At 32.3% G+C, this 71469-nt stretch overlaps 7 protein-coding genes, 3 long non-coding RNA genes and 2 pseudogenes across 15 annotated transcripts in view; 8 read left to right on the top strand and 4 right to left on the bottom strand.

The window, feature by feature from the left end:
• Positions 1 to 5769: 5769 nt before the first annotated feature.
• LOC146949762 (uncharacterized) lies at positions 5770 to 21322 on the top strand. 2 transcript variants are annotated; one of them, XM_085745744.1, is made up of 3 exons: positions 5770 to 5931; positions 6029 to 6178; positions 20734 to 21322. In XM_085745744.1, the coding sequence occupies exons 1-3, from the start codon at positions 5811 to 5813 to the stop codon at positions 20763 to 20765; spliced, it is 303 nt and encodes a 100-aa protein (XP_085601870.1). In that variant the 5' UTR covers positions 5770 to 5810; the 3' UTR covers positions 20766 to 21322. The 2 variants fall into 2 exon arrangements, with proteins under 2 accessions (XP_085601870.1, XP_085601869.1); XM_085745743.1 differs by lacking the exon at positions 20734 to 21322 and having other exon boundaries at positions 6029 to 6362.
• On the top strand, positions 9976 to 11819 carry LOC146949763 (uncharacterized). Of its 2 annotated transcripts, XR_015025437.1 has the most exons (4): positions 9976 to 10506; positions 10926 to 11078; positions 11432 to 11467; positions 11605 to 11819. It is a non-coding gene; the product is annotated as an uncharacterized LOC146949763 (long non-coding RNA). The 2 variants fall into 2 exon arrangements; XR_015025436.1 differs by lacking the exon at positions 11432 to 11467 and having other exon boundaries at positions 10006 to 10506.
• On the bottom strand, positions 14938 to 16710 carry LOC146949764 (uncharacterized). Of its 2 annotated transcripts, XR_015025439.1 has the most exons (4): positions 16251 to 16710; positions 15679 to 15831; positions 15290 to 15325; positions 14938 to 15152 (listed from the first exon to the last, which is right to left on the bottom strand). It is a non-coding gene; the product is annotated as an uncharacterized LOC146949764 (long non-coding RNA). The 2 variants fall into 2 exon arrangements; XR_015025438.1 differs by lacking the exon at positions 15290 to 15325 and having other exon boundaries at positions 16251 to 16695.
• Positions 21323 to 24016: 2694 nt separating the features above from the next.
• On the top strand, positions 24017 to 27549 carry LOC146949765 (uncharacterized). Its single transcript, XM_085745742.1, has 2 exons — positions 24017 to 24287; positions 26998 to 27549. Exons 1-2 carry the CDS (start codon positions 24080 to 24082, stop codon positions 27309 to 27311), a joined length of 522 nt encoding a protein of 173 aa, XP_085601868.1. The 5' UTR covers positions 24017 to 24079; the 3' UTR covers positions 27312 to 27549.
• Positions 27550 to 30624: 3075 nt separating this feature from the next.
• Positions 30625 to 31391, top strand: LOC146949766 (defensin-like protein). Its single transcript, XM_085745756.1, has 2 exons — positions 30625 to 30781; positions 31058 to 31391. Exons 1-2 carry the CDS (start codon positions 30724 to 30726, stop codon positions 31216 to 31218), a joined length of 219 nt encoding a protein of 72 aa, XP_085601882.1. The 5' UTR covers positions 30625 to 30723; the 3' UTR covers positions 31219 to 31391.
• An 8738-nt stretch (positions 31392 to 40129) lies between these two features.
• On the top strand, positions 40130 to 41477 carry LOC146949767 (defensin-like protein). Its single transcript, XM_085741529.1, has 2 exons — positions 40130 to 40471; positions 41199 to 41477. Exons 1-2 carry the CDS (start codon positions 40414 to 40416, stop codon positions 41363 to 41365), a joined length of 225 nt encoding a protein of 74 aa, XP_085597655.1. The 5' UTR covers positions 40130 to 40413; the 3' UTR covers positions 41366 to 41477.
• Positions 41478 to 42679: 1202 nt separating this feature from the next.
• On the bottom strand, positions 42680 to 43126 carry LOC146949768 (uncharacterized). The gene has a single exon (XM_085748564.1). The coding sequence runs from the start codon at positions 43124 to 43126 to the stop codon at positions 42680 to 42682; it is 447 nt and encodes a 148-aa protein (XP_085604690.1).
• A 592-nt stretch (positions 43127 to 43718) lies between these two features.
• Positions 43719 to 44175, bottom strand: LOC146949769 (uncharacterized). Its single transcript, XR_015025440.1, has 2 exons — positions 44128 to 44175; positions 43719 to 43970 (listed from the first exon to the last, which is right to left on the bottom strand). It is a non-coding gene; the product is annotated as an uncharacterized LOC146949769 (long non-coding RNA).
• Positions 44176 to 51530: 7355 nt separating this feature from the next.
• On the top strand, positions 51531 to 52241 carry LOC146949770 (nuatigenin 3-beta-glucosyltransferase-like). Its single transcript, XM_085748565.1, has 2 exons — positions 51531 to 51992; positions 52104 to 52241. Exons 1-2 carry the CDS (start codon positions 51531 to 51533, stop codon positions 52239 to 52241), a joined length of 600 nt encoding a protein of 199 aa, XP_085604691.1.
• A 6533-nt stretch (positions 52242 to 58774) lies between these two features.
• LOC146949771 (uncharacterized) lies at positions 58775 to 60672 on the top strand (annotated as a pseudogene). Its single transcript, XR_015028080.1, has 4 exons — positions 58775 to 58921; positions 59137 to 59242; positions 59358 to 59456; positions 59913 to 60672. The product of XR_015028080.1 is annotated as an uncharacterized LOC146949771 (transcript).
• Positions 60673 to 64541: 3869 nt separating this feature from the next.
• LOC146949772 (putative serine/threonine-protein kinase PBL3) lies at positions 64542 to 66291 on the bottom strand. The gene is made up of 3 exons (XM_085741531.1): positions 66055 to 66291; positions 65707 to 65833; positions 64542 to 65090 (listed from the first exon to the last, which is right to left on the bottom strand). The coding sequence occupies exons 1-3, from the start codon at positions 66211 to 66213 to the stop codon at positions 64699 to 64701; spliced, it is 678 nt and encodes a 225-aa protein (XP_085597657.1). The 5' UTR covers positions 66214 to 66291; the 3' UTR covers positions 64542 to 64698.
• Positions 66292 to 71405: 5114 nt separating this feature from the next.
• Positions 71406 to 71469, top strand: part of LOC146949773 (F-box/kelch-repeat protein At1g74510 pseudogene) — a 2422-nt pseudogene continuing 2358 nt past the window's right edge. The window contains exon 1 of the transcript XR_015027377.1: positions 71406 to 71469. This exon is cut by the window's right edge and continues 59 nt beyond it. The product of XR_015027377.1 is annotated as an F-box/kelch-repeat protein At1g74510 pseudogene (transcript).

The following is a 71469-nucleotide window of genomic DNA, read 5'->3' on the forward strand; positions in this document are numbered from 1 at the left end:
TTGTAAAAAATGTCCTTCGTCGTCTCAGATACATGTCTCAAACCCAACTCAATTCAAGTGTGGGGAGAAGGATGCGTCTACATTGCAAGCGACCAGCAGCTAGAGCTGTCAATATCATGGGGCCTTGAAGTTTTGGCCCCAGCCCACATAGTAATGGGGCTTAAAAATCCACAAGATTAAAAGGCCCACATTCATGCAAGCCCACAAATCAAAAGCCCCCAAGCCCCAAAATTTCTATAAACATTTTCTTTTAAAGTTTTAAAAAAAAAAAACTATTTTTAAAGTTTTTTTTAATTCAAAACAGCTTATTTATACAAAATAGCTTATTACGATTTCATTTTAAAAAACAACTTATTCAAAACAACTTATTTATGCAAAACAACATATTTATGCAAAAACAACTTATTCAAAACAGCTTATTTATGCAAAACAGCTTATTTGAAACAACTTATTTATACAAAATAGCTTATTTATGCAAAACAGCTTATTCGAAACAACTTATTTATACAAAATAGCTTATTTGTGCAAAACAGCTTATTCAAAACAGCTTATTTATGCAAAACAACATATTTATGCAAAACAACTTATTCAAAACAGCTTATTTGTACAAAACATCTTATTTATGCAAAACAACTTATTCAAAACAACTTATTTGTGCAAAACAACTTATTCAAAACAACTTATTTATGCAAAACAACATATTTATGCAAAACAACTTATTCAAAACAGCTTATTCGAAACAACTTATTTATACAAAATAGCTTATTTGTGCAAAACAGCTTATTCAAAACAACTTATTTATACAAAACAGCTTATTTGTGCAAAACAGCTTATTCAAAACAGCTTATTTATGCAAAACAACATATTTATGCAAAACAACATATTTATGCAAAACAACTTATTCAAAACAGCTTATTTATGCAATACAGCTTATTCGAAACAACTTATTTATACAAAATACCTTATTTGTGCAAAACAGCTTATTCAAAACAGCTTATTTATGCAAAACAGCTTATTACGAATAAGCTGTTTTTGCATAAATAAGTTGTTTTGCACAAATAAGTTGTTTTGAATAAGTTGTTTTGCATAAATAAGCTGTTTTGAATAAGTTGTTTTGCATAAATAAGATGTTTTGCACAAATAAGCTGTTTTGAATAAGTTGTTTTGCATAAATAAGCTGTTTTGTATAAATAAGTTGTTTCGAATAAGCTGTTTTGCACAAATAAGCTGTTTTGAATAAGTTGTTTTGCATAAATATGTTGTTTTGCATAAATAAGTTGTTTTGAATAAGTTGTTTTGCACAAATAAGTTGTTTTGAATAAGTTGTTTTGCATAAATATGTTGTTTTGCATAAATAAGTTGTTTTGAATAAGTTGTTTTTGCACAAATAAGCTGTTTTGTATAAATAAGTTGTTTTGAATAAGTTGTTTTGCATAAATATGTTGTTTTGCATAAATAAGTTGTTTTAAATAAGTTGTTTTGCACAAATAAGTTGTTTTGCATAAATAAGATGTTTTGCACAAATAAGCTTTTTTGAATAAGTTGTTTTGCATAAATATGTTGTTTTGCATAAATAAGCTGTTTTGAATAAGCTGTTTTGCACAAATAAGCTGTTTTGTATAAATAAGTTGTTTTGAATAAGCTGTTTTGCACAAATAAGCTATTTCGCATAAATAAGCTGTTTTGAATAAGTTGTTTTGCATAAATAAGTTGTTTTGAATAAGTTGTTTTGCATAAATATGTTGTTTTGTATAAATAAGTTGTTTTGAATAAGCTGTTTTGCACAAATAAGCTATTTTGTATAAATAAGTTGTTTCGAATAAACTGTTTTGCATAAATAAGCTGTTTTGAATAAGTTGTTTTTTAAAATGAGATCGGAATAAGCTGTTTTACATAAATAAGTTGTTTTGAATAAGCGGTTTTTAAAAAGTCATTATAATAAGTTGTTTTGCATAAATAAACTATTTCAAATAAGTTATTTTGCATAAATAAACCGTTAAGAAAAAAATTATATGGAGCTTTATTAGGCCCACAAATAAATAGATTTTATAGTGGGCTTGGCCCCAAATAATTCTTTTCAATTAGGGGCTTTAATTTAGTGGGCTTGGTGGGGGCTTTTTTAAGTGGGCTTTGAAATTTGGGGCTCTATTGACACCTCTACCTGCAACCGGTTTTCTCCACATTACATCTATTTGCAACACGTTTCTTTGTCGGTTTGCTGATGTATCAGAGTTGTTCGATGTGACAGCTGCTTTCCCTAATTGTATATCACGCACCGGGCTGTTGTTCGCCCATTTCCAATCCGCCAACATGTGATTTGCTCGTTCCAGGACTTGAGGATTTTTTTCAGTAACTAGTGCATTTATATTCACTTGAACGTTGTGCACATAATGTTTATACAAAAATATCATTTGCACTATATTATTATAGGGATAAAATTAAAAGAAATTAATATTGCATAGAGAAAGTAAAACGACACTTATTTTCATTTTTTGTTCAAGCAACATTTATTTGAAATGTTGGAGCAACATAAAAAAAAATGTCAAACACAAATTAAATGATAAGAATAGTCTTAATTGTGAGCATGATTCAGTTAATAGGAGATTGTAATATGAAAAGGTGTGAATCCAAATTCTTCACTTATTTACTTTAGGAGATAAAATTCTAACTACTTGAAAGAACAAGAAAAAAGAAAGATAAGAGTAATCCCATTTTTTTTAATAGTCCCACATTGAAAATTATGGGTATGTAACATTGCCCCTTGGTTTAAGCGTTTATATTGATATTGTAAGAATATCCCCAATAGAGAAGAGGACTAACAATATAAAAAGACAACGTCCTCTAAAAAAATAGACAACATGTATCATAGTTTATCTTTTTGAAAAGAACATGTATCATCCTTTTTGTATGTTTTAAATTACATGTCACTTTAACAATTTTATATAGATTAAGAAATGTAGTTAATATTATATAGACAAGAGTAATTGTGATTTTTTTTTAAACAAGCAAAAATACATTTTATAACCACAAACAGAGCACTCCCATTAGTACAAAGCGTGTTAAAAAGACTACTAAACATACACAATGTCAAAAAGTAAAACAAAAACAATTAGTTGATGCCCAAACAAGTTAAAGGGTTCGACCACCACCTGTGAGTACCAACCACAAAAGTAGCTTTCTTAACTTTCAATCACCCTAGGGACAAATATTTAACTTTATTCAACAACCGGGGAATAGGAGTTTCAAAATTATTGAATAATCTATTATTACGTTCATTTCACACAACATAAGCACAAAGAAGTCATATAAGTTGTAGAAACGAGCGCCGAGCTTTTCCACTACCTGTCGAACGTGTAAACTGCAATAAATGATCGGGAATAATCTGAGAGTCCACCCCTGAAAAGTCAATTCAGTCCCGCACTAACGGGCATAGAGTAGCAAAGGTAGTGCACAATAATAATAATTGTGATTTGTTTTACAATATCTTTCACCAATGGTATAGAAAACATAGATTAAAAGAATGGGTAAATATATTTTAAAATATAGGGACGAAAAAATTCGCTATAATTATAGTGAATTTTGATCTATAATAATATAGATCAAAATTCATTATATTTATAGAGACGAAAATCATAATTTAAAACAATCAGTTTCAAATTCGCTATATTTATAACGGAGGAAGTAGTTTATTGTTCTGCGAATTCATAATAACTGATGAGCTGTTTTAAAATCAGTCTGTAAAGGCGTACTTAGAAAAATATTATTTTTTCTTAAGAAAGGTATTATTTTTTGGGTTAATTAAGTTTTTAGTCCTTATAAATATTCACAGTTTTGTTTTTAGTCCATACAAAATAAAATCACACTTTTTAGTCCCTATAAAATTTTCCATTAGCATTTTTAGTCTCTATAAAATTTTTCCATCAGTATTTTTAGTCCCTATAAAATTTTCCATCAGCATTTTTAGTCCCTAAAACGCTTAAGGAAAATGTCACAGGGACTAAAAAGTGTGATTTTATTTTATAGGGACTAAAAACAAAACTGTGAATATTTATAGGGACTAAAAACTTAATTAACCCTTATTTTTTCTTAGGAAAGGTTACACACAAACACTATTCCACCGTGTTCCCTAAAAATAAAAAAAAAACACTATTCCACCGTCAAATAAATATTATTTTAGAGAACCCTTTGGAGCCTTTAAAATTTGGTTAGATAGTGATACATGCAAGCAAAACCAATTTAAAGATTTAATATAGGTTTGAATGTATTTTTAACTTTTAACTATTCGATAGTTGTGATTAAGGCCTCATAACAAAAAAATTAACATTTTTGCCTCATAACCTTTTAAAATATAGCAATTTTTTGCCCTTATCTTTAATAAATAGCAATTTTGTCAATTTATTTTTAAAATAAAAAAAAACTAACAATTTTGGCCTCTGTTTTGAGACATGTGACGCCTTCTGAACAAATTTGACCCTTTATCTTTAAGTTTAGGGGCCTAAATTGCTACTCCCTCCGTCATATAATAATTGAGCTATTTGTAAAAAAAATATGGGTTAAATATGTTTCTGGTCCCTATAAGTATACCAACTTTTCGTTTTAGTCCCTCTAAAATTTTCCTTCAACTTTTAGTCCTCCAAAAATTTTCCATCTTCACTTTTGGTCCCTCTTTTAAAGTAAACTCATATGTAGAATTTATATTTTTGAATAAAATTTTGTAGAAAAATTCATAATATTATAAGAATCTCTCCCAAAAAATTTTAGAATTTTTTAACAAAACATGAATTTAATATGAATTTTTATATTTTTGATGGTTAAAAATTCATATTAAATTTTTGTTTTGTTAAAAAATTCTAATTTTTTTTTAAAAATATTTTTACAATATTCTACACATTTCTGCACAATTTTATTAAAAAAAATACTAAAATTAACTTAAAAATAGGGACCAAAAGTAATAATTGAAAATTTTATAGGGACTAAAAGTTGAAGGAAAATTTTAGAGGGACTAAAACGAAAAGTTGGTATATTTATAGGGACCAAAAACATATTTAACCCAAAAAATATTGTCCCAAGAATATTGACCCATTTTACTTTTCAATACAACATTAATTACTTTTTTCCAATTATAACTCTAATTAATATTACTTTCACCACTCTCAATTCAATATATTATACTTTACATTTATGATAAAGAAAAATGCACCAATACTTGACAAAGGCACACTCAAAACCATTTCTCTCTCTTTCATTTATACATTTTTCTTAATCTGTGTGAAATGGTCAATTGATTAAGTTTAACTGGGACGGAGGGAGTATTTTTTTTTTGTCGGGGAACCAAAATCGAAATTTTTTTTTGTGCATTCAAACTAAAATACTCCATCCGTTTCAAAATGAGTGTCACTTTAGCCAAAAAAAGTTGTTTCAAAATGAATGTCACTTTACATTTCCAATACAACTTTAATTTTTTTTCTTCCAACTTTACCCTCAATAAATACTCGAACTTTTCTCTCACACAATTTTCAATGCAACTTTAAGTTTGTCTTTTTCTTATAAAGTAAGGGCAGTTTAGTAAAAGTGTTATGTCTAATGATTATTTCATTCAATTCCTTAATTTGTGTGTAATTGGCTAAAGCGGCACTCATTTTGAAACGGATAGAGTATAATATTGATGGTACTTATCCAATCAAACATGTTCAACTTATTTTTAAATGATGGCTTACCACATTTGGGTCTTTAAAACCAACAATGTCGTCTCATTTAGTTGTCTCTCTCTCTCTCTCTCTCTCTCTCACATAGTCACACTTGTTCATTCCATGACTGCCGTCACAATAACAATGTCTTCCTTCATCTTTATAATACTTTTTCACACTCTTTCAGCATCCATGGCCACCGCACAACTCCTCAACGCTGCCACTCAAGATGCTTCCAATGGAGGTTTGGTTTTAATTATTAACCTAATATTTGTTGTTGAGATTTTGTGTTTTTATTTATTTGCAGACGAATTGACAAGTACCATGATATTTTGTTTTAGATATTGCAGTGGCTTCTGTTACCGATGAAAATTTTCGTTCCCTTGTCCTTAACTCCGAGACTCTTGTGTTGGTGGAATTCTATGCTCCATGGTGTGGCCCCTGCAAAGATGTTGATTACAAAATGGTTGAGCTGGCAAATGATTATGCAGGTGAGGTCAAGTTTTTCAAACTCAATGTTGATGACAATCAACTTATTCCTTCTAGATATGGGATTAAAGGTATTCCAAATGTCCTTTTCTTCAAGAATGGTGAACAAAGAGATACACTTTTTGGTAACCTACCCAAGGCAACGTTTATCAAACGTATGGAACAAAACCTATGGCTATGAGATGGCACTACACCATTTATTGTCTCTGGCAACACTTTTTTAGGGGACGTGTAAAAATTGTCCCCTAAAAGTCTCTAAGGCAACAATTTGTGAGCGTTGCCAAAAATATTTTCGCAACCCCTGATAAACGTCCCCTAAAATACTTTTGGGGACGATTTTGGAGCGTTGCACTCTTATTTCTTTGGTGACAACCATTAATTGTCCCCTTAGATACTTTTGGGGACGATTTTGGAGCGTTGCACTATTTTTTCTTTGGTGACAAGCATTAATTGTCCCCTTAGATACTTTTGGGGACAATTATAGATTGGGCGAGTTTTAGCATGGGGCGATTGTCAAATTGCCCCATCTTAGATCAATTTTGTTTTATTTACTTTTACTTGTACACATTGTATTTTATATTCTAATTTATAGCCCTATTCAATTATAATTTGACACAAATTAATTTACTTGAATACGTTATTTTTTAATCTCCTGTTTAAAAATCTAATACATCCAGCCCATTCTCAATAATTTTTTTAATTTGAAAACATGGACATGACGTAAATATAAAGAAATAAATTTAGTTTGTATTTAACTTTGTAATATTAATCCCTTCAACAAAACTTTGTAATATTAATTAGGGTTTAAAAATAAATTTGTCCATATAAATATAACGAATTTTGTTTTTAGTTCTTATAAAAAAATGACATGTTTTTGTCCCTCTAAAAAAATTCAGCATGCAGTTTTAATTTTAATTTAATGATTAATAAAAAATTTGATCTCTATAAATATGGCTAATTTTGTTTTTAATTCTTCTAAAAAAGTGACATGTTTTTGTCCCTTCAAAATATTTTATTCTCCATCAAATTAAAATTAAAACTGATATATTATAATTAAATAGGGCTAAAAATTGGAATATAAAAATGAAGGGACTAATAACAAATAAAACAAAACTGATCTAAGATGGGGCAATTTGACATAGCCCCATGCTAAAACTCGCCTTATAGATTGTTGCATAAATATTTGACCAACATCAAATTTTTGGTGGCAATCTTCCCTCCAAGTTTTTTTTTTTTTTTTGAAGTATCCCTCCAAGCTAGTTTACCAAAAAACAAATTTTTCCTCCAATTTGGCCTGGTCAACACACCTTTGACCGCATTTCTAATTTTTTTTTTCAAAACAAATGATAATTGACATAACGGGAGTTAAACACATAGCCAGTTGGACAAACAAGGACTCCTCTAACCAACACACCACATACATTTTTGTGGTAAAGTTTACTTTTTCTCTATTATATTTCAATATTCCACCATGAAAACACAACCATTGCTCACATGATTCAAGTGGTTAATTTAACTCTTATATAAAAAAAGTTAATTTAACTCTTATAAATTATAACATATTGTTAATGTTTCTAATTTATTATATTTATAATTAAAATATATATATATATATATATATATTTAATATTGTTGTTTCTCTTTAAACATATTTATTAAAACTATAATAAACTTCTAATATTTATTTAAATACGGAATGAATTTTTTAGAAGGAAAATACGGAATGAATTTGTGTTAGGTATGAAATGCACAAAAAATGGTAAATTTTGATGAGTTTTGACAATTGTTAAGTTTTATTAGTTTTTATTTTTATTTTTTGTGATTGAGTGATTCATGTTAATCTAATCCAACCCAATTTAATACAGGTACACATTTTTTATAGAGATTGTAACACCCACATCGTGGTTTTCGATATCCCGCCAGTTGGATACGAAAGGTTCCCGCCAGTTGGAACGGGCACTATCCGTAAGGATGACCCCACGATAATAGGAGGAACCGAATCACATCGGAATGAGAGGGATCCGGAGGCCGTGTAGGTATGGGACTTCATGGTTGAAGGAAGGCTTATAAGAATTGTTAGGTACTACCCATATCAACAAGATGCATCTTCTTTTCGGTAGCTCATTCCATAAGAACTCCACAGTTAAGCGTTCTTGGCTTGGAGTAGTACTAGGATGGGTGACCTACCAGGAAGTTTCTCGGTAAGCATGTGAGTGAGGACAAAGCGTGCTGAAAAGACTCGTGTTGGTTTGTGGGGTTAGTCGGCAATCCTGAAAGCAGTTTGGGATGTTTCAAAATGGTATCAGAGCAGACCTCTCCCAGTACGGTGTGGTTCGGGGACGAACCAGGCGGAAGCTGGTGGGCATGTAACACCCACATCGTGGCTTTCGATATCCCGCCAGTTGGATACGAAAGGTTCCCGCCAGTTGGAACGGACACTATCCGTAAGGATGACCCCACGATAATAGGAGGAACCAAATCACATCGGAATGAGAGGGATCCGGAGGCCGTGTAGGTATGGGACTACATGGTTGAAGGAAGGCTTATAAGAATTGTTAGGTACTACCCATATCAACCAGATGCATCTTCTTTTCGGTAGCCCATTCCATAAGAACTCCACAGTTAAGCGTGCTTGGCTTGGAGTAGTACTATGATGGGTGACCTACCGGGAAGTTTCTCGGTAAGCGTGTGAGTGAGGACAAAGCATGCTGAAAAGACTCGTGTTGGTTTGTGGGGTTAGTCGGCAATCCTGAAAGCAGTTTGGGATGTTACAGAGATCGAGTTATAAATCTGGGATGTTACAGAGATCGAGTTATAAATCCGATTTTTTTTTTATGGAAACATGTTTTTTGTTCAATTTACAAATTTATCCTTTAGTAATTAATAACATAACTTAATAGATAGAGTTGGGTTTTTAGTAAAAAACAAGTGGAAGTAGGGTTGTTAACTTGCTCCTTCATGTTTTTGGTGGGAGTAAGTTAGCAACCCCCTATATATATATATATATATATATATATATATATATATATATATATATATATATATATATATATATATATTCTATACATATTTAAAGAAAATAATTCCTCTCAGCTCTTTTGGATTGGCTTTCTCTCTTTCCAAAAATGCCCTTTATTTTCAAAACAAATAACATATGTAACAAATAAATAAGAATAAATTTTCCTTAAAACAAATAAGCATAATTTTAAATATTAAAAATTATAACAGACACGATATGAGTGTGTGTGTGTGTGTGTGTGTGTGTGTGTGTATATATATATTTCTGATTTTTATTTCTTTATCTATTAAATGTCACAAATATCTATAATTTTTTTTAAGGAACAAATATATATTCTTATAATTTTATTTTTGTGGTGTATTGGGTTCAAACCCCGGACTTTGCATATATATGCAAATGTATAAACTTATAATTTTAACCTATATATAAAAAACTTATATAAAATATTGTTTGTAATTTACACACAAAATTTCTATAAAATATCATTGATATAATATAGATTCTCTTTATATATAATATTGTTCCTATTATAGCGAGATATTACTATTTTAATGGGATTAAATTTAAAAAAAAAATCAAAATAATAATAATGTTCATATTTTAGTGAGATATTCCTATTTTAATGGGCACTACTATTTTTCTTTTCAATTTTTTTCTATCTTTTTTTTTTACAAAATTTATGAAACTAAAATTTCTTTACAAAATACCCATTTTAGTTTGAGAGTATTTTTCAGTTTTAAAACTTTCCTTTTTTTAATTCTTTTGACTTAAGAGATATTTTATTAAGTGATAGTAAAATTATTTTTCCATATTTTGTGGTTTTATTCATTTGTCATGTTAAACAAATTGATCTTAAAAAAAAAAAAAAACAAAATGATTTCATATCACGTTATATTTTTTCTTTTCTTTCCTAATGACAAAAACTTAGAACACGCACGCACGCGTTTGCTTCTTCTTCCTACGTAAAAACAACCACCGGCCACCATCTTCCCGGCGTCACCCCAACCACCGTGTTCACAGATCGGAAAAAGTAACACCATTTTCTTTATCCCCTCGATGAGAGCTTTTTAATGGTTCAATAAATTTCACGAAAGGAGAAATTTTTCCGTCAACCCTTTTTCTTCCTCCGGCATGGTAAGCTTATTTTTTCCGGTAGCTATGAGTTGTTTCTTCTTTGTCATTCATGTTCCTTCTTTATTGCACTGAGATTTTCCTTTCCTACTATTGTTTTCCCTTTTGTAAAACTTTCATCAACAACCTCTGCGCCAGAACAGTGGCATCGTCGTCATGTGCTCTCCTCTCTTCTTCAGGGTAAATATCTATTCTTTTAGCATCATCCTTTCTTACTATTGTTAGTTAATTTCATAATCCTTTCATTTTGTACACTTACATTAAAAAGCCCCAATTTTTATTGAACTCTAATTTTCTCTTATTTTTCAAATTCGAATTCAGCATTAATTAATGTTAATTTTTATCATAGAAATTGTTTCAATGTTTATTCTTCTGGTTTTGAGTTGAAGTCTTTGCCTTGTATTTTAGAGAGGACTCTAATTTATTCTTTAATATTCAAATAATCACTTGTTATTGACATAAATTGAGTTGTATTGAACTCGCATCTAAGCTTTCCTTGTATCATGTTACATGTTGCTGTTGTTGCAAATTGTGTTGTGTCCGGATGTCTTTCTGTAACTTTAATTTGGATTACTAATTGAGTAATGGAGTAATTGAAGGGACCGTGATCGAGAGAATCAAGAGCCAAAGCTTGGCTGATTGATTTTGATGATTTCAACAATTGAATTGAGTAATGAAGCAATTGAAGACACTGAGATTGAGTTTATTGATAGTATTCTTTTCACTTCTCATGAATATAATTACTCTCACAGGTACCATTTTATTTTGGTTGGTTCCGTTTGTTCCCTTGAAAAATTGTGTTGGTGTTGATGGATTTATGTGGTCTTGGTTTTTTCACTACATATATACTTTCCTTCTTGTATGTCTCAATTGTCAAATTTGAATTTAGAGAGTTTCGTATTGCTTGTAATTGTTGTTGAATTGGGTTTGATGATAGCCTTTTGCTTAGGCATGTTGTCTTGGCATTGTTTGTAGGTACTAAAAGATTGTAGAATATTAGCAAACTTATTAGAAAATTTATTTAGTGTAGAGTTGATTCATTTGAGAGATTGTGGAATTATTCTAGTGTTGTTGTAATGACTATTTTATGACTTTGATGTTGTAGGAAATTACTCTTGTTAAAGTGGTTTTCTTGTTTACGGTAATACTTTGGGTGCGTTTTAATAATTGTCTTGATTTTTATTTGTGTTATGTGTAACTCTTGATGGTTTTCTAATTGTCCATTGAATTGATACTATCTTTGGTTGATGCAATTTTGTTTCTCTTTTTTGCTTCAAGGTATCAATGAAGATGATGAAAAGACGGCGTAGATGATAAATTTCAAGAGGACAACATAGATGATGTTTAATTTTAAAACATGTATTTTGGTAGGCTTGTACTTGGTATCAAATTGTGTTAGACATTTTCTTTATTATTAGGTGTTAACTCATGTACCAAGAATGAATATTTTAGCTCAAGTTTATTATAACATAACTTTTGTGGATGTGTTTAAATTCAATTTTGTATAAGCTATAATTGATTATATTTACACAATTATTGTATAATCTTTTTCGAGTACTTCCGAAAATGTCTCTTATTAGCCATTCATATTTTTTTTTTTTTACTATTTCACTCTAAGGCAACAATTAATAATCGTAGCCGCCTATGGCAACAGTTAAACATTGTTGCCTCAAATGACATAAAAAAGCGTCCCCTCTTCCAAAGGTTTAGGCGACGCTTTGATAAACTGTGCCCAAAGAGCATGAAAAAGCGTCCCCTTAGACAATAGGCGACGCTCGAACAGGAGACGCCTGAAAAACGTCCCCTATTCTTTTAGGCAACGATTTTCATAGTTTTGGCTACGATTTTTAACTGTTGCTGAAGAGGATAAATGGTGTAGTGTGGGCAAAAAAAAAATCTGGATGTTTTGCTTTCTTGAATAATCATTTGTGGTTTTTCAATCAAAAAATTATAATCATTTATGGGATGATTCCCATATTGTGGTTTTTAGATAATTATAGTCACCTACTAAGCATGAGTACTCGGAAAAAAGAATGAAATTTGTGACTTTATGATATATAAATGGTATTTGTGTATTTGAGTTTAGTTGTTGTTGTAAGCAAACTACATTTTCTTAAAATTAGTTACAAGTTAATGGGTTCTCTAAGTAGTCGATTTTAAACACTTCATTTTTTGTCGACAACTATGATATCTATCAACAAAAGGTAAGTAGAGTTATCTATCCTAAGTTGAAAAAAAAAAAAGAAGATAACTTTACCCACTTATTTTACTAGTAAATAAGAATTTTCCCTTTACTGGTAGAGTTATCTATTCTAAGTCTTAAAAATAACTAAACTTTGGTACTATAGGTTCGGGTACATGATTCTTGAAGTATTTGATGCATTGAAGGTATAAATAATATTGATACAATGTTTGAGTTTGTGGTACGTTCTATAATATTTTATCTTGTTTGGTTAAAAATTACAAACTACTACATACATGTTGACATAAAAAAGTAATTCTTGTAAAAAATACATAAAAAAGAAATATAGTAGAAACGCTTTAAATTAATACTCGGTAAATTAATAAACTCTCTAAAATAATAAATTTGTCCGGTCCCGACTTGGGCTAATGTAAAAAATTGAAAAACTCGATAAAATAATAAGATAATAATTTTTCGGGAGATCCCTTTATAATTTTCGGTCCCAAGAAAATCATAAATTAATAATTCATAGAAACTGAAAAAAAATATATTACACTCTATTGAAATATGATTCAATAGTTGTCTGTTTTCCTTTAAAGTTCAAGTCTGTTTGGAGCTCATCTCTAACTTTTCTTATTGCATCCAATAGCTCGGGTGTTATATTTTTGTATTGTATCATAAAGTTGTGAAGAGTGTTCGACGCCATAGACTAATTTACCTTTTTGTTTGGTATGTACAGTATAATTACTTAAAAACTCTTTAAATTAATAATTATTAATTTATCGATAAATTAATAACTCTCTAAATTAATAAATTTCTCCGGTCCTGACATTATTAATTTATAGAGTTTTAACTGTACGCCCAACAGCTTACGATAACAAGATAAGAGTAGTCCCACTTTTTTTTAAAAAAAATAAGGGGAATTAGTCACTTTAGTCCCTGAATGGGAGAGGATTCGTCACTTTAGTCCCTGAATGAAGAGAAATTGCAAAACAGTCCCTGCATGGTCAATTTCAGGGACTAAAGTGACTAACGGAGTCTACATTCAGGGACTAAATTGACTAACGAAGTTTGCATTCAGAGACTAAATTGACTAACAAAGTCTACATTCAAGGACTATTTTGCAATTTATCTGCATTCAGGGACTAAAGTGACGAATCCCTTCCGATTCAGGGACTAAAGTGACTAATTCCCCAAAAAATAACGATGAAAAATAGTTGACACTAAAAGTTAAAACTTAAAAGCATATAGTATAGCATCGTCCCAGTTCCCTAAAAACAATGTCGTCCCTTAGTTTAAGCTTATATACAACAGTATTTTTTTCTACCAAATTATACTATATAATTAGCCCCACATTAAAATAAGAGAATACTAAGGGTATATGTCAAAAAAGTATATATAATAATTATCTTTTAAAAGTTGGTTATTTAAATTTTTAAAAATATATAAATTGTTATTTTCAATTGAAACTTTTCATTTTTAAGTTTCATCAAAAATACGATGATGATTAACAATATAAAAAGGCAGCGTGAATCACAGTTCATTGTACATGAATCCAAACAAGTGTTATATTAAAATCAGTATTCCTTCCGGTTCCATATATAGAAAAAAAAATGATTTTTTCAAATTCATTAAATAATTGATGTATTTGATTTATATTGTCTACCAGATACATTAATCATAAAATGAACCTAAAAGAAGAATATTTTCTTATATTCCTTAAAACAATAAGATGATGATTAACAATATAAAAAGGCACCGTGAATTACAGTTCATTGTAGATGAATCCAAACAAGTGTTATATTAAAATCAATACTCCTTCCGGTTCCATATATAGAAAAAAAATGATTTTTTCAAATTCATTAAATAATTGATGTATTTGATTTATATTGTCTACCAGATACATTAATCATAAAATGAACCTAAAAGAAGAATATTTTCTTATATATGAGATCGGAGGAAGTAGTGTTTTATGGTACCAAAACCATACTCGAGAGACACACAAAAGGTGATGCACATGCACTTAGAAATGAGTTGTGATCACTACACCATTTATCCTCTTCAGCAACAGTTAAAAATCGTAGCCAAAACTATGAAAATCGTTGCCTAAAAGAATAGGGGACGTTTTTCAGGCGTCTCCTGTTCGAGCGTCGCCTATTGTCTAAGGGGACGCTTTTTCATGCTCTTTGGGCACAGTTTATCAAAGCGTCGCCTAAACCTTTGGAAGAGGGGACGCTTTTTTATGTCATTTGAGGCAACAATGTTTAACTGTTGCCATAGGCGGCTACGATTATTAATTGTTGCCTTAGAGTGAAATAGTAAAAAAAAAAAAATATGAATGGCTAATAAGAGACATTTTCGGAAGTACTCGAAAAAGATTATACAATAATTGTGTAAATATAATCAATTATAGCTTATACAAAATTGAATTTAAACACATCCACAAAAGTTATGTTATAATAAACTTGAGCTAAAATATTCATTCTTGGTACATGAGTTAACACCTAATAATAAAGAAAATGTCTAACACAATTTGATACCAAGTACAAGCCTACCAAAATACATGTTTTAAAATTAAACATCATCTATGTTGTCCTCTTGAAATTTATCATCTACGCCGTCTTTTCATCATCTTCATTGATACCTTGAAGCAAAAAAGAGAAACAAAATTGCATCAACCAAAGATAGTATCAATTCAATGGACAATTAGAAAACCATCAAGAGTTACACATAACACAAATAAAAATCAAGACAATTATTAAAACGCACCCAAAGTATTACCGTAAACAAGAAAACCACTTTAACAAGAGTAATTTCCTACAACATCAAAGTCATAAAATAGTCATTACAACAACACTAGAATAATTCCACAATCTCTCAAATGAATCAACTCTACACTAAATAAATTTTCTAATAAGTTTGCTAATATTCTACAATCTTTTAGTACCTACAAACAATGCCAAGACAACATGCCTAAGCAAAAGGCTATCATCAAACCCAATTCAACAACAATTACAAGCAATACGAAACTCTCTAAATTCAAATTTGACAATTGAGACATACAAGAAGGAAAGTATATATGTAGTGAAAAAACCAAGACCACATAAATCCATCAACACCAACACAATTTTTCAAGGGAACAAACGGAACCAACCAAAATAAAATGGTACCTGTGAGAGTAATTATATTCATGAGAAGTGAAAAGAATACTATCAATAAACTCAATCTCAGTGTCTTCAATTGCTTCATTACTCAATTCAATTGTTGAAATCATCAAAATCAATCAGCCAAGCTTTGGCTCTTGATTCTCTCGATCACGGTCCCTTCAATTACTCCATTACTCAATTAGTAATCCAAATTAAAGTTACAGAAAGACATCCGGACACAACACAATTTGCAACAACAGCAACATGTAACATGATACAAGGAAAGCTTAGATGCGAGTTCAATACAACTCAATTTATGTCAATAACAAGTGATTATTTGAATATTAAAGAATAAATTAGAGTCCTCTCTAAAATACAAGGCAAAGACTTCAACTCAAAACCAGAAGAATAAACATTGAAACAATTTCTATGATAAAAATTAACATTAATTAATGCTGAATTCGAATTTGAAAAATAAGAGAAAATTAGAGTTCAATAAAAATTGGGGCTTTTTAATGTAAGTGTACAAAATGAAAGGATTATGAAATTAACTAACAATAGTAAGAAAGGATGATGCTAAAAGAATAGATATTTACCCTGAAGAAGAGAGGAGAGCACATGACGACGATGCCACTGTTCTGGCGCAGAGGTTGTTGATGAAAGTTTTACAAAAGGGAAAACAATAGTAGGAAAGGAAAATCTCAGTGCAATAAAGAAGGAACATGAATGACAAAGAAGAAACAACTCATAGCTACCGGAAAAAATAAGCTTACCATGCCGGAGGAAGAAAAAGGGTTGACGGAAAAATTTCTCCTTTCGTGAAATTTATTGAACCATTAAAAAGCTCTCATCGAGGGGATAAAGAAAATGGTGTTACTTTTTCCGATCTGTGAACACGGTGGTTGGGGTGACGCCGGGAAGATGGTGGCCGGTGGTTGTTTTTACGTAGGAAGAAGAAGCAAACGCGTGCGTGCGTGTTCTAAGTTTTTGTCATTAGGAAAGAAAAGAAAAAATATAACGTGATATGAAATCATTTTGTTTTTTTTTTTTTTTAAGATCAATTTGTTTAACATGACAAAAGAATAAAACCACAAAATATGGAAAAATAATTTTACTATCACTTAATAAAATATCTCTTAAGTCAAAAGAATTAAAAAAAGGAAAGTTTTAAAACTGAAAAATACTCTCAAACTAAAATGGGTATTTTGTAAAGAAATTTTAGTTTCATAAATTTTGTAAAAAAAAAAGATAGAAAAAAATTGAAAAGAAAAATAGTAGTGCCCATTAAAATAGGAATATCTCACTAAAATATGAACATTATTATTATTTTGATTTTTTTTTTAAATTTAATCCCATTAAAATAGTAATATCTCGCTATAATAGGAACAATATTATATATAAAGAGAATCTATATTATATCAATGATATTTTATAGAAATTTTGTGTGTAAATTACAAACAATATTTTATATAAGTTTTTTATATATAGGTTAAAATTATAAGTTTATACATTTGCATATATATGCAAAGTCCGGGGTTTGAACCCAATACACCACAAAAATAAAATTATAAGAATATATATTTGTTCCTTAAAAAAAATTATAGATATTTGTGACATTTAATAGATAAAGAAATAAAAATCAGAAATATATATATATACACACACACACACACACACACACACACACACACACACACACACACACACACACACTCATATCGTGTCTGTTATAATTTTTAATATTTAAAATTATGCTTATTTGTTTTAAGGAAAATTTATTCTTATTTATTTGTTACATATGTTATTTGTTTTGAAAATAAAGGGCATTTTTGGAAAGAGAGAAAGCCAATCCAAAAGAGCTGAGAGGAATTATTTTCTTTAAATATGTATAGAATATATATATATATATATATATATATATATATATATATATATATATATATATATATATATATATATATAGGGGGTTGCTAACTTACTCCCACCAAAAACATGAAGGAGCAAGTTAACAACCCTACTTCCACTTGTTTTTTACTAAAAACCCAACTCTATCTATTAAGTTATGTTATTAATTACTAAAGGATAAATTTGTAAATTGAACAAAAAACATGTTTCCATAAAAAAAAAATCGGATTTATAACTCGATCTCTGTAACATCCCAGATTTATAACTCGATCTCTGTAACATCCCAAACTGCTTTCAGGATTGCCGACTAACCCCACAAACCAACACGAGTCTTTTCAGCATGCTTTGTCCTCACTCACACGCTTACCGAGAAACTTCCCGGTAGGTCACCCATCATAGTACTACTCCAAGCCAAGCACGCTTAACTGTGGAGTTCTTATGGAATGGGCTACCGAAAAGAAGATGCATCTGGTTGATATGGGTAGTACCTAACAATTCTTATAAGCCTTCCTTCAACCATGTAGTCCCATACCTACACGGCCTCCGGATCCCTCTCATTCCGATGTGATTCGGTTCCTCCTATTATCGTGGGGTCATCCTTACGGATAGTGTCCGTTCCAACTGGCGGGAACCTTTCGTATCCAACTGGCGGGATATCGAAAGCCACGATGTGGGTGTTACATGCCCACCAGCTTCCGCCTGGTTCGTCCCCGAACCACACCGTACTGGGAGAGGTCTGCTCTGATACCATTTTGAAACATCCCAAACTGCTTTCAGGATTGCCGACTAACCCCACAAACCAACACGAGTCTTTTCAGCACGCTTTGTCCTCACTCACATGCTTACCGAGAAACTTCCCGGTAGGTCACCCATCCTAGTACTACTCCAAGCCAAGAACGCTTAACTGTGGAGTTCTTATGGAATGAGCTACCGAAAAGAAGATGCATCTTGTTGATATGGGTAGTACCTAACAATTCTTATAAGCCTTCCTTCAACCATGAAGTCCCATACCTACACGGCCTCCGGATCCCTCTCATTCCGATGTGATTCGGTTCCTCCTATTATCGTGGGGTCATCCTTACGGATAGTGCCCGTTCCAACTGGCGGGAACCTTTCGTATCCAACTGGCGGGATATCGAAAACCACGATGTGGGTGTTACAATCTCTATAAAAAATGTGTACCTGTATTAAATTGGGTTGGATTAGATTAACATGAATCACTCAATCACAAAAAATAAAAATAAAAACTAATAAAACTTAACAATTGTCAAAACTCATCAAAATTTACCATTTTTTGTGCATTTCATACCTAACACAAATTCATTCCGTATTTTCCTTCTAAAAAATTCATTCCGTATTTAAATAAATATTAGAAGTTTATTATAGTTTTAATAAATATGTTTAAAGAGAAACAACAATATTAAATATATATATATATATATATATATATATATATATATTTTAATTATAAATATAATAAATTAGAAACATTAACAATATGTTATAATTTATAAGAGTTAAATTAACTTTTTTTATATAAGAGTTAAATTAACCACTTGAATCATGTGAGCAATGGTTGTGTTTTCATGGTGGAATATTGAAATATAATAGAGAAAAAGTAAACTTTACCACAAAAATGTATGTGGTGTGTTGGTTAGAGGAGTCCTTGTTTGTCCAACTGGCTATGTGTTTAACTCCCGTTATGTCAATTATCATTTTTTTTGAAAAAAAAAATTAGAAATGCGGTCAAAGGTGTGTTGACCAGGCCAAATTGGAGGAAAAATTTGTTTTTTGGTAAACTAACTTGGAGGGATACTTCAAAAAAAAAAAAAAAACTTGGAGGGAAGATTGCCACCAAAAATTTGATGTTGGTCAAATATTTATGCAACAATCTATAAGGCGAGTTTTAGCATGGGGCTATGTCAAATTGCCCCATCTTAGATCAGTTTTGTTTTATTTGTTATTAGTCCCTTCATTTTTATATTCCAATTTTTAGCCCTATTTAATTATAATATATCAGTTTTAATTTTAATTTGATGGAGAATAAAATATTTTGAAGGGACAAAAACATGTCACTTTTTTAGAAGAATTAAAAACAAAATTAGCCATATTTATAGAGATCAAATTTTTTATTAATCATTAAATTAAAATTAAAACTGCATGCTGAATTTTTTTAGAGGGACAAAAACATGTCATTTTTTTATAAGAACTAAAAACAAAATTCGTTATATTTATATGGACAAATTTATTTTTAAACCCTAATTAATATTACAAAGTTTTGTTGAAGGGATTAATATTACAAAGTTAAATACAAACTAAATTTATTTCTTTATATTTACGTCATGTCCATGTTTTCAAATTAAAAAAATTATTGAGAATGGGCTGGATGTATTAGATTTTTAAACAGGAGATTAAAAAATAACGTATTCAAGTAAATTAATTTGTGTCAAATTATAATTGAATAGGGCTATAAATTAGAATATAAAATACAATGTGTACAAGTAAAAGTAAATAAAACAAAATTGATCTAAGATGGGGCAATTTGACAATCGCCCCATGCTAAAACTCGCCCAATCTATAATTGTCCCCAAAAGTATCTAAGGGGACAATTAATGCTTGTCACCAAAGAAAAAATAGTGCAACGCTCCAAAATCGTCCCCAAAAGTATCTAAGGGGACAATTAATGGTTGTCACCAAAGAAATAAGAGTGCAACGCTCCAAAATCGTCCCCAAAAGTATTTTAGGGGACGTTTATCAGGGGTTGCGAAAATATTTTTGGCAACGCTCACAAATTGTTGCCTTAGAGACTTTTAGGGGACAATTTTTACACGTCCCCTAAAAAAGTGTTGCCAGAGACAATAAATGGTGTAGTGGATTCATGTATAACCATTTGTGACAACATTCTTTTTCTCTTTTTTTATCTGTGAAAAACAATAGAAACGGAAAGAGAGAAAAAAAGAAAAGAAAAGAGAGAATAAGAACATAATGTTATGGTTTTGTTTGGTTCGAGTTTGATTTGTGATTCAGGATTTTGGTGGTTTCATCGCTCTCCGATTGTCGTTCAATGGCTTCTATTGAGTGTTTTATGGTGGTTGATGTTCAGTTTCAGTTTAAGACATTTCTACTGTTCAGGCTATTTTTTGATTGGTTTCGTAACCATTTGGTTGGATTCAGATATGGGAAGAGTTACACATGTGTTGTTATAGGGTTTTTCTTGTACATGAAGGTGTGCTTTGGTGGAGGTGTTTGGGAATATTGGGCATGTGTGTCGTTTCGGACAAAGGACGTTTTGTGGCTGCAATTTTGAGGAGCAATTTTCTTATTGCACGGTGTCATAGGGGTTTTTGGTCAGTTTTTGCGGTTATCTGGGAGGTGTGTTTTTGGGTGAAGCTGCTTGGAAGAGCTAATGGTGTTGTGTGGGGTTTTATTACCGGCTATTTTTCAAAGGTTGTTGGTTGTTGTGTTGGTTTTTGTCATTGCTGTTTGGGGGTTGTGTGCAAGGAGCGGAATGTAGGCGGTGAAAGTTGTTTTTGTGGCAGCTTGTGACAGTGTTTGAGGGTTTTGGTACAACTTTTGTTTATGTTATTGTGTAGAGGTTTGACTTTGATTTTGGTGTTAACAATTAACATTGTTTTTGGTGTTTCCTTTTATTGATTTCGGAGATAGCCCTTTGTTAGGTGGTGTTTCTTGTTGGTTATTTGGATTTGTCTTTGATGCATGAGTGTATGGTTTTCCATTGAGTGCTCCCCATTTATCCTTTCTATGTTGCTACTTTACGACTCCTAGCCTAGCACTCCTTGTGCTGGTTAGGATTCACAGCGATTTTAATAAATTCCATTTTGACTTCTTTAAAAAAAAAGAACATAATGTAAGTATGAGAGAGAGAGAGAGAGAGAGAGAGAGAGAGAGAGAGAGTTGACACAAAACGATTGTATACATATCATTTCACCATAGAAATTGATTATTGTTTAAGGCAAAGCTTACGCACAACCCCACAAGGCCACAACTATGTTTTTTTTAATAAATAAAAGTAAAATGAAAATGATCAAAGTATTTCACTCATTTGCTTTAACCAAGTAATTGAACTCAAGTGATTAATGAATTTTATCAAAGAACAAATTGTATGGGAGAGTACGAATTTGATTCTTGAGTTGAACAATTATTAGTCAAATTTTACGGACCTCATAGTCAAAACCCAAATTATCAGTCAATTTTCTAAGAACAATTTTCTGAGCTAAAATGAGATAGACCTTCATCAGACTGGAGAAACTAAAAACAAATGCAAATCAAACAGTCATCCATTTAAAAATTAGAAAAATACTAATTCATCATAACATGTGTGTCTAAGACTCAACATGAGTTTGAAATTGACTGGAAATTGAAAATAAATACTAAAACCAATGGGTTGCCTCCTAAGAAGCACTTATTTAACGTCAAGCTATTGACGCATGATGCTTAAGGTTCTCCCTTGAGCCTCTTCTCCTCAGGCTCATCATCATCCATGCTCTTCAATTATGATATCTTCACATTCTTGACTCCAATTGTATCACCCCATATCTCTATGTAGTTACCCTTTGCAAATTCGATGAATTGCAAAAAGACCATACCACCCTCTCTTAAGGTGTGTTTGGTTGGGGAATGAAAGTGAAGGGAAAGATGGAGAAAGGAAAGATTGTATGAGGAAAGAAAAAGAGTAGAAAGTGGGGGGATTGTTTTAGTTGTTTGGTATAAGAGAAAATGAAGTAGAATGTTGAAGGAAAGAAAGATCTATGTTTAATAATTAACTAAAATACCCTTGAATAGATATTATATACACATATACACACGTCTCTACTTTCAATGGAAAAAGAATGTGCAGCTAGTTGTGAATGTTAAAGCAATTGTAAAGCAAACAAAAAAACAAGGCCACAAATTGAGAAGGAAAAAAAAAAAAGGACAAGTGAACAGTAATAATATAAACAACAATAACATGCAGGGTATTTTGGACTTTTCCAACAAATGTTGGTGTTTCTTCAACCTTTCCGTGCATTTTAGTGTGGAAAGTTTTTAAGGTGGGCCCCACTAAAATCTTTCTTTCCTTAACCTTTTTAGAGTGTTACAAACTAGAGAAGATGTTTCCTTCCCTCAACTTTCTCTCCTCCCTACTATCTTTCCAAGGAAACAAACATACCCTTAGACTTGGCACTCTTATAGAACAAATTTTGGACCTTCAACTTCACCTTGTCACCAACTAATTTTGGTCTTTCAACAAATGTACCCATGGCTCTAGCTAGGTATTCACCCAAAGACATGGTATCTCCGAGTTCTTCGTCATGTTCCTTCACTTTAGAAGATTCCACTCGAGGTTGCTTCTTGGTTCGTGCACCGCTTATAGGATTGAGTAGTAATTAGGTAGCATCAAACATTTCCCTCATCACTCTAACTTCAGATATATTATACGATGCATGTTCATTGTTGGATCTTAAGATAATCTCACCCAAGTCGAAATCTATTATCTCATTATATCTGGCAAGCAATGATCCACCAAGAAGGAGTGGGCACTCATCATCGTCTCTTATATCCATCACCACAAGGTCTATAGGAAAAGAACTTGCACACCTTAAAAAATGCATCTTCTACCACACTGTAAGGGTATGTTATCGAACTATCGACAAGTCCAACAACTATTTCCCATGGTTTTATCTTTAGACATGTTATCTTGTCAAAGGTGGAAATTGGCATCAGATCGATGCTTAAACCCAAGTCACAAAAAAACTTTAATAAACAACTCACCGATCGAACATGTATTATTGAAACAACCATAATCTGACATTTTTTTTGGAAGTTTCTTCTCAACAGAGGCGCCAAAATTCTTAGTGATTGATACCAATTCATCATCCTTGGGTTTGCCTTTAATAATAGGGTTTTGCTAGAAGACACCTTGTATGAAGATGTCTTCTAGCAAGTTATTCTATGAGCATTTACCAGCTCATTTTTATGAAGATGTCTTTTAACAAAGTTATAACTAAAAAGTGAAAATCACATCTTGAGGTGTGGATTGCTAAAAAAACACCTTCATGCGTGGCTTCTAACAAAACCCTTAATAATAAGAGATCTTCCAAGAATTTAACACAACAAGAACTTTAGGCTAGCATTTGGGTCGAGAGATGTTTAACTTTTAGTTTAGTTAACATATTCAACAAACTTTTAGTTGAAAAAGTTAAACTAACTCATCCAAATACAATCAAATTAGAGACCTGGGGGAGAAATATACTCTAAAGTCAACACCATTAGATCAACATAAGAGATTTTGTGTGATTTGATTAACTAAAAATTACTAAACCCAAAATATTGTTGTGGAATATATTAGCTAGCGGAGTTGCATTGCAAGTGATCCTCGTCCACAGAAACAATATTATCTTCCAAATAAAAACAACAGATACTATAAAACAAAAACATTTCGCCGCTGGTCTCTCTCACTCGGTCACAGTTGCAACACATTTCACACACGCACTTTCCAGAGCTACGATTCTCTGCAATCATGGCCACCGTACAACTCGAATCCTTCTCCCTTATTCGCTCTCCGACTATCGTCGCTTCTCGCCGGAGCACTGCCGCGTTTCCTCAATACACCGGCCTCAAGCTCCGACAAGTCTCCGCCACTCGTCTGCGGAGTCAATCCGCCTCGAATGTTGTTCGTCGCGGTGGAACCGTCGTGTGTGAGGCTCGTGATAACACAGCCGTTGAAGGTTAGGGTTCGGTTAATCTTAACTTAAAATTGATGTTGAAATTTTGTTGTTTTAGATCTGTTGAAAGTGATTGGTTTATGTGATCCTATGTGACTGTGAGTAAGAATTTTCATACCAATGACAAATTAGTTCCTCCGTTAGTTTTGTAAGTCACCTAGATTTTTTTCCCCCAGTTGCTAGAGTTTTAAAAGCTGAAATTTAGTGTACGTATTGGAACCCCTTTCCGGACCCTACGTATGCGGGAGCTTTATTGCACCGGGCTGCCCTTTTAGTGTATCATTCTTTTAGTCAATTTGTTAGCAAACAAACATTCAGAATGAAGCTAGAAATATAACATTGACATTAACTGACGGGAATACCCAGCTAAGGTGAAATGGCCCCAGGCCCATAATCCGAAACACATGAAATATACGCATGCTCAACTATATTGCTTTACCACCTACATATCAAATCCCACCACTTTCTCCCCCTTGAAACTAAATCTCCCCTCACCCCCTTTCTATTTCCCTCCTAGGATGAGACTGGAGTAGCAGGGCACGGGTGTTGTGTCTTCAATTGTAGACATTGAAAGGCCTCTCAATTATAGGTGTCGAGGAAACACCAAGATTGGGTTCCTTATTCCTATCATGGAGCCTCATGGAGTCTACATTGCACTAAAAAGGGCAACCCGGTGCACTAGAGCTCCCGCATATGCAGGGTCCGGGAAGGGGTCCCACCATTTGGTGTATTGTACGCAGCCTTACCCTGTTTTACACAAGAGGTTGTTTCCAGGAGGAGTCTACATTGCACTATATATATATATATATATATATATATATATATATATATATATATATATATATTAAAAGAGCCACGTGGACCAATGCCTTTCACGAGGTGTTGTCACCGTCAGGTGAATTTGTACCCGCATGCTAATTTTTTACCCGCGTGGCCACTGCATGACTTCAACAATGTTTTTCTTTAAGAGCCATACAAACTGGCAACTTACGCGACATGCCAAATACATTCCTAACTAGTTAATAGTTTCAAAACATGCCACGTTCCAAATAAATATTTATTGAAATTAAGCCATTTTGTTCAGTGTCACCAAGACACTTCTGGGTGGGTTCACAATATTTGGCCTAATATTCATAATGTTAGGTTGAGCTCCCAATATTTGGTTTGGGGCTTTAGCTCATTGAACATCATCACACATAAGGTGAAGTTGTTAACCATGGGCAAATAGAAAAAATGGAATGCATTTAGACTAAGATTAGATACCTAAGCATGTTATGCAGTTTTTGGTTTCACTAAATGCCACTTTATGGGTCTGTTATTTTTGTAGTTGCTTACTCTAATAGTTATGGACAAAGGCTTTCTTGGACCAAAATTCGAGCGATTCTAGCTTTATATCTCTTATAATTATTTTATTTTTTTTTGCTCTCCTTTGCAGCCTTCTGTAGTATCTTAGCATGAAACTTTATAGATTCCAATTCACATGCTCTTGAATGGATGACTACTTTCCCTTGAATAACTGACATATATGATGATTCATCTCATTTACTTTTTATTGTAAAATCGACCTCGTTGATTAGATGAGTTATACGACAGGATAGTGAAGAAGTTTGTGTTGAGTCTAATTACATGGTAAGAAGTTTGTGTTAAAATTGATGAAATAGAACTTCCTTTAATAAAGATGGTCCCACCCCCATTGATTGAGAGAATCAGAGAAGCTGTTTATGAGTATTAGTGTTGGAACTCTTGGAATTAAAGGATAAATTGAATGTCGAGCGGTCCAATACCATCTTCAGAGGGGAGCTCCTTGTCTTCTCGGGAAGGGTAGATTTTAGCTACTACCTTATTAATTTAGGCCTTCGTGTTATAGAAGTAAGGGTCATGTTAACTTGTGCCCTTAGGGCACAAGTTAAGAAACTAAAAATAGAATTAAAAGAGATGTTTCTATGTTTAGCTTCTAAACTTGTACCCCAAGGGCACAAGTTATCATTTCCCTAGAAGTAATTATGGTGTTAGTTTCACAATCATTTTGAGAATAGTAACGATAAATTATGAGAACTCTTAATAATCTAGATCAATTTATTAGATTTTGAAGCATTCAGGATTGATGTGCTGGTGGAGTACTAATACTAGTATTTGTTGGTAACTAGGTATGAATCGTATGATGTGATTGCTGTTACTTTTCACAATCCTTTGACCAATATCTTACTTTGTATTTGTGTGCGTTGTTTCAATAAGCATGCTAAAATGGTATAGCTTTTGGTGATTCCCAGCCGAAGAAACAAGAACCAGAACTCTGATTTTATTTTTATTTTAATAAAAAAATAAAAAAAATTCATTTTTATAATCCAACTTGAACATATATTTTTAGTAGTATTTTGTATTTTAGAGAGTCTGCCTTGATTCAACCAATGTGACCTTGAGGTCACAGATTCAAATATTGGAAACAACCTCTCTGCTTGTATGCTTAAGACTGTGCATCTACCTTACTCAGACTGCAACTGATGGGAGCTTGGCTCACTGAGCTGCCATTTATGTTTTTCAATTTTTTGATGCATTTATCATCTGATTTGCATGTTTTGCAGTTCAGGATTTTGCATCACTGTAAATGTGTAATTTGTGATCAAAGTTCTAACTATCTTCTGATTTGTTTTCAGAGACTTGTATGAGTGAAATTTTTAGTGTAGTTAAACTTATGTTTTATTGGATATTGCAGTGGCTTCTATTACTGATGGAAATTGGCAATCCCTTGTCATAGAATCTGAGATTCCTGTGTTGGTCGAATTCTGGGCTCCATGGTGTGGTCCCTGCCGCATGATTCATCCCATAGTTGATGAGCTAGCAAAGGAATATGCGGGTAAGCTCAAGTGTTACAAACTCAATACTGATGAAAGTCCTTCAGTTGCTACTCGGTATGGGATTCGAAGTATTCCAACTGTCATTTTCTTCAAGAACGGTGAAAAGAAAGATACAGTTATTGGTGCTGTGCCCAAAGCAACATTGACCACAAATATAGAAAAATTCCTGTGAGATGGCAGACAAAGAAGGCTTCAGCTGGAAGTAAAGTTATTTTTCCCATTAGCGACATATCATAAAGCCAATTATCTTATCTCAAGTTTGGATGATTTGCTTTCTTAAATAATCGTTTATGGTGTTGTATAGTTATGGGATGCTTCCATATTGTGGTTTTTTAGATAATTATAGTCACCAATATGTTGCCTTAAATTTTTCCGCTCTATTTTATCAAGTTGAAATCCATTTGACATCACTGGCATTTTTTTCTCCACCTTTCACTCAATAAGAGACATCGATGTTTCCCTCAACCTTCTTTGTCTTAAGAAGAGTTACAGGAAACAGAGTTGCCTCCCTCAGATGGGAGGTTAATGAAAACAGTGGCAAGCCTAAAGAAGACTTGGGCACTAATTTCGCATCCTACGTGATTTTAAAACTTTTGAAAGCGCCATTCTCAACCACTCTGAGTTAAACCTGTTAAACCTTCAGCTACTATCAGAAAGAAGAAGAGATAGTGGATCTCATTGTTTAAGACTTTTTCCTACTTTAAAGTCTCTGGTTGAGCTTTCGTTCGCTAATATTGACATATTACTAGAAAAATATAGGCTTATTTGATCCATTAGTCCCTTAAATAATTTCAAGTTTTCATTTTGGTCCCACAATTAATAAAACGGATGTTTTAGTCCCTCACTTTTTACTCCGTTTGCCAAATAAATCATATCCGTCAAAACAATTCGTTTTCCGTTAGTATGAGTCCACGTGGCAAAAAAAAACCCAGAAAATTGGCTTCTTCCCTTGTGTTCTTGTGTTCATCATCTTCATAGGATTCACGAAGAAAAACCCAGAAAAATCAAAATTCATCAAAAAACCAATATTCCTCCATCACGGCCATCAACGCAACAAACAACAAACACAAACAACATTCATTCTTCTCAACAAACACACTGCCATGGATCCTAAATTTCTTATTCTTTCATTCATTCATTCTCACAAAGAAGAATTTTTATTTCCTTTCTTTCATTCATTCATTCATCAACAAATGCATAAGCTTGAAAAAAAAAATATTGAAAAGGGAAATCTATAATGGCATCGCAAACTTGAAAACAAAAATTAAACAAACTGGAATTGCAAACTTGAATACAAAAATTAAACCAACAAATCCATAATCTGGAAAATGGGTATCGAAAAACTTGAAAACAAAATCGTTTATGAACAAAAACAAATGTGCATAAACTGGAATTAAAACTTGAAGTTGCATAAATTGAAACATTCAAACCTATTTCGTATGAAAAATGGGTATGAATCCACTTCCTTTGAGTTAGAATCAAAGATATAAGAAAAAGGAATTGGATTTCTTTGAGATTTAACACTCTCTGGGTCAATCGAAAGGAGAATAAGGGAGGAAGTAAAAGGTTTTTATGCTTTAATTAGAACTCAATTAGGAACAAACCAAGAATAAGAAAAAACATAAAAAGAAGGGGGAAAAAACGATGGAAACAAAGAAGAATGGAAAGCATAGGGAAGGAGATAAACTCAATTGGGTTTTGTGTTTCTGTGTTGTTGTGCTGAGGAAAGAAGAAATAGATCCATTTTTTTTTTTAATTTATTTTTCTGGTTTTTTTTTTTTTTTGGGATTGGAATGAAGTTTTTTATGAATTTATGAACATGATTGATGAAGAAGATGAAGTTTTTGCCACGTGGACACATACTAACGGAAAACCAATTGTTTTGACGGATGGGATTTATTTGGCAAACGGAGTAAAAAATGAGGGACTAAAACGTACGTTTTATTAATTGTAGGATCAAAATGAAAATTTGAAATTATTTAAGGGACTAATGGATCAAATAAGCCAAAAATATAAGATTGAAACGACGATATCCGTTTATTTGAGAAACCTACTTTTTATAATACGAACTCCAAATAGTTTCAATCATCCGAGTCGTAAGCCATCTTACAATGTCGATATAATTAGGTTAGTAATCTTCGTTCCAGATCTTCAAGTTGTATGCATGAGTTTATGATGATATTTGCTACTTCATCTACTCTGACAGAAAAAAAATATTACTTAGTAATTTTTTTTGAAAGAAATAAGCTTATAGCTTTTCATTATTGATCAAAGTAGAAATACAATGTGGAATATTGTGATAAATATGGAAACTAGCATTATATAAATATTATTTAGTAATTATCTTCTAGAAGTATTAGTGATAGGGGTGTAAGCGGTTTGGACTAAACCAACGAAACTGATAGTCCAAACCGGACCAAACCGAAAAATTATCCGACCTTCTTTGGTTTGGTTTGAAACCGATCCGAACCAATTGAAACCGATCTAGTTTGGTTTGGTTCATGGTTTTTCATTTTGAGATCCGTGAAACCGATGAACCAATCCGATGATAACCACACTCCTTATTTTACTAATATTATCCTACCTCACACAAACTTATGGTTAGCCTCAAAATTAAAGTCCAACATAAAATACGTTTTAATACATTCATTTTCTCTCATCTTGGATTTAGTTTTGATGTTTTTATTTAATTTCATGGAGACCATAATTTCATAATGTTTAAATTTCAGGATGTTTTAATTTTAGTTTGCATGGATTTGTTATTTTGACTATGTTTTAATTTTGGGGTGTACTTTTTGGAATTTTTGTGTTTGTTGATCAATGATGCATGTATAGATCATGGATGATTGAAATATTTGAGTTTGATGAAGTTGTTTTTAAAGAATGATTGATGAATGAATCTTGGATCATATGTATGAAATATTGAGCAAGGTTATTTATAAAAAGTTGTTTGAAAAATAGAGAACATGAAAAAACAAAATATGAAATACAATTATACAAAAGTTGTATGAAATATTTTCTAAGAATATGAATTTTTTTAATTGTATTTTTTAACAAACCGATCAACCGAACCAATCCAAACCGAACCAAACCGATTAGTTTGGTTCGGTTTCTTTTTTGAAAAACAGTGGAAACCAAACCAAACCGAACCGATGAAGGTTTCATCGGTTCGGACATTTTTTTGACTGAAAACCAATCCAAACCGAACCGTTACACCCCTAATTAGTGAAAAATAGAAGACATATTGTATTTTCAAAACACTGTCCTATTAAATAGTGTCCCCACTATAAAAATATATTCATAAGTGACTAGAGAAGAGCAATGCCTTCCCCATTTATCCTGCGCATTTCCACTAACCGTTTCCACCTCTTCAGTATCTGCTGCCATGTCGGTCCATTCCGGATTTCTTCTATCTTCTTAAACTCTTCAATGTCAGATATATTTTGTGATAGCTCTTACTAGTCAAGCTCCATGGGCTATATATATGTGCCTTACTATAATAATCAGATATGTCAAACACACACATAACACATAAGTGACCGTGAGTCATTAAATTTATATATATTCATCAATCTAATCAAACTATGGAGAAGAAATCACTAGCTGGCTTATGCTTCCTCTTCCTCGTTCTCTTTGTTGCACGTAATTAAGTCATCTTTCTTAGTATATTATTTAATAATGTACTGCATTTGTGACATTATTTGTTAGCTGTTAGGATCGTATACAATGTTACGTTAATTCTCTAGCTTAAGGATAGTAATTTTATTCTATATATGCTAGTGTTACTTTTGTCTTCGTTATACATACACCTCATTTGACGTAAAAAAACGGCATTAAAAAAACACACTTTCATTTCAATTAGACAAATTAAACATCTATGTATAATCCAATATTTGTATTGCTATCTTGTTGATGCAGAAGAAATTATGGTGACCGAGGCAGCTACTTGTGAGAATTTGGCTAACACATACAGGGGACCATGCTTCGGTGGTTGTGACTTTCACTGCAAAACCAAAGAACACTTACTTAGCGGCAGGTGCAGGGATGACTTTCGATGTTGGTGCACTAGAAACTGTTAAATGAATATCCATGGATTTTCTCCAACACCAGTATGCATGCAAGGGCATATATAAATGGATAAGACTTTGTAATATAAGTAAATGAATAACATGTGTGTTATGTCGTGCATAACGTATTAGTTATGCACTTTTTATCATATGGAATAAATATTAATCAATAATTTCGTTTCCTACATTTGGGTGTAATAAGAATTAAATCATCAAGAGAGAATTGTTAATGAAATTAGAACACACTTACTTGAAAATCATGATTATCAGATTCGTCGCGATTTAAGACAAGAGTCTTTCTTTGCCTTTCACATGTTCCGGAACGTAGAGTTTTCGATGGGGCAAACCACTAACGAGCAGAATAGTCTGAAAGACAAGAGTCTTTCTTTGCCTTTCACATGTTCCGGAACGTAGAGTTTTCGATGGGGCAAACCACTAACGAGCAGAATAGTCTGATGGCAAGGAGGACCTAGCCTCTCTATTTATATAAAAATATATTTTTAAAAAGGTTATAACAAATGGGCCATAAACTTGACTTTGGAATAAGAGTATTACTTTTCCAACCCTATGGTCTTCTCCTGCACCCTATAAATTTTCCAAAAATACCCTTGTGCAGTTCGGATTTCATAATCCGAATTCATGTTTCACAATTCGAATTCTAAAATCCGGACAACTCTTATGTATAATCAGCCATCAGACTCTTACATTTCAGAAGTTTTGAGTTTTGCTTTTAAAAACAACAAAAAAAAACTAAGTAAAAAATGGTAAAAACCTGTCAAATAAAATCATAAAAATACCACCAAAAAATTCTAAAAATCAAATAAAACTAATGCAAATTTTTTCGGATTTTTCTGAGAATATGAAAAATTTAAAAAAAAATGAAAAATGGGTATAAATGATGGAATTTTGAATTTTGAGGGGCGGAGTCCCATAAGAAGTCTCTTCTAAGGGAGTCATGGAACTTCAATTTTTTCTGATTTTCTGGGGAAGTTTCGAAGCAATCCGATTAAGTAGCCCAAAAACCCGATTTTTGACTAAGAACAGGTATCAATGACCCAAAACAGAAGGATGAGAGTTAGGAAGATTAATATTGTCCCTAAAATGACTATCCATGTTACAAACATGTTTATAATTTGTGTTGATACAGTTCGGATTATATAATCCGAACAGTTTTTCCCTTGAAAAAGGGTGTTTATGGGGTGTTCGGATTATGTAATCCGAAAAAATCATGTAACGCGCACTATTTTTTTGAAGTTTCCGGATTACAAAATCCGGAAAAATCCGTAACTCATTTTTTCGCCCTATAACAAAGGAAAACACCAGTTCGGATTATGAAATCCGGAAACTTCAAGGTCATTTTGGTCAAAAACGCAGGGCGCGCGAGAATGACATAGGGTGGGAAAAGTAATACGCTTGGAATAATGTATTTCATTCACAAACTACATGTATGAACCACCGATATATCTAATAAAGAATACATACATGTCACATTTTTTGTATTAAATATGACTTTTTGAGTCATTTATTTTAATCACTAACAACAACAACTATATGCACGAACCACCAATACATATTTCAAATAATACTTATTTTTATCATACTTCATGTATTCAGTAAGTCTCTTTCAGTCATGGATGTCATGTGAGAATAAACAATATATGTTACAAATACAAAGTTATTCTCAATTTTAACCCTTATTACATTATACACTGTTTTCTTTCCAATAACTATTTTTTTTTTTATAAATAATCTAACAAGGTTATATTAGTTTATAAAAGAATTATAATTATATCATTTATCACTTTGAAATTAGATGAGAGTATCAACACAATTATTTATTTATTTTTTAAGGAAAAGTTAATTATTTATTTGTTATCTAATTTGTGTTCATATATAATTTATATTTATTTTTTTATTTTTTTTCACAAATGTGTAAAATAAAAGACACTTTTACAAACACGCGAGTATAAAAAATTGTACCGTCTAATTATTGAACATATAATATTAAAAACAATTAGTGCACATTAAATATTTAAGAGAAATGCTAACTTGTGCCCTAAAGGCAGTAAAGAAACGAAAGATAGAAATATTTTGTTGAAAATTGTGCATCCAATATTATAGAAATTTAAAATCTTATCTTTTCAAGACAAAATTTATGATTTAATTCCATTTATAGATTCTTAAGGGCACAAGTTAACACTACCCATATTTATATTATATGTACTAGTATTTAGATGGGCACTTCGTGTAACAGCCCGGTGGGCCCCTCGCAAGGCAAGACACTGCACCCCCCGCACTGCACTGTTACTCACAAGCTTAATCACTAGCCCCCTCACCATACTAGTGTTTTTGCCTCCCGTGGGAATCGAACCTAGTACCTGGGGATAAGTACTACTTCAATGCATTCCCACTACCAATTGAGCTACAGCTCAATTGGTAGTGAGAATGCATTGAAGTAGTACTTATCCCCAGGTACTAGGTTCGATTCCCACGGGAGGCAAAAACACTAGTATGGTGAGGGGGCTAGTGATTAAGCTTGTGAGTAACAGTGCAGTGCGGGGGGTGCAGTGCCTTGCGAGGGGCCCACCGGGCTGTTACACTTCGTACCTGTCTGTCGTTTCTTTTTATTGTGCTAGTACGTATAATTATGAAAAGTTATTTTTATAAAATTTTGATTTAAAATTATTTTGATTTTGATTAAAATTATAGGTATAGATAATAAATATTTTATGTTTTCATATTTTAACAAACTATATTTATCTTTTTCAATTATACCAACAATATAACAAATATAATATAAATTCTTATTTTTCTGAATGACAACAACAAAATAGCATTTTATTGTCAAATTTGTTAAATGGTATAATTGGAAGTGAAAAAATCAGTCCAAAACTATGTATTATGTTATAGAATTATAGATGTAACAAACTATATTTATATATTTATATTTTTCAATTATATCGACAATATAACAAATACATTCTTATCTTTTTAAATGACATCAACAAAATAACACTCTTATAGTCAAATTTGTTTAAGCGTATAATTGGAAGTGAAAAAACTAGTCTAAACCCATGTAGTATTCCCTTTATATATAGTATAGATGTATTGTTAAACAAAAAAAGGTGTTGGAATATTGAAATTTATAAATAAATTGAAATTTATCATAAATTTATATATTTATATTTTTCAATTATATCGACAATATAACAAATACATTCTTATCTTTTTAAATGACATCAACAAAATAACACTCTTATAGTCAAATTTGTTTAAGCGTATAATTGGAAGTGAAAAAACTAGTCTAAACCCATGTAGTATTCCCTTTATATATAGTATAGATGTATTGTTAAACAAAAAAAGGTGTTGGAATATTGAAATTTATAAATAAATTGAAATTTATCATAAAGATAATATTGAATATATATTCTTATGTTGGAATATTTCCCGTATGTACGGGGATGGGAACAAAAGATAAAATCTCACGGTGATGGAGTACGAGGATGGAACGGGGAGTGAGAACCACACTCATACTTGCCTCGTTAAACCAAACAATTTGAAATTATTATTGAAGTCACTTATTTAAAATATTTTGTAGTACGGTTGATAATTGAATACTTTTTTTTCTATATATATATTGAAAAACATGTGATGAAGTAAAATATTTTTAGTCAATTTAAGATTACCAATACAAAGTTTTATTCTAATTATATTAAAAACTAAACATACACAAATACAATACTACATAAGAATTGTCCTCGTGAGCTTAGCTCAGTTGCTAGGGACAATGCATAATATATCCAAGGTCCAGTGTTACGTGAATGTTGAACATACATAAATGCCAACTTTAAGTTCATCAAAATCCTATCTATGCATGATTTTGGTATCTATTGTTGTTTGTCATTTTTACCCTCGACATCGACTGTTGTTTGTCATTCATAGCCTCGGGTTGTTCGTAGGGCTACCTTGGCCGGGTTCGAACGCTTTGCCTGTGGGAATAAAATCAAGACCTACATGACGCTGGAACTGCCAAACCAAAAGTAAAAACTGCAACACCCTTCGTCAACCCTATGGAAGTTGCATATTCCTTAGGAGCTAATAATTTGTAAAACGTGTTTCTTCTACTAAAAGAGCCAACCATAATGGAAGAGGTAAATTATTGCGGTATATATACCTAATTTTAACGTGCTTTCATCCTTGACCCAACCTCTCTCCAGGAGAAGATACTCAGAGCCAATTGCCGCCGACATAAACTTTGACGATTTCTTCATCACTGTTATAGTACTAACAAGGCAACTCGAGCGCCGAGCTAAAACCAATCCAATAAGCTAATCAATATCATGATTGCATGTTCTTTACCCATCAAACAAAAAGTTTCGCCGTCCGTGTATGTTTCCATCTTAACTCCAACCCACTAATCAATAAACCAAACAACAAGTTTCAACCACACAACAGTACAGTTCTACAATCACCCGTTTTATACTTATGCACAAATTCTTTGACAACGTCTTGCTAGCACATACCATATTTCTTGAAAGAGATTAACAATGAGGCTGGAGTCGAATAAGAGTAGGTCCAATGGAACCACAACAGCTTCTGCAATAGTCATGTCAGATCTCTTTCTTTCTTTCTCTTACTCCGTCACAAACAAATGAAATTTCCGAAATGGATAATCATTGTATTTAATGGATAACATAAATTGGTTTAATTCCTTAAAAAAAGTCTTTTTAACCTTCAACGTATAATTGTCGACAAAAATATTATATAATACTTTAACAAAACAAAATAGTAACATTAATATAAATTATCGCGTGCATCGCATCGAAATTGATATTAATGAAAGAATTGAATATGAGACGGGAGAATATTACATCTTTATTTATCCTCAAAATAGGTAGATAATGAAATTTACCATTTTACTCGTAGATTACTACATGTGTCATTTTTCCTCAAAAAAAAAAAAACTACATGTGTCATTTGTGTGGTTGAGCTCTTAGATTCCTTCTCTAAATCCAAATCTGAATATGAGAGAAAGAGTAACCGTACGTACGCTCACCTTCGTCTACTAAAGAGCTTTCATTTGTTCTAGTTGTACTAATGGAAGATCTAACAATATGTAGTTCTCTTAGAGGACTTACGGCAAGGCTAACAAATAGGGTTTGATGTCTAAAATAGAGTTTGATGTCATTGAAAATTGTGGATATTTTTTAAAAAGTCGGAAAATTGTGGATATTTTTTAAAAAGTCGGAAACTAGCAGAAAAATAGGTTGTCCTTTGTGTGTTAACTTACCTATTATAATGTGACATCAAATATCCACTCATATAATCTATTTTACATATATTCTATATAATTTTTTTTTACCAAATATACATGATTTTGTTATTTACATATTTAATCCACACTCAATTAATGTATTTTTATGTTCACGATCAAATAACTTAATAGAGATATTTTCTTAAACAATTTATAATTAATTTGTATCTCGTTTAAAAACTACAAAATTTCATTGTGAAGGTTCTTATCATGTTCTAGTCATGCCTACAAAATTAGGGAACTAAATTTGACTTGTGAGTATATGCTTACGCGGAACAAAATTTTCAATTTTGCACGTTTTGGTTGAAAAATTAAAATAAATTTAAACGACTTTCAAATGCTATGAAACTTTACCGATCCTTTTTATGTATTTTTTTATAGATATCTCTGCAAATAATGAGCTCAAAATTCGATTTATAGGTCGGCATTTCCGTTGTTTTGTTTTTTGAGTTTTTGACACTTTAAAAATTCATAATTAATTTGTCGTTTGTCGAAAATTTAAATTTTTTTCTGTGTAAACCCATATTTTAACGTTCTTAACTCGCCTCTAAGAAATCATGAAAAAATTCAATCTTTTGGTTGCTTTTTTGGACTTCGCGTATATTAGAGGGTTATATATAATAAAAATCTCGAATTACATGTTCAGAATACATGTTATTTAATTACAGGGTTAATTTTTCAGACTTCACGTATATTACATGGTCAATTTCAATTAATAACCCTATTTTAAATTGCACTTTTTGTTGACAAAATGAGGAACCTCTTTTAGTTTGATTTATGACTGTTTATATATTATGTAACATGTGAATTTGCCATAAATTTTTTGCCCAGCTCCATAAATTTCCTGGCTCCGCCACTGGTTTTATGAGGTTTTGCATGTTTCCGATTATGTTATACAAACCCGTACAAATACAATATTGTTTCCTCTAATCCTCAATGTAGGTTGAGAATTTCTAATTTCTCGCATACTTATCTCTCTTCTTTCCTCTAAACCAGTACAAGACAATCTTGTATTCTCAACTACGTTTTCGATTATGTAATGGAGTTTCTTTTAACTATGGTATCTATTATATTTAAATTTTAAAAACTATATTTTTTATTAAATATTAGAAAAACTATTAGATTTTTGTGTTATAATGATAGTTAATTTTGGTGTTGTCTTTAAAGATTATATAGAGCATATTCTATAAAAAAAAAACTTGTGTTTTATGGGGCTTTGCACGTTTGGGATTATGTTATATAAATCAGTCAACTTCAATATTATTGCATTTTTTTTTGAAGGGGATGCATATTATTGCATTTGTTTTATTTATTTATTTATTTTTGGAAAATAACATGATTATCACAAAGAATTTCAGTTTGGAACACATGATTATTACAAAGAATTTCTACTCAAATTGAAATTTCAAACTCTGTACTAAAAAAATAAAGCAGCCATTGACTAACAAGTATACCTTCCAAAAATGACGTCGTAGTTTTTCTTCTACAATTTTCACTCTATACACCCGTATTATAACGAGATAGGGCTATTAATTTTTATAATATAAAGAGAACTCCAAATTTATCGAAAACAGAAAAGAAAAAAAAAACTTCAAAATTAACTACTTCCAATTAATTGATTTGGTCGGACAATTTTCTAAACCAATTCATCGTTAATAATCCAGTTTTTAAAGGGCCCTTCAAAAAGAAAAATCCAGTTCTTAAAGGGAACTCAAAAACTACAAATTAATAATCCATTAATTTTTTTCTAAATTTAAAATTTAAAAATATACAACAACAATTCTGAAAATGCAATTAATATACACACACATATTCAACTAAAAAAAATCCTTAAAAAAACTAAAAACAAATTTAAATTGATATTAAACAATAAAATAAGAAAAAAAAATATAACAACAAATAGACAAGCATGTCAGGTAATCGTGTTACCCCTATCTATACCCTTAAAAAATAGTAGAATAAAAACTACGATGTCTTTTTTGGAAGGTATACTTGTTAGTCAATGGCTGCTTGATTTTTTAGTACAGTGTTTGACATTTCAATTTGAGTTCCAGATTGAAATTCTTTGTGATAATCATGTTATTTTCCACACAAAAAAATGCAATAATATGCATCCCTTCAATTTTTTCAACTCTCTACATCTATATTCTATATGAATTTTTTTTGACAGAATATGCTCTATATAATCTTTAAAGACAGCACCAAAATTAACTATCATTATAACACAAAAATCTAATAGTTTTTCTAACATTTAATAAAAAATAATAGTTTTTCAAATTTAAATATAATAGACACCATAGTTAAAAGAAACTCCAAAACTAGTTACCAATTTTAGTTGAATATTTTTCACTACAAATTTGTCCTTAACATCATAATAATTTTTAGATTAAAACTAAGATTTAAAAACACACAACATGAAAATTGAAATCAAATTTAGATAAGTTTAAATATGATGTAAATATCTTTTTGAGGGGAAATATGATATGGATACTATAAAACCAAAATAAGCGAGTTAAATTAAGATATATTAAGATACATTATTCAATAAAATATGGTTGATTGGTACACTTAATTTTTTTTTTAATAATCTATAAAAATTAGGGACAATATATTTCCCTGATAAAAAATATATAGAGAAAAAAAATAGGGAATGATTTTAACTGATTTGTTAGTGATGAATATAAAATAAAATAAATAGCTAAATATTTTTCACTAACACTAAAATTAGAAAAATATATTTTTCGAAAGAAAAGTTTAAAAAAATAAATTGTCACTAAAATCATCTTTATGGCAATTATTTTTCTTGGCGAATCCGTCGAAATCTGTTGTTTGTTGTTGGGTTTGCTTTGCACATGTGCGTGAGATACATGGCTTGAATTTGGACTATATTTTATTTTCGGAGACAGTTCTTTAGTTTTAGATTATTTTTGTTGTGTGAATATTAATATCTGAAGAATTAATGGTTGGATGATGCGGTGATGGAATTAATTTATAGTCAACCAAATGAGAATTTTAAACCGTGCGAAGCACGGGTTAGGTCACTAGTTTTAATAACATAGATGCTTCTTTTTTAGGTCAGTTGTGCAAAACCGAAATTGACACGTGTTTATGCGACGAGATGAGGCTTTTGCGTTGGCAAGAACCATGTGTTGTGTTTTACTCCTTTGTGTTTAATGGATGTTGGTGAAGGGTTAAGATTATTTCATGCTTTAGAATGAGTTAGTGATATGAATTTTGATAATGTGGACTTCATGCTCGATTCCAAAACAACAACAGACGCCTTTCACAACAGTCGGACAGTTGCTACAAAGTTTGGCAATATTATCTCAACTTTAATGAATATTTTTACTTCTCATTTTACAAATTTTCAGGTGAAGTTTAATAGACAAAACACAAATGTTTGCTCACGCCTTTGCAGTGGCAGTCCCATTATCAGATGATCTCACAATTTATTTTAATATACACCCTTACTTTTATTATTAATGAAAATGAAATGTTACAAGCATCTTTCTTTAAAAAAAACATATATTAGAGATCTTCGCTTAATATACATATATATATCCTCATGTAGAAAACAAGACTTATACTTACTACTACGCTATGTTCTAGCTAGAAAATATGCAGCCTCTTGTAGAAAAGTATGTAGAATGACTCACGTATACGCGCCACGCTATTGACTTTTCTTCATGGAAACTTGATGATCAATCTAGTTTCTTGTGGTTAATTCTTCTATCTTCTGAAACTTCATTGTCAAATAAACTGTGTTGTCTCTTAATAATCAAAGCCCCTTGGGGCTATATATACGTGTCTTAGGATCATCACATACATCAAACACACCACATAACACATTAAGTGAAGCGAGTCGCTAAATTTATATTGATTATAACTATATCATGGAAAAGAAATCACTAGCTGCATTGTGTTTCCTCTTCCTCGTCCTGTTTGTTGCACGTAAGTGATTCATCATATTCTTATTAAATTAATTAATTACATATTACATTTCTTATACTCCATTCCATCCGATCATATTTATAATAGAATGTTTGATCAATAAGATAAGATGTATTTTGTCTAAATTTTGAATGGATACATCAACTCATATTGACCTAACTTTCTCTTATATAGCCGAATGAAATGTTTATTTATCATTTTACGTATGTTATTTTTATTTTTTACAATTAAAGTATATCTTTGCATTTGCACAAAAAAAAAAATATATATATCTTTGATTTTGAGGCTAAGTTTTAAAGATATCATGAAGTTTTGTTGGATATGTATCCCTTATCCAATTATTCAATGCACACCATATATATTTTGTTAAATTTAAATATTAAATGAAAGTCCCGGTAGTGTTATTTAACAAACTCCAAAGTACCTAAATATTTACCTTTAATTTTTATTTTTAATAATCGAATTATTCGAAAATCGTGGGAGTGTTATTTAACACTTAATGTGTAGAAGTTTTTTGAATGATATAGAGACAACTTTCAGACTAAAATTCTTATGAAATTCAATCGATTTTAATCCTTGTCAAATTCTAGTGTACTTTCATAGAGAATAAAAATAGTAGTTTTCTAGTAGTAATATACATATTTGCGCCATTTATATATCTAGAGATTTATTATCTATATGTAGTATTAACATTCTAATACTATGTCTATGTTGTAAATATATGCAGAAGAAATTGTAGTGACTGAGGCAAAGACATGTGAGAATTTGGCTGATACATTCAGGGGACCATGCTTCACGAATGGTGCCTGTGATGATCACTGCAAGAACAAAGAACACTTAGTTAGTGGCAGGTGCAGGGATGACTTTCGATGTTGGTGCACTCGAAACTGTTAAATGGATTTTCTCCAACACTAGGTCGACGCATGCAGGGATATATATATATATATATATATATATATATATATATATATATATATATATATATATATATATATATATATATATATATATATATATATATATGAATAAAGACTTTATAATATAAATAATATATATATATATATATATATATATATATATATATGAATAAAGACTTTATAATATAAATAATATATATATATATATATATATATATATATATATATATATATATATATATATATATATATATATATATATATATATATATGAATAAAGACTTTATAATATAAATAAATAACATGCATGCAGTATAGCTAGTACTGCATCTATGTATGTGTGTATTGCGTCGTCTCCGAAATATGTGTGTACTTATCGTGCATAACGTATTAGTTGTGCACTTTTATCATATGGAATAAACATTACTCAATAATTTCGTTTCCAATGCTAGGCTACTTAATTTCTTGATCAATTTTGTTTGTCATTTAAGATTTTTCCAAAGAAATAAAATAGTAAAAAAAAATTACCTTGATATTTGTACGAAGTTTCCATTACAGTTTAGTAGTGACTAATCTTCGTCAGAAAATCTGTTGTGGAGAACACAAGGTGGGTTCTCCCCTTCTAATCAAATTTTTTCCGTATGCATAAATCAGGAATCAACCCTTGACCACATGCTTAAGATGCTAAAATCACCTACCACTTACATCAATCTATTTTTAGTTAAAATAATAAATCTCTAATCTTAATTGTTTACACCTACAAATAAATAAAATATTAGTCAAGAAAAAAAAAAAGAATTATGCTCTTCTCCCAGCAAGTTTCGCTCTCACCCAGCCAAACTGACCAAAATACCCGTGCGCTAGTTAACTAACGCTATGTTAATGGCTGCGTTACTTAACAAACGATGTGTCACTTAAGTAACGCAAGGGTAAAGCACTGCGTGAGTTAACTCACGCAGCCATTAACACATGCGTGAGTTAACTCACGCCCAGTCTGTGCAGCAAGCCAGAACTGGCATAACCTATATTTTCCCTGAATTTTTCATCATTCGTTCAAGCATTCATTCAATCAAGCATTAACTCATAATTAAATTACGAAAAATAAAGGAATAAAATAATTGATAATGTCATAAAAATGCAAAAAAGCACAAATTTATTACGATTACATCCATATCCGACAATGTGATAAAAAAAACCTAGAAAATATCATAAAACTCTACTCCCATGGACTCCAACTCCTCCTCCGCGGAGCCTGCATCTGCTCCAGCATGCTCCACTCAGACTGTATGCCCTACATCAAGCGAATAACCTCCTCTAGATTACAAAACACAGCAGGATGCGCCATTGCACCGTCCACTCTGGCTCTGATGTTGCTGATGATCCGGTATGGGTCGGGAGGATGTCTGGCCCACTGCTGCTCAACAAGAACCTCATCATAAGGAGGGACAGGACGAGGAGGGGCATCAGCTGTGTAGTCAGGAATGGCCGCAGAGGGGTTCACAATAGGATGTGATAATCTAATGAACCATCTCATGTACCCCTTAGAATGAGCCCACGACTCGTTATCTAAAATCGGATGACCCCTCTGCTGCTGGCTGAGGACATGTAGAGCAAACCCCGTGAAGGTCATAGCCACATCATCTACCGCAAGAGGCTCAATGTCTATAGGAGGCCTGGGCCATGTCTGGACATACTCGTACTGCCTAAGAACCGCTCTGGCAAGTGACGGACCCTCCATCCGGAGTACCAGCATATGTCCTGAAAGGGCGTGATGTGTCGTCGTCTCTCGTACGGACTCCAGATGACATGAGAATGGTCCAACGAATCAATGGCATCTCTGTAGTGTCCAGAATCAGAAAAGCCCCTGGGAGATTTCCATCACTACTACAAAAATGGGCTTATATAGCGCTTTTTTTTTGCTTTAGATAGCGCTTTTGAAGCGCTACTGTAAATGGCGCTGGTAAAAGTAATATAGCGCTTTTTTTTTCTGTACAAAGCGCTAGCTAAAGCATGGTTTATATAGCGCTTTATGTCAAAAAGCGCTAGCTAAGAATCTCCTTAGATAGCGCTTTCTATAAAAAAAACGCCATCTAATACAGGTTTAAAGACAGCGTTTTTTGTTTTAAAAGCGCTATGTAACAATATGTTTAGATAACGCTTTATAAAGAAAGAAAAAAAACGCTAGGAGAAGCATTTATTTTATTTTATTTTGTTGTCAATTTTTTTTTCCTTTGCAAATAGCGTTTTTTATTAATTTAAAGTAAAATATATATAAAGTCAGAAATTTAAAGGGAAATATATATAATTTTGGCACATTATAATTGGGACTATTATTTATCAAATAAAACTTAACCATATCATAAAAAATGTATGTATATATATCATAAAAGTCAGAAATGTATAGCCTCTAATATGGTAACATAGATATCTCTAGGAGTTACAACTAATTAGTTAACATAAAGATCAAAATCTTCTATGGTATCATGCAATCTTCATCTATCTTCTTGATCTTATCAACATTTTTATCCAAAACAAGCAGGCAAATCATCATTCATTTCCAAATTTCGTTCACTCTCCTCTACCTGAATATATACCAGAAAACACCATTAAGCAATAACACTATATTATATTAAAGATAAATTCAAAGTACTACCGATCATGTGTACAAATTAAAGCAAAATTATAAATTACAACAACTACCACTTCTATTGCAAATATATTTAGAAACATGAAACCCACCTTATCATAAAAATATCATATCACTTTTAGGCTGAGCATGAACTGACACTATTCTTCTTGGATTTCTTAGCTTATCTTTTGAGTATGTCACACACTTGAAATCATCAATGTACTGCATATATTATAACAGAAAATATATGGAGCACATAGCTCATCTGGGTAAGTAATTGTGGAGTACAAGACTCATCCATATGGAGCACATAATCTAAAGCACATTTGATAATAATGAGAATAATTTTCATTATAACTTCCATCTTAAAATCACATTGAATATTAAATTCTATTAATTTGCTCTACAATTCCTCAAGAATATATACCTACAGTACATAAATTCATGATGCATATAATAATTTGTTTATAATCCTACATCAATAATCATGCATCGTGTGTATAGTATATAAGCTTATAATGATGAATTAGCAATAACTAGCAAATGATGAATATGCCTCCTATATACAGTACTTTCAACGAGAAAAAGAAGTATACACAGTGCATGGACCTTAATACTAGGCTAGATAGCAGCGAGGGCATAGGTAGGTATATCATATCGTATAAACAACAAAACCGAAGAACATATTCATAAGGACAGCAACCTAAATCGAATAGCATGTATATAACCAATTCATGGTTCATCATCTAAAATAATATATCAACACCTCATCAAACTAATTGTATTTCATAAAATCCTCCAACTAATAGGGTTAGATTTTCATCAAATAAATTATACCAATAAATTGTAACTCTTTCAAAAATCGATATATACCATGGAAGAGTTAAAGGGTGTGATTACTCACCTGTTAAAATCTAGAATGAATTGAAACTAGCGGTTGATTTTCTCGACACCGACCAAAGCATATTTTCCTCTTGTTTCTCTTCTTTTTCTTCTACGTGTTTTGATAGCCAAGTAACATGTCTTTGGTTTTATTTATAAGAGTTCTTTTTATTTTTTTTATTTTTTATAAGAGTGCTTTATATAAATCCCAATAGATCCAATTTACATAATACTAGGTAACTAACTTCCTTTGATATTAATTTTAATTTTTATAGTATAACAACTATAGTTATCCATCCCTATTAGATAGTTGATTCAGTTTCCCAATTAAACGATATGCTTCAAATTGGATTTCAAATGATCATTTCCTATAGTCTAGCTTCTACTATTTATTTTATTTATAGAACCGATTCTAAAATATAGCTATAAAATAATAAAATGTAAACTTAAATTATCTTTTTTTTTTGAAAGAAAAAACTTAAATTATCATACATTGTCTCATGTTAATTAAAATCATCAATATAATTAAATTTGAACTGTTAAATTACTATCTTAATTTTTTCAAAGTTTAATAATTTCTGCTCCTTGGTTTTGGGATGTTACACAATTCGTACGTTTTCCGGCCGGCAAGGTAGAGAGAGCTGTGAGGGAGAGAGTGATGGAAGGGGATTAAGGCCAGCGATTTTTGGAAAAAGGGAGTTGATTTATGGAACGTGAAAACGTGAGGAACGTGAAAAAGCTGTGTGAGAACTTGAAGCCAATTTTTTTTTTTTTTGACGATATGATTTATGGAAAAGTAGGATTTAGTGGGACCAGGACATTTGATTTGTTTTTTTAGTTTGGATTTGTTTTTTGGAAAAAGTTTGGATTTTTTTTTTTTTTTTTTTGTAAAGTTTGGATTTAGTTTGTTATATATATATTTTTTTGGTACATTTGATTTAGTTTGTTATATATATATGATAAAAGAATTAAATAAAGGTTTGTACCAAAAAAAAATTAAAAAAGGTGTGTTTTGTTACTGCAATTCATTTTTCATAAAAATTCAAAAAATATTTGAAATATGCTATGCAGGGGATCGAACAGGGACCTGTTAGTTAATGTACATTAAATCACTTTATAAAATGGCGCTTTTTTTAACCTATAAGCGCTATCTTTCTCAAGCATACAATGGCGCTTTTTTTAACCTATAAGCGCTATTTAAGGTTGATTTAAATATAGCGCTTTTCATAAAAAAGCGCCATATACGATTAATCATGTTTTTTATTTAAATAACTATTATTTTTATTTAACCTATACTGACGCTTTCAATACAAAGCGCTATATATACTTAAAATGATAGATAACACTTTTTCAAAAAAGTGCTAGCTAAGACCTCCGTGTTTTAATTTATAGCGCTTTAGTGTTAAAAGCGCTATTTATGAGGCGCTATATTTTCCCAATTTTGTAGTAGTGCATTGACTCACAAGCGGGGCAATAGTAGGGTCGTACTCATCATTATCAATCCTCGGAATGATGTTCGGGAAGTGCACCAAAGTTCATCCCTACAAACACAAAGAAACAAATTTATATCAGCACAAGTATTATACAAACAACTATACATTTACGATCCAATAAGTAAAAAAGAAGAAAAACAAATATTACCATAAGCAAGGTCATGTAACCACCACAGGAGGCCAGAGATGAGTCGGAGGTACAAGATAGCTGCTCATATAGGAAAGCAAGTCCCATCCCACCCCATGACCAGCTGTCCAACTCGTCCATATCTTGCAGCGCAAGCAGCCACAACAGATTAATGTTTATGTTGTTCTTGTCGGCAAAAAGGGTCCAGCCAAGCAAGAGCAACAGAAACGCCTTAATGCAGGTCAGTCTAACTTGAGCTTGCTCGTCTTGCTCCTCCTGTGTGTCAGGCTCAAGAAGCTGATTACACCTATTCAAGAGCTCCTCGTAGCGCCTCTTCAGTTTACCAAAACTGATATGAGCAGCACCCTGTTTTCCCACCTCATTAGCGGCATCCTCCTCTGTAAAAAGTAGGTCCACATGCATCATCTCTATCCCCTCCTCACGGGTTAACTCTTTAACAAGAAGGAGCCTCCCAGTGATGGGGTTGCCTAGGAGACACGCCACATCATCTAGTGTGATGTTCATCTCCCCAACAGGTAGATGGAAGTTGCTGGTATCTGCATGCCATCTCTCTGACATCGCACAAACGAACCCGTGAGAGATGTTCTCGTACCCACTATTCATGAGGGGAGTAAGACCGGACATATTCACTTCTTCCTAAAACCAGTCATTTTGTATTCCCGGTGTAGGCAATGTCAAGTTTTTAAGGCTCAGCTCCTTCCCGTGCGAGATACCTTTCACCCTATGTTTTTTTTGAAACTGAAATACAAAAACAAAAAACAACAAACAACACCGTTACATAAATAATAAGTAAAATAAACATTAAATATATTCTAACATAAATTTTAAATCTAACATAAAATAAGTAAAATAATAATTAGAATAAGTTGTATAAATAGTAAAAGAAGTAAAATAAACATTAAAATATACTTACATCGGCATCGACCCATATCCTGCATGCCACATGTCCACCCAAGCGAGGTAAAAGCGTGAGGTCAGAAGGCCTCCCTCCATAGCCGTCCGGTCCAGCCTCGTACACCACCCTCGGCACCCCCTAAGGCTGCTGCTGAGGCTGCACAATATCATCTTGCTGCTGAGGCTACTCAATATGAGGCTGTTCCTACTCAATATCAGGGTGCTTCTACTGATGTTGCTGATACGCATCAAAATTATACTGGTGAGGCTGAGGCTCCACAAAATGATACGCCTGATTCTGAGCCTGCTGATACACCTGATAATCCTGCTGATACTACGTCGAGTCCACCGTCTAGGATAGACCCGTTTGTGACGTTGATCCCCCCGCACCATCAACTCTAGCAAGTCTCGTGGCCCTACCTCTCCCTCGACCAGCCATAAGAGGGTGTAGTGCTTGTTTCTCCCTCCGTGCACTACTAGTAGGGGCAAGCCTCCCTAACCTAAGTCTGTCAGCCCTATCCCGAGGCGGCTCAGGCAGTCTCTGAGACGTATTCCTCCAATACATATCTGCATAACATTTCAAAAAGCAAAAAATCAATGACACATTTTTACACGGACATTGTGTCATTTCTAACAATTCAACAACAACACTAATATTTCGACAGTGTCATTTCAATCCGTAAACTACCACATTGTAGTCAAACTAACTATAATCAACATTAACAAACATATTTTTAACTAATTTCATCATTAACAATCCAAAAAACAAAAAAAACAAAAAATCATTGAGACATTTTATCAAACACCTACAATGTAACTTTCAATCAACTTAAAATCAAACAATTTCAAATACCTAAAACTACCACATTTCACACTAAACAACATCTAAAATACTAGTCATAACTTAATTCATCACAAATCTTTCAATGTAGGCTTGTGATTTAGGCGTGGAAAAAATTTCGAGCCCTGAAATTCAAGCAGAGAAAAATCATATAAAGATCAATTGCACGAATTAAAAAGTACTGATATTTATTATAGATTCTTTCTCACTAATCTTGCTGATTTCTTGATGCAGAAGCACTTTGTATTATTTGTCCAATGTATTAGGGCTATTGGTAGTGTTATGCTATTTTTTTTTTTTTTTAGTATAAAAGAGGAGTGTTATGCTATTAATTTGAGAGAAAATGTTCGTAAAAATTATTTTTTCTAAGAGGATTAAATATGTTTTTTGTCTCTATAAATATTTAGAATTTTATTTTTAGTTCCTATAAAATAAAATCGCATTTTTTAGACCCCGTATATTTATTTAGCACTCTTTCTTCATTCAATTCTTTAATTTATCTTCATCATACCATTTATTAAGGACTATTTTATAAAACAACACATGATATATCCTATTTTGATTTTGAAAAAGTTGAATACATAACTTGTAAGACATATATGTCTATATCTAGTTCCTTTTTTAGATAGAATTGTAGGGGAAAATAGTAAAGTATTGAGAGCAGTAGTGTTAGGATCCAATATGAGGTGGTGTTTTAAGTAATTAGTAGGTAGTTAATTAGGTTTAAGTAGATTATTAGTAAGTGGCCCGTTAGGATTAAATAATAAGAGGCCCATTAGAGTTAAATACTAGATACTAGAATGTTCTCTTTATTTGTATATAAAAGGGGAATTCTTAGGAGTTCTAGGATCTGACAGATTGAGTTTTTATGTTCAGGGCCAGAGTAGGATTCCTCTCTGAGTTGTGTCGGAGCTTTGCTCTGGGAGTAGTTAGAGAATCTCTCTTCTACTATTTTACTATTTTCGTTCGTATCAATAAAACCACCCTAGTTTCTTTATTCACTATTTGTTTCTTCTTTTGCCTTACTGTTAGTTCATTGGTAGGATCCTTGAGGTTCCTATCAAATTGGTCCGACCTACCGGATCTTTACATCCATTGTCTTTCCTTTTTTGTCACCCAAAGAATCAAAACCAGTCAGAAACCTAAGCCTACACACAAACCCTTTCCATTTGACTAGTAAGCCATATCCAGAAAATTTGACATAACCGAATACCTATTTTTTTTCTCAAACAGCAACTGAACCCCTGCCTTCCTCAAACCACAAAACTAAAAACCTATCTTTTCTCTCCCTAAATTTTATTCAAAACCAAATCGGCCATATCTAGGAATTTTAAATAACTAAATCCTTATATTTCTGAAACAACAGAATCCCTATTTTTCTCATCAATATTAACAACCCCAAATATATCTGAACTGCTCCTATTATCCCTCCCCTATATTTTTTCCAAGATTTGTTTCCAAAATAACAACCCTTCTTATCTTTCCTAAAAAATCACAACTCATCGCAATACTTTTTTTTTTTAAGGAAAACAAAACAATTGTATGCCCCAAACAAAACAACATTACTGTACACCCTAAACAAAACAGTACCAATTTCGAAACAGTGTTCGAGATGGAATTATCGTACAATTTTGTGAATGAAGGGCTGCCAGAATTTGTGGGTGAAAACCCCTTTGGGTGGATCATCGATGCAGAATTGTTTTTCCTGAGGGAGAAAATTCATTCAACTGATAAGATGCAATGGGCATTCATGAGGATGGAAGGTGAAGCAATGCTATGGTTTCAATCTTGGTGTCTAGAGAACCTAGACGCAGATTGGGAAACATTTACTATAGCTTTGATGGAGAGATTTAGGTCTCAGAAGAAGACATTGATGCTGGGAAATCCAGGAACAAAATTTAGAGTTTTGACGACAACACCAGATAAGGAGAACGAAGAATCAAAGAGTCACTCACCATCAGAGAACCCAAATAATCATGAGTTTAAGGATCAAAGAGAGGAAGTGAATATCTCTGACGTTGGTGGTTTAGGAAACTTGTTTGATCAAGAACATACACCAGCTCTTAAGTATGGAAATCCACAATTGGGAGTCACAGGAGAGCAGAATACACAAAATTTGTTCGCCCATTTGCCTGTTCTACAACCACCGCACACCACTCCACCTTCTTTGGTACCACCACTGAAACTGCTGGACGATTATTTGCGAGTTGTGTCCCCACCACCACTACCACCACTAGATGCAAGTTTGAGGGTGGAGCCTCCTCCACAGCCACGAGCAACGATCAAAAGTGAACCTACGGCGAAGGGATCGTCTTCTGCAAAGTCGAAATACGTGCACACCACACAACGCAGTGATATCATGATGTTAGTTGGGAATATTCTGAAGAAGGAAAGAAAACAAAGGACAATTGAGATAAGAAAGCTAACTCAAAGGGAGACATTGCGGAAAGTGGACGTACATAATTTTGTAGACAACGCCATCAGTTTAATAAAACTCCAACGACTTGCTTGGGATGGGTCAAAGTTTGCAAAATTGTGGTCTATGCACATATGGGCTGAGTTTCCTCTTCCAAAACCGCCGGACAACAATCTATTGTTTGAAACTAGTTCATCAAAGTCCCAATGGGATCCGGGCGGAGAAACCTACATGGGAGGAAGAAGTCGATTTAAGGTATCAAGTTCCTAAGCTCAGACTTAAGGACAAGTCTGTTTTTCAAGACGGTGGCAGTGTTAGGATCCAATATGAGGTGGTGTTTTAAGTAATTAGTAGGTAGTTAATTAGGTTTAAGTAGATTATTAGTAAGTGGCCCGTTAGGATTAAATAATAAGAGGCCCATTAGAGTTAAATACTAGATACTAGAATGTTCTCTTTATTTGTATATAAAAGGGGAATTCTTAGGAGTTCTAGGATCTGACAGATTGAGTTTTTATGTTCAGGGCCAGAGTAGGATTCCTCTCTGAGTTGTGTCGGAGCTTTGCGCTGGGAGTAGTTAGAGAATCTCTCTTCTACTATTTTACTATTTTCGTTCGTATCAATAAAACCACCCTAGTTTCTTTATTCACTATTTGTTTCTTCTTTTGCCTTACTGTTAGTTCATTGGTAGGATCCTTGAGGTTCCTATCAAGTAGTTGCGTGATTGGTGGACATATAAACATTCTAAAATATTTCACCCATAGACACAAACAAGTCAACGACCCTTATAACTCATCAAGTAACAAAACCACAAATCCACCTCAAAGATTTCAAAAGCAACAATGGATTCTCAACAATCCAATAACCAACTTCATGTAGTTTTTCTTCCATATCCAACTCCTGGCCATATGATTCCCATGATAGACACAGCAAGACTATTTGCAAAGCATGGTGTTAATGCCAATGCTTCAACATTCCAAGAATCCATAGACAGTGACTTCAATTCAGGATACTCTATCAAAACTCAGCTTATTCAGTTCCCTTCATCTCAAGTTGGTCTTCCTGATGGAATTGAAAATGTCAAAGATGTTAAAGCTGGAACATCCTCAGAAATGCTTGGTAAAATCAGTCATGGAATGTTAATGCTCAGAGATCCTATTGAGGTAATGTTTCAAGATCTTCAACCAGATTGTATAGTCACTGATATGATGATTTCTTGGACTGTGGAATCAGCTGCAAAACTAAGCATTCCTAGGCTTTACTATTACAGCTCAAGCTACTTCTCCAATTGTGCATGTTATTTTGTTAGAAAGTATAGACCTCATGTCATGATCATTTAGTTTCTGATTTTGTAAGATTGATTGAGTTAGATCATAAGTCAAAATTCTAAGATATTTGTATCATTCATTGTAAAGGTTTTGATAAAATGGCTCACTACTCAGCTTGTATCTGATGCAAAAGTGGCTGTGAAGTGTTTAAATGGTAAATCTGACCTAGCAACTCTAAGAACAAATCCGCCATGGATGAAGCTTCAAGCTTTTGGAGAAAGATGAAAATGATTCTTATTTCATTGATTAGAAACGGTTACAGAGATAGCTATTTATAGGAGCTGAAAACTCTAACTAACTACATGTAACTCAAATGAAATGCAAATGTAAAAGAAATTACAAAAGCTTAAATGAAACTTGCGCCTCAAGTAACTTCTGCAGTGCTTGTATCATGTACTGTCATTTGCTTCTCTTCAATGCTTTCTTCCAATACCCCCCCACAAGATGGAGGTTGGTAAATGTCAATCATGCCCAGCTTGTTGAGACACTCATAGAACTGACGAGGGCCTGAAGCTTTGGTAAACATATCTGCAGTCTGATTGTGTGAGGAAACAGGAAGCAGTCTCATGACTCCAGCTTGCAACTTCTCTCGTACAAGATGGCAATCAATGTCTAAGTGTTTAGTGCGCTCATGGAACACAGGATTAGCAGAAATGTGCAAGGCACTCTGATTATCACAATAGAGCACAGGTAAACGAGCTGGTGATTGCTGTAAATCATGGAGAAGGAAGCACATCCACTGTAATTCACGGGTTGCTGAGGCCAAGGCCCTATACTCTGCTTCAGCAGAAGAACATGAGACAATATTCTGCTTCTTTGATTTCCAGGACACAAGAGATTGACCAATAAAGAAGCAATAACCAGAAATAGATTTTCTGGTGTCTATGCACCCTCCCCAATCAGCATCACTGAAACCAAACAACTGTAAATCAGATGATTGAGGGAAAAACAAGCCACGACCTGGAGATCTCTTGAGGTATCTGAGAACCCTAAGGGCAGCTTGATGATGAAGAGCAGTAGGTGAGGCCATGAACTGGCTCAGTTGTTGGGTGGCATAGGCAATATCAGGTCTGGTAGTAGTAAGATACAATAATCTCCCTACTAATCTTCTATAACCAGAAACATCAGGATGAAGAGAACCTCCATCTTGGTGTAGGCGTGAAGAAGGGTCCAGAGAAGTGCTGACAGGTTTGCAACTAATGAGCTTAGCATCTGCCAAAAGTTCCAGACAATATTTTCTTTGACAGAGTGTGATACCCCTAGAGGATCTGGCCACCTCTAGACCAAGGAAGAGCTTGAGCTGGCCAAGGTTTTTGATTTTGAATTGTTGATGCAAAGCAAGTTTTAATTCATCAAAAACAGTGAGAGAGGTACCAGCAAGGATTATATCATCTACATACACTAAAAGTGCAGTAAAAGAAGAAGCAGTGGATTTAGTGAACAAAGTGTGATCTGAAGATGCTTGAACAAAACCCTGGGCATAAAGAAACTGGGTAAGCTTCTCAAACCACTGCCTACTAGCTTGCTTAAGACCATAGAGAGACTTAAGTAGCCTACACACTTGTCCAGCTTTAGGAGAAGAAACTCCCTGAGGTACCTTCATGTACACAGCTTCATTCAATTCTCCATGAAGAAAAGCGTTATTAACATCCAGTTGGTGAAGGTGCCAACCATGAATGGATGCTAGAGCCAATAAGACTCTAATAGTGGACAACTTTGCAACAGGTGAAAAAGTTTCAAAGTAATCCAAACCTTCAGTTTGGGTATATCCTTGGGCCACAAGACGTGCTTTGAATCTCTCTATACTTCCATCAGCATGTCTTTTAATCTTATATACCCATTTACTCCCAATAGCCACTGCATTTGAGGGCAAATCCACAAACTCCCAAGTATGGTTAGCATTGAGAGCCTCAATCTCATTCTGCATAGCAGTTAACCATCTAGAGTCTTTGCAGGCTTGATGGTATGTGGAAGGCTCAATATCTTGTGAAAGGGACAAAGCATAAGCTTGATGTTGTGGTGCAAGATGAGAGTAAGAAACATAATTGGCCATAGGGTAACCAGAAGAGTGACAAACATAGTCTTTCAAGTATGAAGGTGGTTTACTACTTCTCTAAGACTGTCTAGGAGGTAAATGTGTAACAACTTCATCAGCCTGGTCCAGAGGCTCAATATCAGTAGTAACACTTTCAGATGCATCAACATTTTCAGATGCATCAATATTTTGAGTGGACTCTTCTGTATCAACAGACAGCTTGCCAGATAAATCACAATTACTATCTAGGTAAATGTGAGTGTTGGGAAGAGGATTTAGAGACAATGAATGGAATGGAAATTCAAGATCAAAGAATTTCACATTCCTAGAGATCAAAATATCAGAAGTATGAACATTGACTAGGATGTAGCCTTTCATTCCTGATTTATAACCCAAAAAGGCACACTTTTGTGCTCTTGGATCAAATTTGTGTCTGTTGATAGGCAAGGTAGAAGCATAACTGAGGCAGCCAAAGACTTTGAGCTGACTCAAATCAGGTGCATGACCATATAGTACTTCATAAGATGACTTATTGTGTAAAAGTTTTGTTGGTATCCGGTTCAAAAGATATACTGAGTGTAAAACTGCATAAGACCAAAACTTTTTGGGCAATTTAGACTGAAACATTAGTGCTCTACTAATATTCAGTATGTGTTGGTGTCTCCTTTCTACTCTCCCATTCTGTTGTGGTGTATACACACAACTCCTTTGGTGCAAAATACCTTTCTCTTCATAGAATTCTTGCAGAAGAAACTCAGGTCCATTATCACTCCTAATGGATTTAACCTTCCTTTCAAATTGATTTTCCACTAATTGAACAAAACTCTTAACCTTTGCTGAGACTTCTGATTTGGATTTTATCATAACTACCCAAACATGTCTACTAAAATCATCTAAAATGGTTAGAAAATATCTAAAACCATGAACAGAGGCAGTAGAGAATGGACCCCAAATATCCATATGCACAAGATCAAACAGGTTATGTGCATTATTCTGACTGACAGTAAAAGGCAGTTTCTTTTGTCTTGACATTTGACAAATATCACAAGCTACATGATTACTAGCAGAAATGTAGCTATACATTTTATTCATACATTGCATTCTATCATGAGATAGATGCCCAAGTCTAAGGTGCCATAGGATTCCAGGTGGCACAACAGTACTAGACTGATTATTAGAAACAGAAATACTAGAAATCTTGACTGGTTTTTGTGGTTCTTTCTTGGCCTTCAAGTAATATAGACCATCCACTTCTTCAGCCAAACCAATCCTCCTCATATCCTTCTTTTCCTGTATAACACACAAATTAGCCTCAAAATTCACTAGGCAATCTTGTTCTTTGCACAGTTTTGACACAGATATGAGATTAACTGCAAAGTCAAGTAGAAATAACACATTGCAAATATGCAAAGTATCAGACAGTTTCACATTTCCTCTGTAACAAGCCTCTACAATGTTCTTATTTGGTAGAGTAACACTGATAGGATTAATTTCATAATAAGTAGTGAACCAGTTCAAATCATGACAAGTGTGATGTGTAGCACCTGTGTCCACTATCCAGCTAGTGTCATCAAACTTGCAATTAGCATTATTGGTAAAAAGTTTACCTCCAATATTACCAGATGAAGTACTGGCTCTCATCACATTTGCTGAGCCTTTAGAATCAATGTTGCTTCTTTCTAACAATGCTATCAAACTTTGATACTGATCCTTGGTTAACATCATACCATTATCTTCATTCTTTCCATTGGAAGTGCCTCCCTTAGATTCAGTATCCTCACTTTCCACAAAGTTAGCACTTGCATACAAATTTCCTCCATTTGAAAAGGAATTTCCTCCTCCTCTTCCCCAATTAGGAGGGTATCCATGCTTTTTATAACAAGTTTCAACAGTGTGATTAGTTCTATTGCAAAAACTGCACACTCTTAGAGTTCCTCTTCCTCTTCCTTGAGGACCATTTCCTCTTCCTCTTCCAAATTGTCTCTGTCCATCCATGGCATTCACAAGTCCTGAAGTTGCATCATCCATTATAGTTGTAGGTGATGACACAACATTGTATTGCATCTTCCTTTCTTGCTGCATTACCATGGAGAAAACTCTGTTAATTTGAGGCAAAGGATCCATCAATAGAACTTGTGATGTCACCCCTTGATAATCTTCATTCAATCCCATCAAGAACTTGATGATTCTGTCTTCTGCTCTAAAGGCTTTGTTATTCCTCATAGCTAAACAGGTGCAAGCTATTGGACAAGTACATTGAGGCATTGGCCTATACTGATCCAACTCTTCCCATAATCCTCTCAATTCAGTGAAAAATTCAGTAACTTTCTTACTACCTTGCTTCAAATTGGCAATCTCTTCTTGCAATTGTGCTACTCTTATCCTATCTCCTCTCATGAATCTATCTTTCAAGTCATTCCACATATCAATAGCATTCTCTATGAACACTACACTCTGTGCAATAGAAGGTGAAATGGAATTGATTATCCAAGTATGAACCAAATTATTACACCTTTCCCAACCAGCGTAATTCAAATCATCCTCTTCTGGCACAGGTATAGATCCATCAACAAATTTGAATTTGTTCTTCATTGCAAGAGCTCTTCGCATCTTCATGGACCAAGAGTGATAATTTTCTCCTGTTAATTGAGGTGTAACCGTAACTGTTGTGGAATTATCTGACGAGTGAACATAGTAAGGATCAAGGCTTTGATCCTGATTGTTGTTGTTTCGCACCATATTGAAGAAGAATCCGATCAAAGATTCAAAGAAGAAATGAAAAATTGTTCAAGAAAGAACAATGAAAACCAGAAACGCAGAAACAAAGCGAATCGGTGAAAAGAGAGTAGAAAAACAGAGTGAACGAAGAAGATGAACTTATCTATCGTTCAATCTTCAGTGTGCGGAAGCAGAGCAAGAAAATCTTGCTCTGATACCATCTAAGAACAAATCCGCCATGGATGAAGCTTCAAGCTTTTGGAGAAAGATGAAAATGATTCTTATTTCATTGATTAGAAACGGTTACAGAGATAGCTATTTATAGGAGCTGAAAACTCTAACTAACTACATGTAACTCAAATGAAATGCAAATGTAAAAGAAATTACAAAAGCTTAAATGAAACTTGCGCCTCAAGTAACTTCTGCAGTGCTTGTATCATATACTGTCATTTGCTTCTCTTCAATGCTTTCTTCCAATAGCAACCATTGGTCCAATAATTCTAGAATGTTTAAGTTAGAGTAAATGCTGATATCAAATGAAACTGATGTCCTACATTGGGTCCAGAATAGAGTTCACGCGCAATTGAGGGCTAACAGCATCAGCACAACACTAATAAAACATAATACCTATCTATTGATTTTGCAATGTTATCGAATACAAGACTTTTAGAACCCTTTTTTCTCTCAACCTAAACGATGTAGATGCAGCAAACTAAATATCTTAAGCCTTTTCATGGTATTTCTCTGATTGTTCAGCACTGGAATCACGATGCCTGCTTTTTTCTTTCGTTTTGTCCTTGTCTTTGTCTTTGTAACAATGTTTGTGCTTCTTGTGCTCATTGTGTCTGTCTTGGTGCTTTTCAATGCTCTTTGTGCTTTGCCTCTGAACTTTTTTAATTTCCTGCAATTGTTTGTATTCATTTCTCTGCCTATAAGGGGAAAAAACAAGGAACGGACAAGATATAAGTCCATCAAGAACACATTATCATTGTTCATGAACATTCAACATAAATTTACAATGATATCGTCGACACTCTTATCAGTAGCAAGATTGAGGTTGCAGCAATCTCCACAAAAACAAATTATGAGAAAGGGCTCAAAATTAAAAGTATCAGCATAGTTACTTTTAAATAAAAGTGCTTATGAGGTTAACTAAATAGGGAGAATGTCAGCAACCTATATTGAGTGTCATAAAGTTTACTAAAATATTTTGTAAAAGGTGTAAATCTATCTGATAAGAAGTATCTTTTCAAATTTGATACACTGCTACGTTATAGAAGTAAACACAGTCAGCTTTCCACATTAATCTTTTAGGACATATCCAACTAAATAAAAACAAAAAGAAATTTCAAAAAAGTAAGTGTAGACAAAAAGAATCAACTTGCACAATGTTAAACCAAACTGCAGCAATGATTTGCATCTAGGTCCCCTATGCTTTACCTTAACTTGGTGGTAGTCAGTACTCCAGATGTTTGAGCAGTGACAAAGTTAATGACTACACAAATTAACAACAAAAATGATAATTGCATATAATCGAAGAATTTGATTTTGTATTATGGAAGGAAAGTACAAAATTTAGCATTTGATCCGTCCATATTAGATTTCTGAAGTTTGTCCATAAATTGTCACACTCTTCATCCCAATGCCGGAATGTATTAAAAATTGTTTATTTTAAAATGAAGAATGCTCTAGAGAGCAAAAATATGTCATCGACTTATTGTCATGTCTAATGGGACGGAAACTCGGAAACAAACAACTTATATAAAGAATAGTGATACATTGACCATTTTATGTGGCAAACCCTCCATTCTACACCTAACGTGACATGTTTGGTGGAAAAGAGAGAAAAAGAATGATAAAAAGAAAAAGAAATAAAAAATAAAAAAATATCACATGATGTGATATATGAATGGTATGAAAATAAAAGAGTGTCAATCCATAATTATCCTAAGTAAATGAGTTGATACTTTGATATCTATGATATCCTAAGTAAATGAGCTGATAAACATGGTTTGTCTTGTTTTATTTTATTTTCTTTCATATCTATGATCCCTTATTCCACATTTATATTTTTATAACTTTTTTTTTATTTACTTTTCTAGGGAAAGTGGCTGATGTTGTTCTTGGCTATGATTCTATTGAGCAATATGAGGTATGATTAATTCATTGTTCTTTTCTTTAATTTGACAAATTGAAAATGAAAATGTAAAATATAATTTAAAATAAATAAATATTATTAGAACTCCTCTCATACTATATATAAGAGAGAATTTAGATCAACAATAGTTGATGTATCTGGTTCAAATCGTGGGAGATTATTCGTTACGATGACATAAATATACAAAATGATGTTGAAATTCGATGCAGACTGATGGAGTCTACTTCGGTGGTCTTATTGGGCGTGTGGCAAATAGGATTGGAGGAGCTCAATTCACTTTGGATTGGATGGTAAAACATACAAATTGCCTCCATGGTACGTTAATATTAATATATTTAACTTTCTGATAAATAATTTACATACACACATTACAAATTCATGCAATGATGCATTATTTACATTTTCTTATTAATCATTGATGAAATTGCAGGTGGCCAGAAAGGGTTCGGTGATAATGTATGGAAAGTAGCAGTTCATAAGGATGATAGTCATGTAACATTTACCTACCACAGCTTTGATGGAGAACAAGGTTTGTACTTTCATTTAATTACTGCCTGCCACATATATAATTTGATTATTCAGTCAGAGTCTTAAAAATAGTTCTTGAATGCAATTTGCAATGTGACATCAAGATTTTGTTACCGTAGTCGCATTTAAGGATCACGACACACTGTTGCCATAATTGAAAACCTTGGTTCTTTGTTTCATCGTGGTAACATTGAGAAAGATTCTATGTGATCGGAATACCCTGAATTCACACAGTTAATACATCAATGACTGTTACGTCAAGATCGAACAGCTGTCTGAATTTCAAGCTCAATATTTAAATCTTTAAGGGAAAAAATTTCTGCATATTTTCAAAATCGAGTTTCTAGCAATGCACTATGTTAATGCAGGATATCCTGTATGCAGGGAATCAATTTCATGTTTCTAGCTATAAAGCTAACCTTTTGCATTATTTCGTTTGCAAAATAAAATTTGACAGGTTTTCCTGGAAAACTTAAGTGTGACATACATGTTGCTTGAAAAGAACATATATATTGGGTGTGAAAATGACTGCCAAGCCAGTAAACAAACCCACACCAGTAAATCTAGCACAGCATGCATACTGGAACCTAGGAGGCCACAACAGTGGTGACATTCTTAGTCACACTGTTCAAATCTTTGGTTCATCCATCACACCTGTAGACGACAAACTCATCCCAACAGGCAAACTTGAATCCGTGAAGAACATGCCATATGATTTCCTTAAACCAAAACAAGTTGGAAGTCAAATTAACGACCTTCCTGGTTTATACGACATTAACTACGCAATTGACGTGAATGGTCAAAATCATTTAACCAAATGTTTGTATAGTGAAAGAACCTGTCGCAGGAAGGAAAATGGAGTTGTGGTCAAACCAAGTTGGATTGCAATACTATACGTACTAGTGGAATGTTGACTGATACTAAAGGAAAAGATGGAGCTACATATCATAAGTATGGTGGCATTGCTTTCGAGACACAAGGTTTCCCAGATTCTGTGAATAAGCCTAACTATCCATCTCAGATTGTAAAGCCTGGAGAGACATACAAGCACATCATGGTTTATCGAGATTCATGGCTAGCTAGATTTATTTCTGATCTATCTCTCACATTTGGCACGATGATTTTCAATCTTTCTTTTCTTGTTCATCATTTAGCTTTGTTTCTTGTGATACATTTGTGTTGCTATGAATGATAACATTGTGTATACTGGTGCCAAACACGAGATAATTTTATTCTTTTTTAATAATCATATTTTATATTCTTTAATCTCATAAATATATGAAAAAAGTTGAAATAATTTTCAATTTGTACTTCTATCCTATTTATGTTAAATAACAAAGGAATTAAGTTCTTGTCGAAAAAAAAAACAAAGGAATTATCGAAGAAAAACTGAAAAAGAAGAAGCCACAAATTTGAACTTTTGAAAAAGCTTATGCACTCAATTTCCATTGCTATTCCATCCAATCCCGCAAGGGGGATATCATATATCAATTTTTATCTAATTGAAGACTTGTCATGCCCGATGACATCTCAAAAATGTTTTCATTTAAAAATATATTTCGAGTTAAATACTCCCTCCGTTTTAAAATGAGTGTCGTTTTAGCAAAAAAAAAATATTTCAAAATGAATGTCACTTTCAGTTTCCAAAGCACTATTAATTACTTTTTTCCAATAGTACCCCTTAATTATTACTATGCACACTACTTCCAAAGTACAACATTTTACTTTAATTTATAATGATGGGAAATGCACCAATAGTTAACAAGGCTATTTTAGTAAAAGTGACATGTCTATAGACAACATTATTGCATTTCTTAATATGTGTGTAACAACCTAAAGCGACACTCATTTTGAAACAGATGGAGTATTTGTTTGTAAATAATAAATTAAATTATATAATATGAAATAAAAACTCATTTGAATTGGTTTATTGGCATTGACTTGAGACCTTGAATTGTGTTTCTTTAAGGTCTCGGCTTCCATTCTCTGATGCCAATTTTGGTGGTTGGTCCATGAACTAGATACCATTTTTTTTAAAAAAATTGAATTTTTTTATATTCTTTGATATAAATATATAAAAAAAATGTATAAATAAATCACAAATATAAATGTTATATAACAAAAATTAATTTGTAGGACAAATTTTGTAATAAGTCATTAAATACATCTTCTCAGGATAAAAAGAGTACAAAATTTACCAAACAAATTTTAGTTAAATCTACTTTCAAATAAAAAATTGGAATTACCAAACGATTTTTACTTTATTTTTAAAGTTCTTATTATTACGTTTATGTTTAAAATAGCTTTTAATCTTAAAAAAAGCTGGAACAAACAAGTGTGTACAAATATCAACTTAAATTTTCTCGTCTTCAAAAAGATTTTAAATAAGTAGTTCTTTTAATATTTTGTGTGAGAATAAACCGTTCTTTTAATATTTTGGCATGGGTGGATCTAAGTCATCAGATCTGGAAACTCATAGTTTTGTTACGGTCAAAATTGACATCAACGTCTAATGGATACCGCAAATTATGTCAAATTAGTAAAACAACAGTTACATATCCATTGAAACATGGATCCAAATTATGATTAGATGAACTAATCGGACAAGGTCTAATATAGGTTTTTAATTGTTTATATCAATACATCGATTTCAAGGAGAGATTCAAAGGGTTGAAACAGGGAGGCATAGAGTCTCACACTTGAGGGAGTGATGTTGTAATATGTCAAGTTTGAGTTAATGTCTTACATTGGATCGAAGAGTTGAGTTAAACAACATGTAAGTGATAGGGTCCACAAACTCAATGTCTTGAGATTTTAGGTGAAGATGTGATGTCCAACTCAAACATGTGGTTATTGTTGATCGAATGTGATGATCCAACCCAACAAGGCTTCCCCTCATTGCTCAACAGTGGTATCAAATCTCTTGTTCGAATTGATGGGGTGAGATTTTCTGTGTTTGGATCACAGACGCGGAGAGTCTCGCACTTAAGGGAGATATGTTGATAAAAATGGTGAGGTCGAACAACATAAGTGATGGGACCCGTAAATTCAATGTCTTAAAGTTTTAAGTAAAGATATTGTATCTTTCTAATTTGTGTGGTTGCTCTTAACTCATTATGATTATCCAACCTAATGAACTCCCCCTCATGACTCAACAAGTTGTACATAGGATATACAACTTTTATTTTTCAAAAAAGTTCAAGTAGCATATCTAAACAAAAATGATTCATGCACGCTCATTTTTCCATATACTTACGACACTTAATTAATCTTATGTAAAAATATGATTAATTAATTTGAATAGAAGGTTAACTCAATTCATGTTAAATATTATGATCAAATAATATAGTTGGAGTAACCACGAATTTAACGGTAAATTAAATTAACCGTCTACTCAATTGAATTAATCATATTTTTTAACATGATTAATCATATATCATGTAGGTGTAGAAAAAGTGTGTTTTCTTATACCATTTCTAAAACCTTTAAATGATGACCCTGTTTTCGTAAATAAATGGCTATAAGTTGTGTATTTATAGCGATTTATCATTCTTATGTATTAAAATAGACCAACTACCCTTTTTAGCCGTCCTAATTTCATTTCATTCTCAAATTACAAAATAAAAATTCCTAAAAAAAAGTTAACTAGTCTGAATTGTAGCTTAATTGACTTATGATAAAGAACTTTAAATTTAAGAAAGTCATACCTAAAACATGCTCAATTTTTATTTTTATTTTTGAATTGGAGAAGAAGTTGTATACTCTACCCACGACTTGCTTTGTCATTTATTGTAGTCCTACTTTTTTTTTTTGACAAATTATTGTAGTCCTACTTAACCCTAAGAATTAATATTTGTAGTTGCGCGTAAAATGTTTCAACAGACAAGCCTTGTAAGCAGCTATACACCCATAAATTGATGTTGATAAAGAAATAAATAGGCCTTGAAACCAATTTCCTTATTCAATGGCTACATTTGATTCAATAGTAACCATATGGCTTGTTTTCCTTACTTACTCACGGTATGTAGGGAGAAGACCACGGCCTTCTTCAAATGTTCAATGAAATGCAACCAAACTCATGCAGTATTTGAAACATCAACTATGTGCTTATCACAAATATTTTGCAGTGTTTCACTTGGATTGTATTTCACTCGGTTCTGTTATTAAATTATGCAACAATAGGTGACAGGGAATATGAACTAGCTAGTAAACCAGAAGACAGAAGTATTTGCATGATGCAACCAGTGGCGGATCTTCACTTATTTTCTTGGGGGTGTCAAATGCTTTTGTATACTCCACTTTTAATGAACGTTTATATATTACAATATTTCAAGTAATATCATACAATCATAAGTGATCTGGTGGTTTGAATTGCTTTAAATAAGCGTTGTGTTGCTTGCGGGTTCGATTCTCCTTGGGAACGCTTGCGGGTTCGATTCTCCTTGGGAACGTTTTTTTTTTTTGATAAAATATTAAAAATGCACAAGAAAATATCAAAAATATACTTGCTAAAGGGTCGAACACACGACCTTTAGCCTTGTAAAAGCACCCCCTATCCGCTAGAACAACTGGAAATTCCTTGCTGTATTATGGATAATACTATATATATAGTAAACTTGGGGGGTGCCACGGCACCTGGGGGTCTCAATAGAGATCCGCCCCTGGATGCAACTAAACTGGAATTCTTGTCATTAAACTTAAAGAAATGATATTTGAACAACCATTTTTGACAACTTTTGTAACAACTTTCTCTCTCATACTCACAATATCTTTTTACTTCCTCTCTCTATTGCTTTGGTTTTTGTGTCAATATCTCATTTCCTTTGTAAATTTTTGGTTGTCACAAAAGTTGTCACATATATGAATGTTCAAATAACACAACTCTTAAACTTTTTTCACCAACTAAGAATATTATCCACGAGATGTGAGCTCACTGGTAAGACTTTGACTGTGCAACTTTGACAGAGTTCAAAACACCATGAGGACTTTTGTAAAATGATCATTAGCGCCACTTTATTTATTGACAATTTTTCTCTTCCCAATTTTTTTTTTTAAAAAAAAAATGTTGTTATAGGAAAGTCAAGAATTCACAAAACTCTGTGCTCATGAGGGCTAATGCTATCACCTAACAAGACAAGAAAACCCAGAAAAAGGAAGGGGGCCCACAGAGGTCTACATGAAGAGAAAATAAACCTGTGTTACATTGTCTTCTTTTACACCTATGCATATGTACGGATATTTTGCTAGTTTATCTCAGAATTAGGCCTCAGATTCTCTCTTATTGCACTTGAGATTGGTTTCTCCTCAAATCTAGAAGGACTAGCTGAATGTCTGATGACTGGCAAGTGTTCCAAAGTAGTCAAAACCTCGGACATTTGTGGTCTAAATTTGGCCTCACTAATACATTGTAATGCAAGAATTGCAGCGGTATAAGCCGCCCTTTGTGGATACTGCCCTTGTAATCTTGTGTCCATAATCCGAAACAACTTCCTTCTATCACCCAAGTATGGTCTTGCCCAATCTACCAGATTATGTTCCACTCCTGATTTTGTTTTATCAACCGCATTGCGCCCTGATAGTAGTTCCAATAGCACAACTCCGAAGCTATAGACATCGCACCTTGTTGTCAGCCGACCTGATCAAAGTTTTTTTTGGTCATCATAATTTGCAATTTTGCAAGACAAAACACCGCTTTGCTAAGATATCTCAAAAGGATAACAATAAACCATATTTGCATATGAACCAAAGGGTGTGTGATGTATATACAGTAGCAAATTATATATAAAAAAGTTAGATGCAATTTTTTTTTTTGTAAATATCTGGGAATTAAATTCATTAGTGAGTGAAAAAAGTCATTGATACTTAGGTCAGACACCAAGTTAATACTTAAAATGTCATTGAAATTTAACAGAATAAGATTTGTGGTGGCTAAATGGTTTATATGATTCGGCAAGATCTACAGTACACCTCTACATTTTCTAGATGAGCATGAACAAAAAGCATATGTATACATGGAAAATGTAGATGCTAGATTTCACTTTAAGTTGGTTGACCTGTGAAATTTCATACAGCACCTAGCTAGTTGATTCACAATTTTGAGCGATGTTCATTAAGTCGAGTTTGATTTGAAATATCTATCAATCATACAGACAAAAGATTCTAAAAGCATTGAAAATGAGAAAGCTGATAAAAAGAAATTTTTTATGAACAAAATGAATTAAAAATAGAAGTTCAAGAGAGAAAAATCCAACCTGTGGCAATATATTCAGGAGCAGCATAGCCTTGAGTACCTAGGAGGACTTGAGTAGAAACATGAGAACGATCACCAGTGGGACCTGCTTTGGCCAATCCAAAGTCTGACAGTTTTGCATTAAATTCCTGCATTAGTATATTTAAACACATTATTAAGATGCCAGAATGCTAGAAAATTTTCATCAGAAAATTCCAAGTCCACTGATCCATTAAATTAAGGTATGCATTTTATTTTAAAGCCGTGAAAAATGAAGAAGGAATAAGAATAAAATAGATAAGAGCTAAAAGAAGTTTATTTATAACAACACATTTTGTAACCTGGCAATGCTGATATTTAATCAACATACCAAGTCTAATAAAATATTAGAAGCCTTGAAATCACGGTAGATAATTTGTTGATTAGAGTCATCATGAAGGAAGGTGAGACCTAGAGCAGCCCCAATAGCAACTTTGATTCTTGTTGCCCATGGAAGTAGTTGTGTGCCCTCTGCAATTAACAGTTTCATAGTTCTTATTACACAATTAAGTGGTAGGGTTTGCTTGATTTGCAAAATGTTAAATTAGTGTACTCGAGTATATATATCTGAAACTTCTATTAGTTACTAAAGGCATCAACATACTGCAAAATATATTATTTTTCAAGCTTCCACATAAACCCATCAGGGGCAACATCAAGACATTATACGACAAAATTAACAGAAAAACAAATTCTGCTCAACCTAAGCAGTGAAACAATAAAAATTAACCCCTAAAAAAAATCCACAATCCCCAAATATTTGTTGCAACCATTGTATATCGTATATATTGCATTGCATATACATTCTCATGAATTGAAAAACATACACATGCACGAAATAATATAATAAGAATATAAGAATATGAATAACAATATGTATTAGGGTGACATAAAAAATGTACCAGAATTGGAGAAAATCTTGTGTGGACCAAGACCAAGAATTTTGGTTTGGTCACACACAAAGAGAGAAGAGAGAAGAGAGAGAAAAGAGAAGAGAGAGAAAATGTAGAAGAGAGAAGAGAAGAGAGAAGGAGAAAATCTTGTGTGTGTGACCAAACCAAAATTCTTGGTCCTGGTCCACACAAGTGTTTCTCCCAGAATTGGGTTGGGAGAAAGGTTCATGAACCTTGTAACGACTTCCAAAGCAATTTCCCATCAAAGGAACCAAGGTTCCTTTGGAAAACCTAACAAGAAAAAAAAACTATAGGTTTAATCCTCGACATGCATCATGCAACGTGACCTAGAAATGTTTTGTTTCTTGTGGTTCCCTTGCAACAATGTCCTTCTCCCGTGTTACAGAGAAGAACACCTTTCGTTCTATTATTTTTACGAATTAATACATCATAAATATTTTCACCAAAAAAAGAACATAAACATTTGGAATACAAAATGCAACTTTTTAATCATGTACTAGCTAGGATTTATAGATTTTGATATTATAAAACATTTCATTATTTATAAAATAATGTTCTTTTGCGTACAACTTTTAAAATAAGATATTTTAAAATGTAACTGTTTAAAAAGATTTTGTCATATCTAATTCTGTCCTCTAAAAACAATTGTCCTCTAAAAAAAATAGTTCCTATTACGGTCGGTCCAAGAATAAGGCTATTAAAACTCTCACTTTAAAAGATTATATAACAACCTCTCAAAAAAAAATTATATAGTAAGTATTTTCATGTCTGTGTCCAAATACATGTTATTCGTGGTTGTGCTTATATAAGTATTACATGACTTTAGATATTTTTAACAAATGTTTTTTTTTGTTAACCATCATGTTACTAGAGGAAGGAGGCCCTAGTAATTTGGAGTTCAACCATAAGGTAAGTAAAATCCAGTTAATAATTGTTTTAGTCAATATTCAAATATTTTTAATAATTATAGTTTATGCATAATTTTTATATATTCACCCACAATAAAACATTTTTATTTACCAAAAGAAAAACATTATATCTTAAAAAAAAAAAAATTATATCAAGAACCACAAAAAGTTAGTTAATATTTTTTTAATCAATTTTATGGGTAAGAGTTTAGCCACTAAACGGTTTGATAAAAAAACAAAGCATCAACTAAACATTGACAACTAAGTACACCAAGAATCAATAGAATCATCAGAGTGAAACCAGGCATGGAAGGCAAGTGCCCCTACGCACCAATGGAACATTGACGATAAATCACAGAAAGGATACCAAACATAGAAGCCAGGTGTACCTATACACCATAGAACATTGACAAATAATACCCATCACCCCAAAAATAATGATGTCATAAACTCAACTCTTAGCTTTGTAGTTAAAAACAAAAAGGATTCATTCACTTGGATACATATTCACATTGACATTGCTTGCAAACTTCACTTAGTTTTAAAGGGTGTGACGCTTTTAATTGTCTATAGCTTTCTTGTTCAAAAATAAATAAATTTGTCTATAGCTTTGATGAAACTTAACCAGATATCCATAATTATTTAATTTTAATTCACTCTAAATAAAAATATTTTTGTATGATCACTATCTACATTCTACAATATGATTTAATATATTTTAATATTCAATTTATTACAATTGTCAACCTAATTATCATAGTTAAATAAATCTATTGATGAGGTAACATATAATTAATCATTTAACATAGTGTTTGTCTTATTTGTAAGGCTAAATACGACTTTTAGTCCTTTTAGTTTGACAAAATTTTCAAATTAGTCATTCAAGTTTCAAAAGTTTCAAATAAGTCATTTTAGTCGATAAATTATTTCATTGTTACCCATGTTATCAATCTTCATTTAATTGATGTTGATGTGGTCGTTAAGTTGCTGGTTTGGATCAAAACGCTGAGTTTTAAAGGTTTCAGGGTGTCAAAACGCTGCTTTTAAAGGTCGCAAATGATCATTTATAGGGCTAGAAAGGTAGTTCTTGTTGTCAATAGTTGTCTAGCCCTATAAATGATCTTTTATGACCATTAAACACAGTGTTTTGACTACCTAGAGTCTTTGAAACGCATCCTTTTGATCCAAGTCAGCAACTTAAAGACCACATCAACAACAGTTAAACGGAGACTGACAGCAGGAGTAACGGTGAAATAGTTTATCAACTAAAATGACCTATCTGAAACTTTTGAAACTTAAAGGAGTACTAACTTGAGAATTCTGCCAAACTAAAACGACTAAAAGATGTATTTGGCCTATTTGTAAACAATATATTTTTATTTTAAAATTATATCATAAATAAATAAATTATCTTATCATCTTATTTTTTGTGGTGTCCAGGGTTCGAACCCCGGTCATTGCATATATTATGCATTGTCTCTACCAACTGAGTTAAGCGCACAGGGACAAATAAATTATCATCTGATATAAGGAAAATAATCACTCAAAATGTAAAAATGTAATTCAATTAAACAAGTTTTCCAAAAAAAATAGAAAAATAATTCCTCATATATAAAAATTTATATAATATATGCATTTTTCAAAATACATTTATATTATTTATGGGCATTTATATCAGTTCCCACTTGCATCAATTTTTTTAATATTTTATGGTCAAAATGCATTCATAATATTTATATATGGTCAAACTTTGCATTAAAATGAAAAGGATGCTAGGATTTTGTTAAATATATGTGTGTGTGTGATAATTAAATTAAAAAATAAATTTTATAATATAATAATTATACACATGAAAAGTTATAAATATAATTTAACTTCTAAGACATTAGTAATTTTTATCTCTAATTTCGAAATAATTAGGGTAGTGTTTTTCTTACGAAAGCCAGTGATATATATTGTTTTAAATATTATTTTTCAATACTTTTTTATTTTTCTTTGTTGAATAAAGTCACACAATGTAACAAAAAAAATAAGGTCGCACAATAAATGTAGATTTAAAGGTCAAACTGAATTCCCCCTCATAAAAAAAAAGTCAAAGTGAATTCAATGCGATAAAGAAGAAGAAGAAGAAAAAGATTTTTTTTTTATGTCCAGGGTACCTCGGATCTTGCATATATTATGCAATGCATTGTCCTTACGAACTGAGCTAAGTTTACGGAGACGAAAGAAGAAAAAGCTTACCCCTCTTAAATAGATTCCTCGATTATAAAAAAAATACTAAAAAAATAAATATTTTGATAAAGAAATATAGTCTAGTCACTCATATTTATTAATTAATTATTGAAACAAGTTTAAAAAAATTAATAAAAATTGTTTTAAAATAAAATATAGATTTTTTTACAACAAAATAAAATTTTCCCTATAAATATACCAACTTTTCATTTTAGTCCTTCTAAAATTTTCCTTCACCTTTTAGTCCCTATAAAATTTTCAATCACTACTTTTGGTCTCTATTTTTAAGTTAATTTTTGTATTTTTTTTTTGTAATGAAATTGTGCAGAAATATGTATAATATTGTAAAAATCTCTCTCGAAAAAAGTAGAATTTTTTAACAAAAGATAAATTAAATATGGGTTTTTAACCGCAAAGAATATAAAAATAAATATTTAATTCATGTTATGTTAAAAAAATTATTTTTTTTAGATAAATTCTTATAATATTATAAACTTTTCTGCAAAATTTTATTCAAAACTATGAATTTTGCATATGAGTTTACTTTAAAAATTTTATTCAAAACTATGAATTTTGCATATGAGTTTACTTTAAAGAATGAATCAAAAGTGAAGATGGAAAGCTTTCGAAAACTAAAAGTTAAAGAAAAAATTTAGAGGAGTTAAAATGAAAAATTGACATATTTATAAAGACTAAAAACATATCTAATCCTAAAATTTAGATGTAGGGTTGGACAAACAGAAATGGTGTTAAATAAAACTAGACTTTTGACCCGTGCGTCGCACGGGTTTTCTCGACTATAATAGAGACCAATAAATAATCTTTAACCAGTAAGATCATTGATATGGTAGAAAATATTTTCTTAAAAAAAAAAAGGCAAGCGGATAGGAATGAAATTGGTGTGCAATGCATTTTTTTAGATGAAATTTGTTAGGTTAAATAATTGCAAACCTAATAAAGCAAATGAACGGGAAAAAATTAGGTTAAGTCGCTGCAGACGTAACAGAATTAATGAATAAGGATGTCAAAAAAAGGCATGAAATTAAAAAAAAAAATCCAAAAAAAAGTGTAAAATTCTTGACAAAAAAACTATAAAATAAAAGGATCATACGTGATCATTGATATGGTAGAAAATATTTTCTTAAAAAAAAGGCAAGCGGATAGGAATGAAATTGGTGTGCAATGCATTTTTTTAGATGGAATTTGTTATGTTAAATAATTGCAAACCTAATAAAGCAAATGAGCGGGAAAAATTTAGGTTAAGTTGCTGCAGACGTAACAAAATTAATAAATAAGGATGAAAGTGGCAGTCATGGTGGAAAAGTAAAAACAATCGATAAAAGAATGAAAGAAAAAACAAAATAAAAAGTTAAAAAAGAGGTTCATAACACGTGCAGGTAATGTCACTGGGTTTGAGCACGTGCTTTTCTATTATTGATAAAATACATTTTTCACTCAATAAAATAATTATTTTATTTTTTGAGCAAAAAAAATAATTATTTTTAGCATTAATAGAATACGTAATTACTTGACCAAAAAAATAGAATATTTAAAAATTATTTTTGTACTATAAATAAATAATAAAATTGACGCTTGCACCATAAGTTCTATCAACCGATGTCTAACGCCTAATTTTCACGACGGAAATCTTCAGTCACATAGAATGAAGAAATTTTAGGCAGAGAGTTGAAA

This window comes from Medicago sativa, chromosome 2 (genome assembly GCF_051527215.1).
Source record: "Medicago sativa cultivar Bolivia chromosome 2, Bolivia_mono, whole genome shotgun sequence".
Lineage (NCBI taxonomy): Eukaryota > Viridiplantae > Streptophyta > Magnoliopsida > Fabales > Fabaceae > Medicago > Medicago sativa.

What these genes read in the sequence shown, in the direction of transcription:
- LOC146949772 (XM_085741531.1), bottom strand. Translation starts at nt 66,213, where the DNA reads ATGAAACTGTTAATTGCAGAGGGCACACAACTACTTCCATGGGCAACA. An exon ending in CTAATATTTTATTAGACTTG is followed by an intron (nt 65,834 to 66,054) that starts GTATGTTGATTA and finishes ATACTAATGCAG; the next exon opens with GAATTTAATGCAAAACTGTC. An exon ending in TCCTGAATATATTGCCACAG is followed by an intron (nt 65,091 to 65,706) that starts GTTGGATTTTTC and finishes AACTTTGATCAG; the next exon opens with GTCGGCTGACAACAAGGTGC.
- LOC146949767 (XM_085741529.1), top strand. Translation starts at nt 40,414, where the DNA reads ATGGAAAAGAAATCACTAGCTGCATTGTGTTTCCTCTTCCTCGTCCTG. An exon ending in CCTCGTCCTGTTTGTTGCAC is followed by an intron (nt 40,472 to 41,198) that starts GTAAGTGATTCA and finishes AAATATATGCAG; the next exon opens with AAGAAATTGTAGTGACTGAG.
- LOC146949766 (XM_085745756.1), top strand. Translation starts at nt 30,724, where the DNA reads ATGGAGAAGAAATCACTAGCTGGCTTATGCTTCCTCTTCCTCGTTCTC. An exon ending in CCTCGTTCTCTTTGTTGCAC is followed by an intron (nt 30,782 to 31,057) that starts GTAATTAAGTCA and finishes TTGTTGATGCAG; the next exon opens with AAGAAATTATGGTGACCGAG.
- LOC146949770 (XM_085748565.1), top strand. Translation starts at nt 51,531, where the DNA reads ATGGATTCTCAACAATCCAATAACCAACTTCATGTAGTTTTTCTTCCA. An exon ending in CCAATTGTGCATGTTATTTT is followed by an intron (nt 51,993 to 52,103) that starts GTTAGAAAGTAT and finishes TTCATTGTAAAG; the next exon opens with GTTTTGATAAAATGGCTCAC.
- LOC146949765 (XM_085745742.1), top strand. Translation starts at nt 24,080, where the DNA reads ATGGCCACCGTACAACTCGAATCCTTCTCCCTTATTCGCTCTCCGACT. An exon ending in TGATAACACAGCCGTTGAAG is followed by an intron (nt 24,288 to 26,997) that starts GTTAGGGTTCGG and finishes TGGATATTGCAG; the next exon opens with TGGCTTCTATTACTGATGGA.
- LOC146949762 (XM_085745743.1), top strand. Translation starts at nt 5,811, where the DNA reads ATGACTGCCGTCACAATAACAATGTCTTCCTTCATCTTTATAATACTT. An exon ending in TCAAGATGCTTCCAATGGAG is followed by an intron (nt 5,932 to 6,028) that starts GTTTGGTTTTAA and finishes ATTTTGTTTTAG; the next exon opens with ATATTGCAGTGGCTTCTGTT.
- LOC146949768 (XM_085748564.1), bottom strand. Translation starts at nt 43,126, where the DNA reads ATGGAGGGTCCGTCACTTGCCAGAGCGGTTCTTAGGCAGTACGAGTAT.